General features: G+C 39.0%; 2 protein-coding genes across 2 annotated transcripts; one reads left to right on the top strand and one right to left on the bottom strand.

Moving 5' to 3' along the window:
* The first annotated feature begins 49,712 nt into the window (after positions 1–49,712).
* Positions 49,713–57,141, top strand: LOC104231067 (coatomer subunit delta-like). The gene is made up of 12 exons (XM_009783995.2): positions 49,713–49,826; positions 50,211–50,270; positions 50,385–50,424; positions 52,089–52,312; positions 52,568–52,810; positions 52,921–53,101; positions 53,843–54,147; positions 54,727–54,919; positions 55,024–55,177; positions 55,792–55,854; positions 55,943–56,039; positions 56,790–57,141. Exons 2-12 carry the CDS (start codon positions 50,268–50,270, stop codon positions 56,877–56,879), a joined length of 1,593 nt encoding a protein of 530 aa, XP_009782297.1. The 5' UTR covers positions 49,713–49,826; positions 50,211–50,267; the 3' UTR covers positions 56,880–57,141.
* A 4,510-nt stretch (positions 57,142–61,651) lies between these two features.
* Positions 61,652–62,164, bottom strand: LOC104231068 (3'-5' exonuclease-like). The gene has a single exon (XM_009783996.2). It carries the CDS (start codon positions 62,162–62,164, stop codon positions 61,652–61,654), a length of 513 nt encoding a protein of 170 aa, XP_009782298.2.
* Positions 62,165–72,089: the final 9,925 nt, after the last annotated feature.

The following is a 72,089-nucleotide window of genomic DNA, read 5'->3' as shown; positions in this document are numbered from 1 at the left end:
GGTCCCACGGACACTAGCAACTACCTTGCAATCTCCACAGATAGTCGAGCTGAACTCAATGATCGCCGCACTCTAACTCACCTGGATCTGCACATAAAGTGCAGGGTATAATATGAGTACAACTGATGCAGTAGTAACAGAAATAACTAAGGAACTGATTAGTAGTGACGAGTTAAGTAAAATAGTCAAATTATTTATTTTCACAATCTAAAAATAAACAGAAATAAATAAGTAAATTCCATAACTTAGTAAATGCCACAAAGAAATTTAACAGATAAATGTTGCAACAACAAAAGTAAATGCAACCTCACAGTAACGTCACTCTATAACTCATCACTCGCACTCAGCACTCAACACACTCAATACTCTGTGCTCACTGGGGGTGAGTACAGACTCCGGAGGGGATCCCAAAGCCCAAGCACTAGGAATGGACAACTCACGTGACGTCATATCAATACCTGGATTCGCACGATCAACTCACGTGCTATGCGGACAACTCATGCGCTATGATATCAATACCTGGACCCGTACAGTTAACTCATGTGCTACGCGAACAACTCACGTGCTATGGTATTAATATCCTCACAACTAGGCCCTCGGCCTCACTCAGTCATGTACCTCTCCAGCCTCACAATGCACCACCAATAAGGGAACACAGCCCACATCAAGTATCACAACATATCAGCAAAATAATAGAGACTGGGGTAAACATGTACAATAATTTCTATGACTGAGTACAAATAACGTAAGCATGAATAAAATCTAAACATGATCTCACCAACAAATAAATGCATAAACACACATAATGGTTATTAGGCCTCACAGCCTCATTGGATGGACCAAGTCTCAATCCCTCGAGTTTTACACCCACACGCCCGTCACCTAGCGTGAGTATTACCTCCAAACAATCACATGATATCAAATTCTCCGGGTTTATACTCTCAAAGCTAGAGTTAAAATTGTTACTTACCTCAACCGCGTAAAATCCTACTCTGGGATGCCCTCATCTCTGGACTCGGTCTCCAAAAGTTTCGAATCTAACCATAATCAGATTAATACCATCAACATATGCTAAAGAATAGAATTCCATAATAAAAACTACAAAATATGCCAAAAATCCGAAATCAGCCAAAACCCAGCCCTCGGGCCCATGTCTTGGAATTAGTCAAAAATGAAAGAATCAAAACCCTCGTCCTCTCCCGAGTCTAACCATATGATATTTATCAAAATCGGACTCTGTTTGGTCCCTCAAATCCCTACCTAAAACTCTCCAAAACTCAACCCCTAACTCCATCAATTTCACTTTGAAATCATCAATCAAATCCCAAAAATGAAGATGGATTCATGAAATATAACCAAAATCGAGTAGAGAACACTTACCCCAATCCCTATGGTGAAAATCTCCTCCAAAATGGCCCAAATCTGAGCTCCCCAACTCAAAATATGACCGAATGAATAAACCCTTATTTTATATATTTTTCTACCAGCTATTCTGCCTCGTTTCTCATGCCAACGATCCCAAAACTCGCTTTTTATACCTCCAATGGATTCCTTGTAAAGTTCTAGTCAAGTTAGGCGTTTGAATCACTCAATTTAACCTTATAATGAATGCGATATGTTGGTTTCAATATTTGCAAATAGTGCAGATTTTTAAATACGCCGTCAGTGGCAATTTCGTAATTAATCTGAAAAATATGGCAACCTAATTCTTAGTAAAATGACCATAAAATCCTCATACGATGTCTAAATTCAACCATTCTTTTTGCTACGTGTCCGTAATTACGATACAGATCTAATGCTTTAATAAAAAAGAAACCGGAGCTCATTTGTTTAATAAAATATCATTTATGCTTGAAGAAATTGCGTCGAAACATAAGAAAAATAAGCGCAACACAACCCAAACCTATTCGAAACTCACCCGAGGCCCTCGGAACCTCAACCAATTATTCCAACTAGTCATATTTCACTACCCGAACTTAGTCAAACCTCTGGAACACCCAAAACAACACGAAAACACCAAATCAACCTCAAATTCAAGTCGAATAACTTCTAAACTTCCAACTTTTACCAATTCAAGCCTAATTCTACCACGGACCTCCAAATTACAATCCGGACACATTCATAAGTCTAAAATCACCCAACAAAGCTAATAGAATCATAAAAATTTAAATCCGAATTTGATTACTCATAAGTTAACTTCCGATTGACTTTTCTAACTTAGATTTCTAACTAAGAGACTAAGTGATCATTTCACTCCAAAAGTATTCCAAACCTAAACCTACCAACTCGATACAACTCAACACAGCTCAAAAACACAAAAAATATAAATGGAAGAAATAGGGCTATAACTCTCAGAACGACTGACCGGGTCGTTACATCCTCCCCCTCTTAAATAAACGTTCATCCTCGAACGAGTCTAAAAATATACCCGGAGTCTCAAATAGGTGAAACCTTCAGCATTACCTTCTTGTCAAATTCGAATCATGTGAACTCATCTTGCAGTCACATCATACTCATCACATATCCAATCAGACACCATTTCCATTAATAAGGACACTACCGGGCATATAGGTCCACAAGCACGTGCTCACACAATCAACACCTCAGTGCTCAATCTACAATTAAAACCCGGCCTCAAGTTCTCCAGACTGGCCCAACATCAAGATACAGAAATCACATCTCGCACCTCATCCAGGGAATCACAATCCGTAGATGCACAACTGATACCGAGCGCTCATGTGCGCATACGAATGCGTGGAAGGAATTCAAAGATGCATAATACAATAACAGAAATATAAGAGATATGAAATACAGAATACGAAATACGAAATAAATGGCTGGAATAGAAAATATTACCCTAAATATAATATTTTAACATTTAATTTTTTTATAAATTAAATCAACTCTAAATATAATATAGAAAAAAATACGGAAACGAGCCCCAAACATCGGGGTGTCACTAAGTCACGAGCATCTAAAACTATGAACTAAGAAATATAACTATCTAACTGTCAATACAGTCCAAAGAAAAAAATAACAAAAGGAGTAACAAGGTTCTGCGGACACTAGCAGCTACCTTGCAATCTCCACAGATAGTCGGGCTGAACTCAACTATTGCCGCGCTCTAACCCACCTGGATCTGCACATAAAGTGCAGGGTATAGTATGAGTACAACCGACTCTGTAGTAAAAGAAATAACTAAGAAACTGAGTATTAGTGACGAACTAAGTAAAATAGTCCAATTATCTATTTTCACAATTTAAAAATAAACAAAAATAAATAGGTAAATTCCATAACTCGGTAAATGCCATAAAAAAATTTAACAGATAAATGTTGCAACAACAAAAGTAAATGCAACCTCACATCAATGTCACTACATCATTCATCACTCACATTCAACGCACTCAACACTCTACGCTCACTGGGGGTGTGTACAGACTCCATAGTCATTTTTATTAGTGTCATGAGTATTCATTCATTATATTGGACTAGTTACTACTATAGCATTTCTTTCCGTATTTTTGAAATGAGTTTAGTATTATTATATTGATAAGGTTGGTAATGATGGTGAAAACTCGTATTTGGTTAGTTGATGAAGATTATGAATGATTTAGGTGAATATTAGTTGGTTGTGTTAGTAATTTCTAAGGCATGTTTATTTTTGGATAGCCCTAAAACTAGGAAAACTTTGTCCGATTTTTCGTAAAACACCGATGAGGCTTACTTGGGAGTACTTGCTCCTAAGTGCCAGTCATGATTCCTCAATTGGGTCGTGACATTTTTCCCCCACTCACAAAGTTGCACCATTTTTCAAGTGAAATGCATGTCCTAACATAATTTCAAATTCCAAATATTATTTGTTTAAGTTAACTCCAAATACTAATTTGTTTCAAGAATTACAATGTTTATGTCCAAAAGCCTACTTAATATTAGTGATTAGTTTGACTTGCATGGACTTGCGTGTTTGTAAAATATTCAGAACCTTACTTACAAATAATTTTTGATATTGAACAATTTTCTAATTATTTTCTCCAATTTTAGAATTTAAAATTACGTTTGAAGGTGAATTAAATTTTTATTCACAAATCTTCAATTTCTACAAAGTATTTCTCCAGAAAAGAAAAAAAAACTACAACCATTGAACAACAAAACCTTCTCAACTTCAGCATAATATACCACCAAAGGATGTGATACAATAGATGTGATTGCTCTTTCCTTAAATCAGAGGTCTAGGTTTCGAGTTCGGGGTATGAGAAAAATCCTTAGTAGGAAGAGCTTCCTCCCGAATGGGACCCTACGTAGCGCGAATTCGGATATAATCGGGCTCCAAAACGGATACCGAACATCGTGTGGGAAACCAAAAAAAAACTTCAGCATCATATAACTTTTTTATCTGCAATTTCTTAAAATACAACCTGCAAGTATTTATATGGTTTATTAAGTTTTCGATCATTTTATTGGGGTTAACATCAATCTAAACAAATAAGATTAGTTTGAATAAATATTCTCAAATTTCTATTTAATACAAAACATAAAAAATATGCTTTTTATTAAGTTTTTAGTTTTTCTTAAGTAGTGCAATTATTAGTTTTTCCATGAGCGTTGTTACGCGGCGCCTTCCTGAGATTCCTTGGAAGGGCGACGTAAGGCTAAGCAACTAATGTCAGTGCAGTTACTGTCCGCCAACTGAGGTCCCCTCCATACGCTAGATGAGATTGTTAGTATCGTACGGAAAAACCAATGTCAAGAGCAATTGAGAGAACAAAAATGAGAATTGAGAATAAAAGAAAGCCTGATTGCATTAATGAAAGCTATTACAGAAAGGCAACACGGTGTCGACGGGGAGAGACACTAGTACAGAGAATTGTTTGCTTGCTTGAAAGTTTTAAATGCTTGATCCCCCCTAATAATGATTAAAAATTAAACCAAAGCTACAAGACTAGACTTGATTAAGCTAGAGAAACATAATGGAAGTACATGAAATAAAACTACTCTATATTTACAATGAAAAGGACTTAGTTTTCTACAAGGCAGAAACAGGTCCGTTGTCAGCAGCATTATCTTTGGCATCACGGTCTGAGTGCGCGGCGTTATCTACGCGTGCGATGTTGTTGGCATCTGCCTGCAGCTGGGCGCTGGCGAGGGATATCGGTGGGGCGATAGAGGCACCGTGCGTGCTTGTCACTTAGCGCGGCCAAGACCACGGGGTCTTCCATGGTGCTAGGCATTGAGAGGCTTGCTAGGACGCCACGGGGCGCACCCAAGGGGTCATGGGGCATGGTTGGAAAGCCGCCCATGACATTCTCCCCCACCTAAGTTCGCGACGTCCTCAGTGCCTTACTTGTAAGATAATCTTCAATTAGGCTCTTGTAGGTTTGAGGTTTGTTCCCCTCTCCCAAGTATTATACTCTGCATCACAGTACTGCCATTTCACCAAGAACTCTTGGTGATCTTTCCTTGAGGCATGAATCACTCTATCATCAATGATAGCTTCAACACGCCTTTTTTCGGTTGAATTGGGACCTCGAATACTGGGTATTGTGAGTTGGCTCCGTAAAGGATCCTCCGTGTTTTCTTGAAAAGGTTTCAGAAGGCTGACATGGAAGACGGGATGAATTTTCCACCAAGCTGGGGTATCCACTCGGTATGCAACTTTCCCAATGCGCCTTTCAATGGACAAGGGTCCAATGTATTTTTGCAATAGGCGAGGGTCATGGACCCCCGCAAATAAGTAACGCTTTGGAATTTTGACCATCACTTTGTCTCCTACTTGGTATTCAACAAAGCGATGATTTTGATCAGCATGCATCTTCATCCTTTTTTGGACTTTGATGAGATAGCTCTGCACTATCTCCAAATTTTTCTTCCATTCTTTTGAGAAGTTAGCAGCTCGAGGAGATTTTGACATGTTTGGTGCATTCACGGTGTGTGGGAGTAGTGGTCGATGTCCGATAACAATTTCAAAAGCGCTTGTGTTTGTACTAGAGCTCTTTTGTGAATTGAAACACAGTTGATCAGCATCCAGAAGCTTCACCGAATTCTTCTGCGATCCGGTTACAAAGTGGCAGAGATATTTCTCCAGCATACCATTGAACCGCTCCATCTGACCATCAGATTGCAGATGAAAACTTTAGCTGTGACTCAATTTTGATCCAAGGCACTTAAAGAGTTGGGTCCAAAAGTTTCTAGTGAAGCGTGAGTCGCGATCACTAATAATGTCTTTGGGCAGGCCCCAATATTTGACGACACGAGAGAAGAAGAGTCGAAATGTATCTTCTGCTGATATATATTGTGGGGCTGTTATAAAGGTAGAATACTTGGAAAACCGATCCACCACAACCAAGATAGTTGTGAGATCTCTGACCTTGAGCAATCCGGTGATGAAATCCAGTGAAACGCTTTCCCAAGGTCTCTTTATGACAACTAGTGGTCCCAAGAGTCCCGCTTGTTTCAAGCGGTCCGACTTGTCCTTCTAGCATACTAGATAAGTCTTCACATACTGAGCGATGTCATCGGCCATTTGGGGCCAATAATATGCACGGAGAAGTAACACCATGGTGCGTTCTTCACCAGGATGGCCGACCCACAGAGTAGCATGACATTCCGACAGAAGAGTCCTTCGTAGATCTCCTCCTTTAGGAACATGAAGTCGGTTCCCTTTCACTTTCAGAAAACCATCTTCCATGTAGAACTGCCGAGTCTTGCCCTGTCCTACCAAATCAACCAAATACTGTGTAGTAGTATCCTTGATGAGTAGATCCTATATTTGGTCCTTGATGGAGGTGGCTAGGGTGGCGAGTAGGCACACCGATGCTAGATCAGATCTATGATAGAGCACATCAGCAATATGATTGGTCTTCCCACTTCGGTATTCCAGGTTGAAGTGGAATTCAGCTAGAAGTTCCTGCTACCTGGCCTATCGACCATTCAGCTTCAGCTGGGTCATGAAATGGCTAACAGCTGTGTTGTCTGTCTTGACCACGAACGGGGTCCCCAGCAGATAGTGCCTCCAAAGGCGCAAGCAGTGGACGACAACCAATAATTCTTTCTCATGGGAAACATAGTGTCTCTCTGCATCCTTCAACTTCTAACTCTCGTAAACTACATGATGCCCTTCTTGTAGCAAGACTCCGCCAAAGGCATAGTCAGATGCATCTATTTGTACCTTGAATAGCTTGGCCAAATCAGGGAGGGCCAAGACGGGACTACTATATATAGCCGCTTTCAATGCGTTGAAGGCCTCCGCTTGCCTGGGTCCCCAAATCCCAAGGCGTGACCTTCTTGAGGAGTTCTATCAATGGTACTACAATGAGGGAGTAGTTTTTCACAAATCATCGATAGAAGTTGCATAGGCTAAGGAATGCACTTAAGGCATGGATATTCTTAGGCAGCGGCCAATCTGTGATTGCTTGAATCTTCTATTGGTCCATCTTGATTCGCTTTTCCTCGATGACATGTCCAATGAAGTCAATCTACTTTTGAGAAAAGGAGCACTTGGATAGCTTTGCATATAGTTCGTGCTCCCGCAATTGGGCTAGGACCTTCCGCAAGTGCTCCAGGTGTTCTTCTAATATTTGGCTATATACCATAATACCATCCAAGTAGACCACCACAAATTCATCAATGTACTCTCGGAAGGCTTGGTTCATCAGGGTGTAAAATGTAGCTGGGGTGTTAGTCAAGCCGAACGGCATAACCAGGAAGTCGTACAACCTATATCTTGTCACACTGGTCGTCTTGTGTTCAACACGCTCTACAATCTGAACTTACCAATAACTTGTCTTCAGGTCTATCTTGGTGAACATCGTCGCACCACCAGTCTATCGAACAAGTCTTCCATTAGCGGAATAGGGTACTTGTTCTTCACTATGATTTTGTTTAGAGCCCGATAATCCACACAGCGTCACAGGATTCCATCATGTTTCTTTTGAATAGAACAGGGGACCCATATGGGGACTTGGAGGGCATAATGATCCCTGTATCTAGAATTTCCATCAATTGTCTCCGAAGCTCGGTGAGTTCGGGTTATGACATTCTGTAAGGCGCCCGGGCGGGTGGCTTCACGCTCGGCACCAACTCAATTTCATGGTCCACAGTGTGCCTAGGTGGGAGTCGCTTTGGCATGTCTTGTGTCATGACATCTTCAAACTCCAGTAGTAACTCCTTCACGGGTTGAGGAATGGGACATGAGGAGCGTTCTATATCTTTAATATAGAGGGTTGCCAGGAATGTAGGTTCATGTCTTTTGACCCCCTTCTTCAACTGCAAGGCCAAGATGTTCTCAACAACCATCTTTATGGGCATGCACGGGATAATACAGAGCTTGGCCCTATTTGTTCCCACCATTAGTAGCATGTCTGCATACGGTACGGGTATGGTGTTGGTTTGCCTTAGGAATTCCAACCCAACTATCAACTCGAAGTCATCTATGATCACCACTCACAGGTTGAATTTTCCTTCGTAAGGACCAAGCTTCATCGGTATCTCTTTGGCTATTCCACCCACTGGTTGGGGAAGTGAGTTGATAGCCTTGCACGACCTCTACCTTTTCCTAAAACTAGACCAAGACATTCCACCTGAGTCGAGGCTAAGTAGTTGTGGGTAGCACCCGTATCTATCATCACCCGAATGGGCTTGCCATTCAACTTCATCTCGACAAACATTAAGGTCCTCTCTTGTTTAACAGGAGTCCCCTCATCTGCATTATTTTTCTCTTTCTTGTTGGTTGGATATGGGTCCTTCTTCTTACGGATACCATCACTAGTCTCTGCCAATGCCTCAGAAATAGAGCCAACAATTGCATTGAAGGAACCTACTAGTTCAGTTTGGTCAGCATCATCTAAGTCGTCATTAGTCCCATCATCAAAAGCTTGATGGGCGTTCATCTGTGCTTGTAGGAATTCATTGTTCTAGTGTGGTCTGCCACAATGACGGCATCCAAAAGGAGGCTTTCTCCCCCGGTCATTGTTGTTTTGACGCAACACTATTACTACCTTTGGAGGGTGCCTTAGATTTGGTTGCACTCCGATCTTCCCTACTTATGCTAGGGCCACCATTGCTATGTTGGGGCCCCCTTTGAATCCCGCTCGGGTAGGCGGCTGAGCCCTATACTTCTGAGCTTCCACTTGATAATCCCCAGATTCAGCTGCTTGGATCGCCTTGGGTAGGGTATCTACCCCTTGTCTTTGCAGTTCCATACGGGCATAAGGTTTAACCTTTCCAAGTAGGTGAAGAGCTTTTCTTTGTCCCCCATGTCACGCATTTTTAGCATGAGCGCGGAGAATTCCTGCACGTAGTCCCGCACTGATTTGGTCTGGTGGAGCTCCCGTATCTTTCTCCTTGCGTTGTATTCAACATTTTCGGGGAAGAACTATAGGCGTATGGCTGCCTTCAGATCTGCCCATGTCTTGAGAGCATCTTCACCGGCCCTGATGGCTTCTTACTTCACCCGCCACCAGAGTTTAGCATCACCCTGAAGATACATGGTAGCAGTTGCTACCTTATTACCTTCTTCTAGGCCCCCAACAACATTGAAGTATTGTTCGATGTCAAAGATGAAGTTTTCCACTTTCTTGGCATTCCTAGCTCCACTTTATGGCTTTGGCTCAGGAATTTTCAATTTTTGTGTCGCAGAAGTGGGGTTCACAGCACCCCCGATTTGGTTTCCACCTCCTCGAAGCAGGCCCTGTAAAGTAGCATTGACAACATTGAGCTTGTCTGTCAAGTTGTCAATAGTTTGTTGCACGAAAGTCACCCTGTTGCCTCTTGTGCCCTGTAAGCTAAATCCTTGGCACGCTCCTGTTGTAGTCCCTCGAATTTGCCAAAAATTTCGGCAGCCTCTGTGGCTGCCGTTTGCCAGTCTCCCTCGGAGTCGGGACTGATGTTTTTCAACTTCGGCCTGGAGCACCCTACGGTCCAGGTCATCCAACTTTTGCGCTAGGCTGGTTCTTAGTTCAGGCACCGTATCCACGATAGGCCGTAATCTGTCAACCGTCTGTTCAAGGGCCACAATGCAATCCCCATGATTCACCGTGGTCAAAAATGGTGGTAATGGCAATATGTTCCCTGGTCCGATGTCGAGCCTAGGCTTTGATACCGTTACGAGGCGCCTTCCTAAGATTCCTAGGAAGGGCGATGTAAGGCTAAGCAATTGATGTTAGTGCAGTTACTGTCCACCAACTGAGGTCCCCTCCGTACGCTAGACGAGATTGTCAATGCCATACGGGAAAACCAATGTCAAGAGCAATTGAGAGAACAAAAATGAGAATTGAGAATGAAAGAAAGCTTGATTGCATTAATGAAAGCTATTACAGAAAGGCAACATGGTGTCGAGGGGGAGAGACACCAGTACAGAGAATTGTTTGCTTGCTAGAAAGTTTTTAATGCTTGATCCCCCCTAATAATACTTAAAAAAAATAAACCAAAGCTACAAGACTAGACTTGATTAATCTAGAGAAACATAATGGAAGTACATGAAATAAAACTACCATATATTTACAATGAAAAGGACTTAGTTTTCTACAAGGCAGAAACAGGTCCGTTGTCAGCAGCATTATCTTTGGCATCACGGTCTACGCACGTGGAGTTGTCTGCGCGCATGACACTGTTGGCATCTGCCTGCGGCTGGGCACTAGAAAGGGATATCGGTGGGGCGACAGAGGCACCCGCGCGCTTGTCACTTAGCGTGGCCAAGACCACGGGGTTGTCCGTGACACTAGGCATTGAGAGGCTTGCTAGGACGCTATGGGGCGCGCCCAAGGGGTCATGGGGCATGGCTGGAAAGTCACCCATGACAGCACTCATCCTCACCTAAAGTCTTGTGAGTGGACGCAAATACTCTAATAACCGAGTTATCAACATTATCATTGAGGTTATTAATTGATTATTTCTTAGATTTTAACATTTGATTAATTTATGTTTACTACTCTAACAACATAAAGAATACAATATAACTAACTAAAACACCAGTACATCTCTTTCATGTTATTGTCTTTTATTAAAAATTATTATTTAGTTGCCTTTTAAATAATTTGTTGCGGATCATATATACCTAAAAACAAATCTTATGTGAAAATATATTTTAGAACACCAGTATCATCTCTTCAAGTTACAAACTATATGTATAAATTACAAATTATATGTAAAACTAACTAGAGAACCAATATCAAATTCTATTTAAAAATAAATTCGCAGTACTATTTAACTCAAAATTAGGTAACAATTGAATTTGTACGCAGTTTTAAGGACACATGATTTAATTCAATACGAACAATTAAAAATATTGGATAAATGAATTAAAAACGAATAAATGATCAAACCAACTGTGACATTAAGGACAAGCTTGAACTTAGGTTGAACAATGACCTTGTCCTCAATTGAACCCTTGATGCGGACCCAGTCATGAATGAAGAACAGAACAAGTGAGCAAAATTCTTAACAATAGCTAGAAGGTAAAAATAGACTTTTATTGCCTTGAATCGCATGTTACAATGTGTGATACTAAAGAAACTTTTGTCCTTTATATATTAAGAGAGTTTCAGTCCTAGTACAAGTCTAAAAAGGTAAAAAACTTCTTTTCCCGATAATTGTTGATCCATAATCGACATTGAGGGAGATTCGCGCCGTGATATCCGATTGAGGGCAAACATTGTGATTCCCTATCAGTTGTGCATAACCATCCACTGCATCTCCCGAGGTCTAGAAGTCATACTCGGTCTGAGGTGCATCGCTTTATCGTGTCCGATGTCGGACATATCGTTCATTCTTCTCAGGTCTCGACAGGCCTCTCGCCCCGATAACAATGTTGTGGGTCTGCATTCCTCCCTTCGTTCTTTCATATGGGAATCGGGGTAGACATTGCCCTCGATTTTACCCATGCACATATAGTCACCTCATTTTCTGGAGGGTAGATTTATCGAATTGACAGGAAACAATAAGTGAACCACGGTTCCTTCTTTTGTAAGTTACGACCGAGATGTCGGGTTAACAGAACGTCCCATCAGTTGCATCATTCTGACTTCGGACATGTGCCAGCCGCCGATTGACTATCCTCGAATGGGAAACATCGTGCATTGTTTGCAGGGCCGGAATACACTGCATCTAATGCATAAATGTTGCTAGGGCGTTGGTCATCCCAAATGACATCACAAGGAACTTGTAGTGACCATACCGAGTCCTGAAAGCAGTGTTCAGGATATCTAGCTCCCAAATATTCAACTGATGATAACCTGAATGTAAGTAAATCTTGTAAAACACTCTGGCACCCTGCAACTGATAAAATAAGTCATCAATACGAGGTAATGGATACATGTTATTCACTGTAACTTTGTGTTCAACTAGCCATAATCAGTGCACATACGCATAGAACCATCCTTTTTCTTCACAAAAAAGACCGGAGCACCCTAAGGTGACATACTAGGCCGAATGAAATCCTTATCAAGCAATTCTTGTAATTGTTCCTTCAACTCCTTCAACTTACGAGGAGCCATACGATATGGAGGAATAGAGATGGGATAAGTGCCCGGCAACAAATCAATACCAAATTCAATATCTCTGTCGGGCGGCATGTCCGGAAGATCAGCTGGAAATACATTAGGGAAATCCCTCACTTGATTCAACTGTAGGGGTATCAATACTGTCATCTCTCACATAATCTAGATACATGCCACACCCCTTCTCAACCATTCGTTGAGCTTTAAGAAATGAAATAACTCTGCTGGAAGTATAACCTAAGGTACCTCTCCACTCTAACCGCGGTAATCCTAGCACAGCCAATGTCACGGTCTTAGCATGACAATCCAGAATAGCATAATGGGGAAACAACTAGTCCATGCCAAAGATAATATCAAAATCTACCATTGTGAGCAATAATAAATTGGCTATGGTCTCGAAATCACTAATAACAACCAAACACGATCGATGCACACGGTCAGCAATAATAGAATTTCCCGCTGGTGTAGACACATAAACAGGAGAACTCATAGAATCAAGGGATACACCTAAATATGGAGCAAAATAAGAGGACACATAGGAATAAGTGGAGCCTGGATCAAATAAAACCAACGCATCTCTCCCCTATTAAAACTCTGACTCTTCTTCACTTTCCCAATTTCTGATCAAAACCCTTTGATTTACCCTCGAATTCTCTATTTTCCATCATCTCCTTCAAATATTCATACACTGCATTTCAGACCTTCATATCTTTATCCTTAGTCTTCATACATTCTCTTTGAATCTTCAACCCAGATGTTCATGTCTTCATCCCATCTTCAAATTTTCATATTTTTTCTTCAAACCTTCACATTTCCCAGATCCCAATGGCAAAAACTTTCAAATTCATGCCTCGGCAGACCGCTCCTCCATCTTCTAACTTAGCCACAGACGTTGCGGTAACCATCCCTGAGGTGGCTCAGGAGCCCCCTTGAAGAGCTTCGTACCCAGGGGTTGCTCTATCAGGAGCGATTTCAACGTCGAGAAGGCCTCCAGTCAACAGGATTGAGGCGAGGGAGCATGGAGATATATATGCTCCATTATTGAGGAAACACTACCTATAGTCCAAATAGACTATAATTGGAAGGGTAAGGAGGTGGTCGTCCCCGGTCCCAATGACGATATCACAACTCACGTGGAGTGGTACTTACCCCTTTATGCTCGCCCCTGGTAGACCCATAGTCCTCGACTTCTGTAAAAGGTATGAGGTTTGCCTTGGGTAGATTCACTCGTCCTTTTGGAGGATCATAATCCTCCTCCGACACTTTGTAAACAACACCGAAGCACCCCGATTCACTCTCGACCATCTGCTTCATCTATACAGTCCCTGAATCTTCCGATGGGGATTGATCAAGCTCGTTCCCTGAGCAAGCAAGGCTCTATGCAGCATCGACGAGGATCAGGATTGAGGTTGGTAGGGGAGGTTTGTTCGGGTGAAGACCAAAGACCTCATCCCCTCTGAGTTTCTACCATTCCCTAAAAAGTGGAATGCATCTTGTAAGTGTTTTCCTTCTTGGGTATTCGGTGTTCCCCTTTATTCTCTTTCTAATTGCATGTTCTTGTCATTATGCAGCAGTTGCCCAAGTTCCTAACGTAGTCCCCCGCTTCAAGGAGTGGATCCAGGGGATCTGCAAACATATGCCATACTCTGAGCACACAGGGCGCAAGCTCTCGAGAGGCAAGTGGGAGGCCCGTTATCATAGTGAGGCTCCCTCCCAAATTATTACCTTCATACTCTTGGCTTACACATCGCTAAGTCTTCTTTCTTCTCATTGGTTTGCCCAAGACCACCGAGCTCAGGTTGTTGGATGAGGAAGAGGATCCCTCCTTGATTACCGAACCCTCTACTTTGGGACAACTCGTGGCTACCGCAGAGGAGAAGAAAAAGAAGAGGAGGAAGTCCTCAAGCTCCCCAGAAGACAAGGCAAAGAATAAGAAGGTGACCATCAGGGTCCATAAAATCAAAAAGAGCATAAGTCCAGGGTATCAGACTCTAATTCCCTCTATAGGCTCAGGGACTATCCAAAAAACGATGACCTTGAGTTCATCGCTCATGGGTCGGCCCTTAACAAGGGGGAATAGGCGACAGTCGGGAAAGATGACCACGAGGTCAATCCCCCTTTAGCTCGGGAACCAGTGGGAGAGATAGAGGTTGTGGCCTCTCGAGAAGCCGCTCTCCTCAAAGAGGTAGCTGGTGTCATTGACATCGTAGAGACGGCGTCCTATACTGAGTGCATGCTCAAAGAGGCTCAAGCTGGTAAAGGGAGAAATCAAACTAGACGGCATAAGGCCCATGTAATGCCCTCAACACATTCTTCGATGGCATGGACATGGCTGCATTGAAGGACTTTTTCGAGCTTGGTCACCTGGAGGTCCCAAAACAGGGCATACTATCAGGGGCGAGCGAGCCGAGCTCGAGCCCGAAACTAGTGAAGTGGTTCTATGCCTCGAGTGTGGACCCCGACCATAAGAAAATGGTCGTTCTTACTATCCCAACAGACGCTCGGGTCCTGTCACCTCTAGTATACATAGCCAACTATCTTTGTGTCCTAGTGACCGAGGATGACCACTTGACCAGGCAAAGATGAATGAAGTGGTCATGTCGAGCCTTTTCACTGAGGCACAACAGGCACTAAACCGGGTAAGGCATCTATCCTTTGTAGCCCTTTGCAAACCTTGCTTAGTTTTAGATGTGTTCTAATGACTTCATTATTTTTTAGGCTTTAGTGCTTCATTATAAAAGCTTCCTTCGGTCTCGTTGGAGATTAGCCAGCTCGAGTTCGATCTCAAAGAGAAAATTCGGAAGAAGGACATGTATAGGGCTCTTAGTGAACAACAAGACGAGGCCCTTAAAGACCTCCAAATTTTCCGAGCGGAGCTGGAAAAAGCCCAGAAGGTGGCCCCGACCTTGAAGTAGGATCATGCCGGCCTGGTCGAGAAGGTACAAAACTTTGAGGCTAACGAGAAGCTACTAGTGGTGGCTAACGACGCAACTTCGTAGGTCCAATAGAAGATAAACCTGATCGACCAGCTTCGAGCTGAGATGGATGAGGTCAAGGCCACGACCGAGGCGTGGAAGAGTAGGATGGACCTGTTGGATTTGAAAAACAAGGCTGCAAAAGCGGAGATGGCATCAGAGAAGGACCAACTCTGGGTCGCAAAGGACAAAGCCGATAAGTGGTCTCGGTTAAATGACGAACTTCGGGCACAGCTGAACTCCACTGTCATGGAACGGGATGCCCTCGGCCAAGAATATAATGTGTTGAGGTCCAAATTTGAGGCAGCTTCTGTTGATTCCTCTAATGTTGAGGAAATGTTGGCCTAGTATAAGGCCGATATGGAGGTAGCCGAGGCCCACTTAAAGACAAAACTAAGTACATAAAGTGGTTAGAGTGTTCATTGGTCGATACAGTACGATATTTAGTCATTTTGGTTTGGTATTTTCGGTATTCAGTTTCTTAAAATGCTATACCAGTACCTTACCTAATTACATTTGGTATGATTCTATTTTTCTCCTTTCAGTTTCGGTTTATTCGGTTCGGTAATTTTGATTTATTTGGCTTGAATATTAACTAGTGCATAGATCCATAAACCATAATATTCTTAATTAAAGTACTCAATGAAAACGTTTTAAGCTCCCAAGTGTTGAAAAACTCTTTGTCCAAAATCATCAAATATCAACTAAGAGAAAAAAGGTATATAAAGGAATATATTTGATCATTGGAAATATCATGTTACTTGCTTAGAGTTAATTGTTGAAATTAGAGAATATAATAAGGACTAATCCAACATATGCAACAATAATACATGAGTAACGACGTAAGAAACATCCTATAACTATTGAAATATTATGTTAAACTGCTTGGCAACCTAGAGAGTAAGAATTAGAATTTGCATCATACTTTGTTCCTCCATATCCCAAAATAAGTACATGGTATTTACTATCAACCTCAATATGAATACCAAAGAGAAGTATTGTGTAACTTAGTATGTTAATCAATAATATTTGTAATACGTAATTTAGTATATATTGCGGTACGATATCGGTATTTCAGTATTATTTTTTTAAATATCAAATACTATACCTAATACCAAATTATTTAAAAACTTAAACCAAATACCATACCAAATACCAAAATACCGAATACCATATATAAAAATTTTTGGTTTCAGTATGATAATTCGGTATTTACTATATTATGCACAACCCTAAAAGCGGTTATCTCGAAGAGAGACCCTCGAGGAGATCCATGCCCGAGGTTTTGACATCTCGACCAAGATAGAAGAAGCCAAGAGACTTGAAGACAAGGCGAAGGAACTCTACGAGCTTGAGGGACCCGAAGGCTCCGAGGGTTTGGGGGTTCCGACGGTTCCGATGACGAGTTGAGCCCCGGTGAAGACCATGCGTAAATGCCTTAGTTCTTTTTTAGTTTTTCCTTCTGTATTTTCTTTTTTGTTTATTTTGAGGCCGTTTTGTGGCGCCTTTGTAAATAATTTTTGGAATATATGAAATTTTTCCCTTTTTGGTAATACCACATCTTTACATTCCAACATCTATTTGCAATTTTCTATTTGCGTATCATTTTTAATGCCTTAGCATAAAATCAAATATAGTCTGGAGCGTCCGTTATTTGGAGGCCCGAATGGGGCCCGATTTCAATGGTGGCTCTAGATTACTTGTAGTTTTGAATCTTCGATAAAATAGAAGGCCTTTAAGATGCTTAAGCATCTTAGACGATGTTTTTGTCGAGGGTAACCCTTTAATAGGTTTTGATTTTTTATAAGGTCCTTAATTTCTAAGTACAAACTTCGAACGTCTCCAAGCCATTTTTAGGGTACCGCAACCTTTCATATTCAGGCGCTGCTAAACAGGCTTGGTGCCTCCGAGATTCGGTAGCCCGGGTCGTCCGAATTTTTATCGATCGAAAGTCCCCGAGTAGTGGTAGCATGTGGGCTTTAGGATCTAGGACCGAAGAAGTTAAATGTGCAATAATAAAGTATAAGGGAAGTAGAAGTTTCTTGCATTGCTTAATATGTAGGGTACATGATCGGAGGCACATAAACCTTGTGTTGTGGCTGGAGTGGACTATGTGGGCACGGGTCGCATGACCGTTTGACCCTTATAATGAATCCTAACCACCGAGCCTTAGCTTTTGAAACATAAAATCTTCTTTTCCCTTGCTAAAGATCTTAATCTTAATCCATGGGTAATAGCCCCCAATATCTAAGGTTGAACTTGTGAGGGCTCAGTTACTGTCGATATGATAGAAACAATCATTGATTCCGGATTAAGGCCAGTCTTCAAATCTAAGGTAGCACATTTTACTATTATCTCGTTAAAAACCTTGCTGAAAAATCCACTTCGGAACAAAACCAGTTCAAGGGAAAAAGAGTGCAACACGTTCTTTAAGACCTAATAGTCATATCTGCCCCTGGTCAAGTACCTGCATACGTTAGTCCGTAATGTAGCAAAATTAAAAAGGAATTAAGTTCTACCTTAGCAATAGTACTACTTTAAGTGTTACATGTTCCAGTTATTTGGTAGTTGTATGTCGTTTACCTCCTTGAGTTTATATAAGCCTTTGTCAGTTATTTTGATAACTCGATACGGTCCTTCCCAATTCAGGCGCAGTTTCCTTTTGTTTGGGTTCCTGGTGTATAGTGTTACCTTTCTCAATACCAAGACCCCGACTTGAAAATGTCGGAGGTTGGCTCTTCGGTTGTAGTACCTTCCTACTCGCTGCTTCTAGGCGGCTAACCGGACCATGGCGGCCTCCCACCTTTCGTCCAATAATTCCAGGCTCGTGACCATGGCCTCGCCGTTTGACTCTTCAGTAGCATACTGGAACCTGAGGCTCAGTTACCCCCTCTCAACTGGTATCAAGGCTTCAGCTCCGTAGACCAGAGAAAACGGGGTGGCCCCGGTGCTTAATTTTGAAGTCGTATGGTATGCCCATAGGACTTCGGGCAAGATTTTCTTTCATTTTCCCTTCAAACTAGTCAACCTCTTTTTTAGGTTTTGGAGTATATTTTGTCTGTTGATTCAGCCTGCCAGTTACCACTAGGGTGGTAGTGCATTGATAGTATTTTCTTGATCTTGTGATCTTCGAAAAACTTACTCACCTTGCTGTCAACAAATTGTTTCCCGTTGTCACAAACGACCTCCGTTGTTATTCCAAATCAACATATTATGTGATCCCAGATGAAGTCAATGACTTCTTTCTCTCAGACCTTCTTTAACTGCTGATCCTCGACCCATTTGGAAAAATAATCGGTCATGAATAGTATAAATTGAGCCTTACTAGATGCCCACGGCAGGGGATTGACGATGTTCATTCCCTACTTCATAAATGACCACGGATACAGGACCGAGTAGAGCATTTATCCCAGTCAATGGATTATCAAGGCGTGTCTCTGGCACTTGTCGCATTTTCGCATGAAGTCTTTTGCATCCTTGTCCATTTTGGTCCAGTTGTAGCCGGCTCTGATTAGCTTCCGAACTAAGGATTCTACCCCGGATGGTTCCCTCAAGTGACCTCGTGGACTTCTCTCATGGCATACTCGGTCTCTCCTAGACCTAAGCATCTGGCTAGTGGACCGAAGAAGGATATCCTGAACAATGCTCCTTCGACTAAGCAAAATCTAGCAGTTTTGGTGCGTAAGGCTCTTAATTACTTGGGATCCAAGGGCAATCTTCCTGTTTTCAGGGAGTATATGCATTTGCTTCTCCAATCCCAAGTTAAAATTGTTGAATTTAATTAGACGTGACCTTTTTTTACCACCTAATTCATCAATTGTACCACAGCCTACGAGCTGAATCCATCGGAGTCGACAAATGACCCCAAGTTAGCCAGTGCATAATAAACTGGCTTGTGATTCATGACTCCTATGAACCTAGAGTTCTGATACCAACTTGTCATGACCCAAGTTCGCCCTCCGTGAACTGTCGTGACGGCACCTAGTCTCTACGACTAGGTAAGCCTAACAAATTACGGAAAATAAATCAACAGAATAAAACTAGCCAAAACTGTAGAAAAATATCAAAATGAAGTATTTAAGATGCCTTCGCGAGGCTGTGGGGTCTTATACCTACGTGTTCGCGAAGATTGTCTGGTGTTCGTGTTAGAGGAGGAAAGATGATCACCGCATTCACGAGTTGGACACGCGTTCGCGAAATAGGAAGATTGGCCAGTGGATTTTTGTGTATCGCATTCGCAACAATGGTCTCACGTTCGCGAAGAAGAACGCGTCTAGGCAGAACATAAATTTCAAAATTGAGGGTTTTGAGTTCATATCACAAAATTGAATTGAGAGCTCGGTAGGAGACGATTTTGGAAAGATTTTTCGGAGGAAGTTTGCGAGTAATGATTCTTAACTCCTTTTTACTTATAACTCATTAACTCCTTTGGGGTGAGAAATTGGGGGAAAACTTGGAAAAGTTCTTAGACTTAATTTTCGAGTTTTGATTGGGGATTTGACATTGGATTTGCATAATTTTGGTATTGTTAGACTCGTTAGTGAATGAGGGTTCATAATCCCTAACTTTTACCCGATTCTAAGGCGTGGGCTTGGGGGCATTTTTGTCATTTTTCCTAATTTTGCGTATTAGCTTAGAATTAATTAGTGGAATCAGTTACTTGAAGTTATATTTACATTATACAATTGATTTGAATATATTTGGGCTATTTGGAGTTGAGTACTCGTGGCAAAAGCATGGTTTTGAGTTGATTTTGAGCCGGTTCGAGGTAAGTGGCTTGCCTAACCTTGTGGGGGGAAACTCCCCTTAGGATTTGGTATTATTGTTATTTGAAATGCCTTGCACGTGAGGTGACGAGTGTGTACTTATGCTAATTGTTGAAAATCTGGTTTTCATTAAGTAACTATAATTGTATTTCCTTTCCTGTTCATACTACTTGCAATTTAAGCTTGTTGTTAGGTTAGGGAAGCATGTCTAATTGACTTAATTGCTTTACTTGCTCAAACTGTCTTATTTGGATTATGTGCAACATGCTAGACTAGAAATACCTATTTTACATTGATATCGAATTTGAATTGAATTGTGTATTCTTCGTGTTGTTACTGTGTGTTTACTTTGGGACTACTGGATGGTATCCCGGTAGATCCCCCTGTATGTTTACTTTAGGACTACGGATCGGTATTTCAGGAGATCCCCCTACACTTTTATATTGGAACTACGGGACTACACCCGGTAGATTCCCCCAGTACTGAGTATTTACATTTGGGACTACGGATCGGTATTCCGGAAGATCCCCGACACTATGAGTTGGACTACGGGACGGCACCCGGGAGATCCACTGGATATTTATATTTGGGACTACAGGATGGTATCTTGGGAGATCCCCGGTTGTTATCTCTGTGTTGAGCTGTATTCCTTCTGTGATTATTTTGTCTCCGTAGTAGTTGTTGTTATTCTTTCTCTCCTGTGTTACTTATTACTATTGTACTTAATGATGTTGTCTTATTCTATATTGTTATACCTTGTATTTTATTTAACCTCAGTAGGGCCCTGACTTTCCTCGTCACTACCCGATCGAGGTTAGGCTTGGCACTTCCTGAGTATCACTGTGGTGTACTCATGCACTTTCTACGCATGTTTTTCATATGCAGATCCAGGTACTTCGACTCAGCCCTACTACCCTTGAGGTGAGGCGATTTTCCAGAGACGTCGAGGTATATCTGCCGCGTCCGCAGACCGAGGAGTCCCTTTCTATTCTCTCTTAAAGTATTAGCCCTTCTGTATTTTCTTTTGTTTAGACATTCTAGAGTTAGATACTTGTAGACATTCAAAAGCTTGTGATTTTATGAGATTCCGGGTTTTGGGAAATGTAGTTCCAGTTTGAGAGTTGTATTGTATATGCCGAGCGGCATCTTAAATACTTCATTTTGATATTTTTCTACAGTTTTGGCTAGTTTTATTCTGTTGATTTCTTTTCCGCAATTCGTTAGGCTTACCTAGTTGTAGAGACTAGGTACCGTTATGACAGTTCACGGAGGGCGAACTTGGGTCGTGACAATCAGCCTCACCATTTTGATCTCGTGGTACATGTCATAGTGTCCATTCCTTTAATTGGTGTAGGGTCACCTACAATTTGTCCAAGTACCTCGCATCTGTTCTTCTTTTAGTTCAAATGTCCGTTGACTTGATTTAAGACAAGTAGGGAGTCACATTTAGCTTCGATTACTTCGGCCTCAAGGCTCTTAGCCAGTTCTAGACTTGCAATCATGGCCTCATATTCGGCTTCAATGTTAGTCAATTTTATAGTTCTAATAGTATGCTTGATGTCACGACCCAGAATTCCCACCTTCGGGATCGTGATGACGCCTAACATTTCATTTGCTAGGCAAGCCAAAGTTAGAATAATTTTTATCCATTTTTAACAGTTCAAATTAAATAATAACCAAGAAACTGAAATAACATAAATAGAGTGAGAAAACCATAATAACCGTGATATCTAAATACAATCCAAGAACTGGTATCACAAGTGCAGGAACGACTAGAATAATACAAACAGTGGTCTGAATGAAAGTAAAACTGTTTGAAATGAAAAAAATAGCTAGAATAAGGTAGAAGGGGACCTCAGGGCTACAACCGTCGAGCAACTGTACCTCAAGTCTCCGTCAGGCAATCAATACGAGTAATCTACTAACCGCCGCTAGGCGTGACTCCAAAATATGCACAAGAAGTGCAGAGTGTTGTATGAGCACAACCGACCCCATGTAATCTGTAAGTTACAAGCCTAACCTCGACAAAGTAGTGACACGGCTAAGGCGGGTCACTTATAATAACCTGTACACAGTATAATAATGATAACACGAAAGGAGCACAGTAAAGTAAAGCAGTCAACTTATAAAAATAAACCCAATCCTCGAAATTCGGTAATACTAGAAACATCACTCTTCAGAATCTCATATGAAAACACTAAAAGCTAACACAACGTAACAATGAATACAAACCACACAATCTGCTGCGGCGCACAACCCGATCCTACCATACAAACTCAATATCCTCCCCTATTTCACCGTTTCAATATAAATCAGTTGTGGCGCTCAAGTCGATCCCACCATATAATCAGATCAATATCATAATCCTCCCTTATTTCACCATATCAAAATCACATATAAAATCTATTGCGGCATGCAACCTGATCCCACTATATCAATATTAATACTCCCTTATTCCACCCATTACGGCGTGAAACCTGATCCATAAACAAAATCAATAAATGAAATCAACTCAACGACTTAATTCACAAGAATCGTTATGATTAAAGGATATGAAAGCAAAGCCATAAAAGAACCTCGTACCAAGTCAAGGAATGCTATAATTAATACAAGGCAACAAGACAAGCCAAATACAAGACAGTTAAGTATACAAGTAAGACAACTAAGGCAAGTAGCAAATAAATCAAGGAAGCATGGTAGAAATGAATATTTTAATATGTGTATTTTAAGTGACAAGTAGCAAGTTATGACATAGGAAACAATTTAAAGCATGCAACAGTTAAGACATGGAATAAATCAATTAATGAAATACGGGAAAACATGGAACAATTACTTTGGCAATGTATATACACTCGTCATCTCGCATATACGCCGCTACACATGTGATTCACATAACACATAGTTAGGGTTCTTAATTCCCTCAAATCAAGGTTAGACCCAACACTTACCTCGCTCCACAAGCAAATCAAAGCTCAACCAAGGCCTTTTCTCTAAAATTCACCTCCGAACCAACCGAATCTAACCAAAATCAACTTAATATCAACAAACAATGCGAGGAAAATCAATTACAATACATAAAGCTAAGATCTTTATACTTTTTTCTAAAAAGACAAAAAAAGTCAATCCCGGGCCCGCTTGGTCAAAACCCGAGTTTCGAACCAAAACCCAATTATCCATTCACCGCCGAGCCCGATTATGCAATTAGTTTTGAAATCTGACCTTGATTTGAGGTCTATCTCAGTTTTACAAACCCTGCCAATTCTTCTCAAATTCCTAATTTCTACCATGAAAGAGCATAGATTAAGTTTAGAAATCAATGGGTGTTGATGGAAATGGAATAAAATGAGTTAAAGTATACTAACCTATGAATTGGTAATGAATTTTCTCCTCAAAATCGCCTCTAAGCCGAGCTCTAATGAAAAGAAGGTGAAAAATGGGATGAAATCATGTGTTTGAAACATTTTAAAGTCTAGGCATAAGGTGTTCATCGCGTTCGCGCGACACTTTACGCGATCATGAAGTAGAAGCAACCGATGGACTTTGCATTCTTGAGCCACTCTTTGCGTTCGCGAAGGCTTACTCCCCTCTTCCTTCGTGGTCGCGATCCACTAAACATGTTCGTGAAAAGTGGCTGACAGGCTACCTCCCAGGACCCCATACCCCTACGCATTCGCGAGAGAAAGGATGCGTTCACGAAGGGTAAACCCCCCACTACTTCGCGTTTGCGACCAGCTCCTCGCATTCACGAAGAATAAACTCCTCCCCAGCTCAGATTTCCCTTCACTATCACGAGGGAGGCTTCGCGATCGCGAAGCAAATAACACCAGATATCGGAAATAGCCAAAACTAGCAATTCAAGTTCAAATGGTCTGTAGCCTATATGAAACTCACCCGAGCCCCTCGGGCTCCAAACCAAACATGCACACAAGTATAATAATATCGTACGAACTTGCTCGTGCGATTGAAACATCAAAATAACATCTAGAACCAAGAATCAGACACCAAAACAAATGAAGTTTTTAAAAAAACTTAAGAACTTTCAATTTTACAACCAGACATCCGAATCACATCAAATCAACTCTGTTTTGCACCAAATTTTGCAGACAAGTCATAAATACTGAAATGAATCTATACCAAGTTCCAAAATTAAAATCCGAACTCGGTAGCAACAAAGTCAACTTACGCTAAAACTTAGGAATTCTTTAAACCTTTAAATTGCTAGTTTTCAACAAATTACTTTAAATCAAGTTAGGTACTTTCGAATTGGATTCTGGGTCTACACCCAAGTCCCAAAACACTGATTCAGATTCGTTTACACAAAACATTGACTGTAGTCAATTCAAATGAGTTTTTAAAGCTAAATTTCACCTTTTCATAGATTTTTCACATAAAAATTTTTCGAAAAAAGATACAGACTACGCATGCAAATTGAGGAAGACTAAACGAAGCTATTCCAAGGTCTCCGGACACAAAAATGAAGGCTAAAACTAAAATTGACCTATCGGGTCATCACATTCCTCACCTCTAAAATAAGCGTTCGTCCTCGAACGGACATAGAAAGGTACTTGGACTGGTGAAAAGGTGTGGATATCTACTTCACATGTCCAACTTGGACTCCCATGTGGCTGCCTCGATCGGTTGACCTCTCAACTACTCTCAAACTTAAGAATAACTCTTAGACCTCAACTGTCAGACCTGCCACGCTAGAATAGCTCTCGGCTCCTCCTCATAAGTCAAATCCTTGTCCAATTGGACTGAGCTAAAATCTAACACATAGGACGGATCACTGTAATACTTCCGGAGCATAGACACATGGAACACTAGATGGGTTGCCGATAAACCATGTGGCAATGCCAGCCTGTAGGCCACCTCACCCGATCTCTCAAGAATCTCAAAGGGTCTAATATACCTAGGGATCAATTTGCCCTTCTTTCCGAACGTCGTCACACCCTTCAAGGAAGAAACCTGAAACATTACCCTCTCTCCAACCATGAATGCAACATCATGAACTCTACAATCGTCATAACTCTTATGTCTAGACTGAGATGTGCGAAGTCGATCTCAATAATCTTGACCTTATCCAAGGCTTCCTGAACCATATTGATACCCAACAACAGAGCCTCTCCCAGCTCAAACCAACCAACTGGCGAACGGCACCGCCTCCTGTACAATGCCTCATAAGGAGCCATATGAATACTTGGTTGGTAACTGTTGTTGTAGGAAAACTCCACAAGCGGTAAGAACTGATCCTAAGAACCCCCTAAATTCATAATGCAAGCGCGAAGCATATCCTCCAATATCAGAATAGTGCACTCGGATTGTCCGTCCATCTAGAGGTGAAATATTGTACTCAACCCAACCCCTGTGCCTAAATCACGTTGTACGACCCTCTAGAAGTGCAAAATGAATTGCGTACCTTGATAGAAAACGATAGAGACGGGGCACACCGTGAAGACGGATGATCTCGTGGATGTAGACATCAGTTAATCGCTCTAACGAATAGGTAACTGCCTGTCACGACCCCGGTTCGCCCTCCGTGAACCATCGTGACGGCACCTAGTCTCTACGACTAGGTAAGCCTAAATTGCGGAAGATAGCCAAAACTTGCGGAAGTAAAACAATTTAAAAAATAGAAATAAGTCAATAATAGTGTTAAATGTGTTGCTCGGCATACACCATATTTATATAGATCTCAAAACCAATATCTAAATCTAAGACTCGGAAACCCACGAATCACAAGCTAAGAAAAACAAATGCTACATAGCTCTAACTCCGGAATTATCTAATAAGAACAGAAAGTACAAAAGGGCTAAATACTAGAAAGCAGGTATAGAAAGGGACTAATCGGTCTGCGGACGCAGTAGATGTACCTCGAAGTCTCTAAGTAGTCGCCTCCCTCAAGGATGGTAGGCCTGAGTAGAAATACCTGGATCTGCACATGAAAAACATGCGCAGAAGAGGCATGAGTACACCACAACGGTACTCAGTAAGTGCCAAGCCTAACCTTGGTTGGGTAGTGACGAGGAAGGTTAGGGCCCTACTGAGGTTAAATACAATATAAGGGTTAACAGTGTGGAATAAAACAGTATAAATAAGTGCAACAGTAAGATGTAACATAGAATTGACAGAACAACAACAACTAGAACAGAGACAAAACAAACCACGGAAAGAAATACAGCTCAACACAGAAACAACAATCGGGGCACCTTACAGGATACCGTCATGTAGTCCCAATTACAACTGTCCAGTAGATCTCCCAGGATACCGTACCGTAGTCCATTATATATATGTCCGAAGGATCTCATCCCGTAGTCCAACTATCGATGTGCGGGGATCTACCAGAATCCTGATCCGTAGTCCCAAATGTAAATATCCAGTACTAGGGAAATCTATCGGGTGTATTCCCGTAGTTCCATATAATTGTGCAGGGGAATCTATCGGAAATCTAACCCGCAGTCCCAAAGTAAATGTGCAGGTGGATCTACCAGGAATCTGACCCATAGTCCCAAAGTAAATAGATAAGGGGAGCTACCGGAATCCCACATCTGTAGTCCCAAATGTAAATACGCAGGAGCAGCAGCAGCAGGAAGATATACAGTAATGGCAAAAATTTCATATTAGGGCAATAAATAATTCTAGCCAAACATGCTGCACAGAATTCAAGTTAGGTAGGTTGAATCAAATAAGGCAATTAAGTCACTTAGACAGTTTTCCTAAGCTAACAACATGCTTAATAGTGCAACAAATAGAAACAGGAAAGGAAACATACTAGTAATTACTTAAAAGAAAACCGTATTTCCACAATTAGCACTCGTCACCTCACGTACAAGGCATTTCAATTACCAAATATACAAATCCTAAGGGGACAAGGTTAGACAAACCACTTACCTCGAACCGGCTCAAAATCAACCCAACACCATGTCTTTGCCACGAGTCCTCGACTCCAAATGGCCCAAATCTATTCAATTCAATTACATAATATAAATAACACTTCAAGTAACTAATTCTACAAATAAATTCTAAGCTAATACGCGAAATTATATAAAATGACCAAAATGCCCCTCAGACCCGCATCTCGGAATCGGGTAAAGTTTATAGTTTCAGAATCCTCACACTCTCACGAGTCTAATCATACCAAAATTATCCAAATCCAATGTCAAATCCCTAATCAAAACTCAATTTCTTGGCCTAAGAACTTTTCCACAATTTTCATACAAATTCTGAAATTAAAGGATGAATTCATGTTTAGATTAATGGGTTACAAGAAAAAATGAGTTAAGAATCGTTACCCAATCGATACCTCTAAAAGTATCTCAAAATCTCGCTCAAATCCGAGCTCCCAGCTTAAGTTTTGATAAAAATGGCTAAACCCTCAATTTTGAAATCTTATATCTGCCCAGAAAATTCCTTCTTCGCGAACGCGTTCAAAGCCTCACGTTCACGAAGCACAAAATAACTTTGACCATTTTTCCTTCTTCACGAATGCGTCCCTCACTCCGCGAATGTGATGCCTTGCACAGACGAACCTTCGTGAACACGACGAGCACCACGCGAACGCGATGCACAAAACTCCTCTGGGCCAATTCCTCTTCTGCGAACGCGAAGCCCAATCGCGAACGCATAGCACAACCATCTAGCCTCTTCGCGAACATGGAGGCCCTCTCTCAAACGCGAAGAAGGAAACCAGAACTGACTGCTGCAACATTTTCTGCAATTTCCTAAGTTCCAAAAATGACCCGTTGAGCATCCGAAACACACCCGAGGCCCCCGGGACCTCAACCAAACCTGCCAACGAATCCAAAAACTTCATCCAAACTTGTTCCAACCTTCGGAACGCTCAAAACAACATCAAAACACCTATTTTTCATCGGATTCAAGCTTAAAAATTCCAAAAACTCTAAAAACACACTTTCAATCAAAAAGTCTACCAAACCTCATCTGAATGACCTGAAATTTTGCGCGCACATCCCAAATGACATGATGGAACTACTGCAACTCTCGGAATTCCATTCCGACCCTCGGATCAAAACCTCACTATCAAACCGGACACTTCAAAAACTCAACTTCCGACATTTCAAGCCTAAATTAGCTACATACCTCCAAAACACACTCCGAACACACTCCTAACCTCGAAATCACCCAACAGAGCTAACAGAACCATCGGATTTTCATTCCGAGGCTGTCTTCATATTGTTCTGACTACGGTCAACTTTCCAACACTTAAGCTCTCATTTAGGGACTAAGTGTCTCAAAACTCCCCGAAACTCAAAATCGAACATCCCAACATATCATATTAGCAGAAATAAACTTAAGGAAAGCAATTAATAGGGGATCGGGGTGTTAATTCTTAAGACGACTGACCGAGTCGTCACACTGCCATTGGAATGAAATGTGACGACTTGGTCAACCTGTCCACAGTGACCCATACCAAGTCAAACTTCTTTTGAGTTCGTGGGAGGACAAACAACAAAATTCATAGTGATACGCTCCCACTTCTACTCAGGAATCTCTAGCCTCAGAAGCAAACCACCAGTCCTTTGATGCTCGTACTTAACTTGCTGACAATTTAAACACCAAGTTATATATGCAACTATATCCTTCATCATCATCCTCCACCAATAATGTTGTCGCAAGTCCTAATACATCTTAGAGGCACCCAGATAAATAAAATACTGAGAATTGTGAGCCTCCTCAAGAATCAACTCACGAAGCCCATCCACATTACGGGTACATATACGACCATGCATCCGTAAATCCCCATCATCTCCAACAGTAACCTGCTTGGAACTACCATGACGCACCTTGTACTTAAGAACAAGCAAATGGAGGTCAACATACTGATGCTCTCTAATACACTCATACAAGGAAGACCAAGAGACTGTGCAAGCTAGAACACGACTGGGCTCTAAAACATCTAACCTTATGAACTAATTAGCCAAAGCCTGAACATCTGATGCAAGTGGCCTCTCACCAATTGGAATATATGCAAGGCTACCCATACTCATAGCCTTTCTACTCAAAGCATCGACCACCATACTGGCCTCCCGGGACGATACAAAATAGTAATATCATAGTCTTTCTATAGCTCTTATCTGCCTCAAGTTGAGTACCTCTTACTTGAACAAATAATGTAGACTCTGATGATCTGTGAATACCTCACACGACATGCCGTAAAGATAGTGCCTCCAAATCTTCAGCGTCTGAACAATGGCTACTAACTCTAAGTCATGAACATGGTAATTCTACTCATGAACCTTCAACTTCCGTGACGTGTATGCAATCACCCTGCCATCTTGCATCAATATTGCACCGAGCCCAATATAAGATGCATCATAATACACCATGTAAGATCCTGAACCTATAGACAATACCAACACTAGCGTCATAGTCAATCTAGTCAATGGGGCACTCTTCTGACCATCTGAATGTGGTACCCTTCTAGGTCAATCTAGTCAATGTGATGCTATGGATGAAAACACCTCTACGAACCAGCGATAATAACCCACCAAACCCAGGAAGCTCCGAATCTCTGTGGCTGAAGTAAGTCTAGGCCAGTTCTGAACTGCTCAATTGTTTTAGGATCTACCTTTATGCCCTCTATCGATACAACATGCTCCAAAAAGGCGACTGAGTCTAACCAAAACTCATACTTTGAAAACTTAGCATATAACTAATTATCTATCAGAGTCTGAAGTACAATCCGAAGATGTTGTTCATGCTACTCTCAACTGCGGGAGTAGATCAAGATATCATCAATGAATACAATCATAAAAAAATCCAAATAGGGCTTGAACACCCGGTTCATCAAATCTATAAAATGTTGCTGGGGTATTTGTCAAACCAAATGACATAACCAAGAACTCATAATGCCCATATCAAGTCCGAAAAGCTGTCTAAGGGACATCGGATGCCCTAATCTTCAACTAATGGTAGCCAAACCTCAAATCAATCTTCGAAAACTCCTTGGCACCTTACAACTTATCAAATAAGCCATCAATCCTCGGCAATGGATACTTGTTCTTGATAGTGACCTTGTTCAATTGTCGATAGTCTATACATATCCTCATCGACCTATCTTTCTTATTCACAAACAACACAGGCGCACCTCAGGGAGAGACACTAGATCTGATGAATCACTTGTCAAGCAAATCTTGCAACTACTCCTTCAATTCCTTCAACTCCGGCGGGGCCATACGGTATGGTGGAGTAAAAATGGGCTGAGTGCCCGAGCCAAATCAATACAGAAGTAATTTCTCTATTGGGTTGCATCCCCAGCAGATCTCCAGGAAACACCTCTGGAAACTCACGATCAACTGGTACTGAATCCATGGAAGGAACATTCGTTCTAGAATCACAAATATAAACCAAATAAGCTAGGCATCCCTTATCAATCATACGTCAAGCCTTGACATAAGAAATAACCCTGCTTGTAGAATAGCCAAGAGTCCCCATCCACTCTAATCAAGGAAACTACGGCATGGCTAAGGTCATCGTTTTGGCGTGACAATCCAATATAGCATGATAAGGTGACAGCCAATCCATACCCAAGATGACATCAAAATATACCACATCAAGAAGTAGGAGATCTACACTAGTCTCAAGACTCTTAATAGTAACCACACACAAGTGATAGACATGATCTATAATAATAGAATCCCTCACAGGCATGGACACACATACAGGAGCACTCAAAAAATTACGAGGTACAACCTGATATGAAGCAAAATAGGATGCCACGTAAGAATAAGTAGAGTCCGGATCAAATAGAATTGAAGTATCTTTATGGCAAACTGGAACAATACATGTGATTATGACGTCGGATGACTCAGCCTCAGGCCTAGTTGGGAAAGCATAAAATCGAGACTATGCCCCATAACTCTAAACTGCGTCTTTGGGATGGACTCAGCTGGCTGACCTCCACCTCTAACGGCATGACCCCTACCTCTAGCTGTCTGACCCCTAGTTCTAGCTGGCTGAGTTGGCGGTAGAGCAACCAGTGCTAGAACAATGGCACGAGAACTCTGTTGTGGCATGTCGCCTAACAATCTCGGATAGAACCTCTTGATGTGACCAATACCTCCACACATAAAATACTCATCTTGCTGTTGTGACTGCCAAAGCTGAAGTTGAAGCTGACCCAAACGAGCCGGATAACCATGGTGATAGCTCTGAATTAGAGGTACACTAATAGGAGCTGATGATGCACTATAGGTTGGCTGTCCAAAATGAGAAACATAAGGACTACGACTCTTTGAAACACTATGAGATGCCTGAAGCGCTGATTGAAATGGCTTAGGAGGATGGCCCTACCAAAAGTACCCCTGCCCCCAGATGAGGCATTGCTGAAACCACCAAAATGACGAGACTTCTTATCAGACACCTCCCCTCTCTCCTAAGCACGACCATCTCGATCTGTCTAGTAATATCTATAGCCGCCTAAAAAGAATTATCACTTCCGGTCTCCTTGTCCATCTGTATCCTGATAGTGAAAATGAGTCCATCAATAAATCTCCTCACTCTATCCCTCTTAGTAGGAAGCAAGATAATGGCATGGCGAACTAGGTCTACAAATCAAGTCTCGTATTAGGTAACAATTATACTACCTTATTGAAGACGCTCAAACTGCCTGCGATAATTCTCTCTCAAAGTGATCAGGATGAACTTCTCTAGAAATATTATGAAAACTGATCCCAACTAAGTGAATTTTGGTGCTTATTGTAGAAAGTTGGCATTTTGAAAGTTTTAGAAATTCCAAAAGTTTGACTTGAAGTGAACTTTAGTGTTATCGATGTTCGTTTGGGTTCTGAGACTTAGAATAGGTTCGTATATTGTTTTGTGACTTGTATGTAAAGTTTGGCGTCATTCTGGGATGTTTATGTGTAATTCGTATGCGTTCGACGAAGTTTGAAAGTTGAAAGAAGGATCTTGATCGTCGATTCATAGTTGGATGTGGTTTGGCATGATTTAAGGCTTTGAGTAAGTTTGTGTCATGTTTTAGGATGCATTATAATGGTTGGTTGGGGTCCCAGCAGCCTCGGGTGCAAATCAAAGTGGGATCGGATTGAATTTTGGACTTAAAGAATTTTTGAAGCTTAAGGTTTCTGGTGTAATTGCACCTGCGAGGTTTTGGCCGCAGGTGCGAGATCGCAGGTGCGGCCCTGTGGTTGCAGAAGCACGGTTTGACTGGAACTAAGAAGCCCATAGATGCGAGGTAATTTCTGCATCTACGAGCCCGCATATGCGAGGAATATTCCATAGAAGCAAAAATGAACCGGATGGGATGGAGTCACAGAAGCGGACGGGCTCCGTAGGTATGAGTTCGCATGAGCGAGATTTTGACTACAGAAGCGGTCCCGCATGAGCTAATTTCTAGCCACAGGTGCGCTTGGTCAGAGTTTAATGAACTTCTGCACCTGTGATGGTTTGTCCATAGGTGGGACCTTTTGGACCGCAGAATCCGAAACGCTGGGCAAAATGCTTTGTTAAGTACGGGGTTTTTGCTCATTTTAATTTCATTTCTTCCAATGGAGCCGATCTTGAAGCGATTTTGGAGCGCCATTTTCATCACCAATTATAGGTAAGTAATTTCTACAAGTTGTGAGTTAAATATATGAATTTAGACTTGTACATTCATGAAATTTTGTAGAAATTGTGGAGCTTTTGAAGAAAACCTAAAATTTGAAATTTTCAGATTTTACCACGAGATTGGACATGGAATTGGGAATAAATTATATATTTGAGTTTGTAATGTGATGGGTAATGTCTACCTTCAAAAAATTTTGAAATTCGGGTATGTGGGCCTGAGGGTTGATTTTTTGACTTTTCGGGCGGAGTTGAGAATTATTATAAATTGTTAAATTAAACACATTGGAGTATATTTTGATTGATTTGCACATTTTTTGACTAGTTTTGTATTGATGGACATCGATTTGAGGTGTTAGAGAGACGTTGGAGCCGGTTATGGAACTTAGAAGCGAGGTAAGTCTAATGTCTAACCTTGTGGGGGGAGGGAATTTATCCCGTAGGTGTTATTCTTATTATATGATACATGTTGTGGGAGATGCTCATGTATGAGGTGACGAGTGTTCGTGCATATGTTAGAATTCCTGGTTATGTCCGAGTAGACTTAGGTGCACGCACATGCTTTGATTGTACTAATTGAGTTATCCTTGCATGTTTAATTCCTTTATTTCACATTACGACCTGAGAATAGGCTTGCATAGAGTAATGGACTCGCTATTGTAGAGATTTGACGAGCTACTTGATTAGCCACAGAATAATTGTGCTTCCCTTACGAATTTCTCCTGCGTTGTGCATTTTCATCAAAAAAACTTTCTTAAATTTCATAACTCATACGTCTATTCGTGAGTGGGGTCAAGGACCAATTAAAGCTTCTTATTCTAATGAGATCAGGACATTCATCTCGGCAGGATATTATTGTATCACACTCTTATGAGATCGGGTCGTTCGTCTTGGCGAGATATTGTAACATACTCTTATGGGATCGGGTCGTTCACCTCGGCAGGATATTGTAACACATTATTATAGGATCGGGTCATTCACCTCGACATTTCTATAAAATACTCTTATGGAATCGGGTCGTTCACCTCGACAGTATCATGTTATCATATTCTTATGGGATCGGGCCACTTGCCTCGACATTTCTATAAAACACTCTTATTGGATCGGGTCATTCGCCTCAGCAACTTCATGAACTACTCTTATAGGATCAGATCATTCGCCTCGGCAGAATCATGTGTAATATTTGAGCTGAAGCCATTGTATCCGTGGGGTTTTCCTAATTTGCGTTATGATGACCTATTTGGTGGGGACCATATTACATACTCCATTTGAGGAGGTAATTGATATTGAGGACTTGTGTTTACTGTTCATATGAGGATCGTATCATGTACCTATATTTGTTTTATTATTTTATTACCATGTTTCATACTTGTTTAATTTCTACTATACTTGATTTATTGCACCACTATTAAGTGTCGACGTCGACCCCTCGTTACTACTTCTCTAGGATTAGGCTAGATACTTACTAGGTACGCATTGATTTACGTACTCACGCTACACTTATTGTGCAGGTATACACATTTGTGGTGGTCTTTTGGGCGCAAAGGTGCAGCTATTGCGGAGACTTTACGGTGAGCTGCATCTCATGTTACGATCCGCAGCATACGGAGTCTCCATCAGAATTATTTACATTTTCCTATCTAACTTGTATTCCAGACAAATGTTGTATTGTTATTATACCTTCTAGTAAATGCTCATGTACTTGCGACACCGGATTTGGGGTGTTCTAGAATTTGTTTATGATTTTGCCTACCATTGAGACACCTTTACTTTGTATTTTACTTGAATCATACGTTCTATGATTTTTGATATATCAATCTCTCTATCCAATAAGATTCATGATTTCAAAAGTTATAAAAATGAATAAATAAAGTTGGTAGTTCACTGTTGGCTTGCCTAACGACGACGTTGGTCGCCATCATGACCTATAGTGGGTTTTGGATTGTGACAGCCTTGTATCAGAGCGATAGGTTCACTTAGGCCTCATGAGTCATGAGCAAGTCTAGTAGAGTCTTACGGATCAGTACAAAGATATTTGTACTTATCTTCGAGAGGCTATAGAGCTATTAAGAGCACTTCCCTTCTTGATTCCTCCTTGTGTGATTTGATTCCATTAAGGCTTATGCCTTCGTTTCCTTTCTACTCATTCTTATACGATGCAGAGTGCTTGTTATCAATTGGGCATTGATAAGTTGAACGAGTACCGTAGATATGGTGTATGGTGTTTCTCCCTCTGTGTTCGAGTGGGCTATTATCGTCGCCTTGTGAAGGGGTGTTCTATCATTTCAGCCTAGTGTTAGTGTTGCCTACAGTCGAGATTTGATATATTTCGAATTTGGTAAAATTCTTGTTAATATTGTGGGGTTGCCTTCCTTGATTGAATGCATTGAGGCTCGTGGTATGTTGGTCTTTATTTGTTTGCCTTTGGGCATAGTGTAGTGAGATGGAACCTAAGAGGAAGTTAGCAAAAATGTTTTTGTGTGCGACCCCATGATCGAATCGATATTTCTAGTGTTGATGGCTCAAGTGAGATGTTCTCTGAGGTGATTTCTATGTTATGAATTTCGATTGTAACAAGAAGGGATTCTTATGGATGGCACAGATCAGTGTGGACCTAGGGACGTTAGTTTATTTCATATAGCAATAACATTGGAGGAGGTAGATATGAGGTTACGCAGGTGGGCGATCTCCTATGAGAAGGTTAGGGATTGCATGACTCCTAATGAAGTTCGTATAAAGAGTCTTGCCTTATATACAATGGGATGCATGTTTTATAATGTGAGCTTGGGTCGCTTGAAGAAGATGGCATTAATGTTAGGAGGTCGAGCGTGTGGGTATGTTTGATAATTCGAGGTGTGTTGGGATTAGTGCAACAAGAACTTATGAGGAATTTGGCTGAACAACGGTGTTGGATCATAGTAATAGGGAAGAAAAGGTCATTGTGGGTTTTAGATCTATGTGATTATAGTGTAAAGCTAAGTGGGGGAGCCCGCCGTTAACGATCGGGTCACGTGATTGTATGCTTGTGCAATTTCTAGTTGTCGGTGCATTGGCAGATTAATTATGACTAAGAAAAAGGAACATCAGGGGTAATTCAGACAAATGACTTGAGGAACGTGTGCTATATCTCGCCTTATCGATTCATGTGTGGGTATTAGGATAGCTCAGAGTTTATGCTTCTGGTGGATGTGATGTACAAAGAAAAAGAATTCATCATGTTGCTTCTTTGTAGGTGTCCATGTGCTAATGGAGCACTAGTGTTTGGTTATATATTCGGGACCAGATCAAAATGGGTAACTCTCAACTGTGGTCTTAGCGAGATCAAGAATTTAAGTGCGGTATCTAAGGATTTGAAGTTCATTACATGTCTGAAGACTAGGTTTTGCAGTAGATGTGAAGAATACTTGGGGAATTTCTATGTTGTCATCGGATCTACGGTGCAGTGTTAGAGAAATGGGGGAAACAACTTCAGATTTGCAGGAGGTCTTTTAGAACGGGTATATCAGTTGGAGATAATATTAAGTGCATAAAGAAGATATAAGATGTCGGATGGGTATTGAGATGATGTGGTCTCATGAGTTGGATCACTTGGGATGAGTGTTGTTTTGAGGTCCATTATGTGTTTGAAGAGAGCTATTATTTGGAAGGCAAGTCGAGAGTAAGTTGGAAGAAGTTTAGTCAAATCGTAATGGTTTGAATAAGCATGGTTGTGGAAATGATCAGTTTCTTCGGCGTGGTAAGGCTATACCAGTGATTTGTGGCTGTGCATGCGGGATTTGACAATCGTTGTGGTTTGATTGATTTGGAGGTATTTGATTATGATGGCATGTTATGCGTAAATGGATCCTGGAATAGTTATGGTGGTTTAGAACACAACTTGAGGATTAATTTTCTGCGGTTATGGAATTTGGTTGCGTGTTGCAATTATTCTTCTAATAAGTGGAGTAAAAGGGGTTCTAACTGATGAAGTGTGTATTCTACTGGTGGTTTAGGGGTTATGATGAAATTCTTGGACTCTCACGTAGCGGTAGGATACATGCGGTGGGCAGTATAGTGATTGGAAGTTGAGGATCAAGTTTAAGGTTTGGTTTCGATAAGAATGTCACGAGCTCGGAGGGGCACAAGAAGATTTTAGTTGTTCGGAATATGCTAGCACTTTTTGGGCGACCGGATGATGGTCTGTTTATGGAAGAAGTGTTGGGTATTGAGATGCAAATGCTTGACTAGCACTATGAAAATAGCATGGTCGATAGGCATTAATATTCATATTTTACTACATGGTGCGGAAGGTTGTGGGGGTATATCCCACCAGAAGATCGTACAAGTGTGATGTATTAGTCGTTCGATTGTTATAGATTTAAATCAGGAATGGAGATTTTGGTACTGTCGCCAATGAGGGAGATTATGACTAGGAGGCTCTCTATTCCTTTGGTTGTAGACTATGGAAGTTTGTTATGGATATGTCTACTTCTCTTATATATCATGAATAGGCTCATTGTGGATCCTCGAAAGGTTATTCGTACAGTATAGGGATATCGGAATCGACTTAAGGTCCGCTAGTAAATCTAATGTGAATGTACGCTCTACATCAGGTCGGATGTGTTCATTCAGCATAGCATTGCTTATGGTGGAGTCTTCGTATGTTGGGTGTTATTCATGTCGTCAACTATTCTCTATAATATTATATTATGCCATGTGGGTTGTGAGGTGACTTGATTATTAACACGTGTTTTGTGGTCCTATGTAGCTTGTCGTTATTGCACCTTAGTCGTGCTTGCGTTTTTGTAGCGCGTGATACTATCTATCTCCCCGGGGTCGTATTGATGCACTTGGTGTACTTGTGGTCGATATTCAGGCATTTTATAGGTATGAGCTTTATGTCTTGATGGGTATTTTCCTATTGATCGTTATGTGTGGATCGGGCGGCACGCCACCACGGGTATGATGTTTGGATTAGGTTGCACACAGCAACGGTATCATATGTAGATCGGTTTGCACGCAGCAATAATGAGATATTGAGTACGGTTTCCTATACTTATTTTCGTGTGTCTTGTTTCTCATCTCTCAGAAAGGTTCATAACATCTGTTGGCCGTTTTATTCGTTAAGCGGGCCGGATAGTTCTTTGCCAGAGTTCGTTCTCCCTTATGTGTCATATTTGAGTTGTAGCTGGCTGGCGCTTTAATGGCGTCACTTGAGATTTCAGTCAGTGTTTGAGGTGGCTTATTGTCTGAGCAGCTTGTACTGGGGAGACGAGGTTATTAGACCTGAAATTAGTGTGATCGGATTTAAGTAAGGTATATTAAATAGAAAATATCGTTATTCAGTTCAGAATAAGGTAATGGTTCTTGTAAGGTGTAGAGACTTCATAATTTATTGATTTGGCAGGTGGTTATGAGTTTCTACACATCTCTTTCGACGTGGCAGTATTGCGAGAGTTGGAACAAAGCTTATACAGGTTATGAGGTGTATTGCGGGCATCAGATTCGTGAAATTGCAGCTATTGTGGTCGGTGAATGTTATTATGGGCAAACGACTTATGTGTTGCATGGTCTGATTTCAGCATAGGTTCATGATCATGTTTTGTTATAGTGTGTAGTGATTGATGCGGTGTTCGTATGTTAAACTCGAGTCTCGTGGAGAATTTCGGGTGTTGGAATTTGGGTCTAAGGCTTGTTAGCTAGGGTTATAGGGAGGATCTTCAGTCTAGCTCGAGCTAATGTGCTCACATGGGTTCTGGTGGCACGGGTAGGTGCATGAAGTATTAAACAATGATTTTGGGCAACTCCGGGATGATTCTTGACACGTTCGAGGACGAACGTATGTTTAAGTAGGGGAGAATACACGACCGGTCGTTTTGAACTCTAGTGCGTCGTTTAACAGTTTGAAGCCTTGAGTAGCTTCACTTCATGTATTATGACTTGTACATGTGGTCCCCTATTTTTTCATTATAATAAATATATGAAAATAGGAAAGGGCTTTTTTTATAAAGATGGGCTGAATTTTGGGAAGTTCGGAGTTGATTTAGATGGAAAATTCTCAATTCAGAAGCTTTAAGTTAGAAGAGTTGACTAAAGTTTGACTTTTGAGCATCTCAGAATTGGGATTTGAAGGTTCTAGTAGGTTCGTATGATGATTTCAGACTTGGGCATATATTCGGAATGAGTATTGGGTCACCCGGGAGTATTTCAGTGCTTATTATGAAAAGTTATTAAAAAATTTAGAAATTCCTAAAGTTTGACTTGAAGTGGACTTTGTTGTTATCGATGTCTGTTTGGGGTTCTGAGCCTTAGAATAGGCTTGTATCTTGGTTTGTGACTTGTACGTGAAGTTTGGTGTCGTTCCGAGATGTTTAAGTGTAATTCGGATGCGTTCGGCGAAGTTTGAAAGTTGAAAGAAGGATTTTGATCGTCGATTCATAGTTGGATGTTGTTTTGCGTGATTTGAGGCTTTGACTAAGTTCGTGTCATGTTTTAGGATGCATTGGCATGTTGGTTGGGGTTCGAGGGGCCTCGGGTACGAATAGAAGTGGAATCGAATCGAATTTTGGACTGAAAGAATTTCTGAAGCTTAAGGCTTCTGGTGTAATCGTACCTGCGAGGGTTTGGATGCAGGTACGGCCCTGTGGTTGTAGAAGCGCAGTTTGATTGGAGCTGGGAAGGCCACAGATGCGAGGTAATTTCCGCATCTCCGATCCAGCATATGCGAGGAATATTTTACAGAAGCAGAAATGAACCGGATGGGCTGGAGTCATAGAAATGGAAGGGCTCCGCAAGTGCGAGTGCACAGGAGCGAGATTTTGACCGCAGAAGTGACACCGCATGAGCTAATTTCCTGCTGCAAGCACGCTTGGTTAGAGTTTAATGAACTTCCTTTCCTACGATGGTTTGTCTGCAAGTACGACTTTTTGGACTGCAGAAGCGGAATCGCAGGGCAGAATGCTTTGTTAAGTACGGGAGTTTTGCTCATTTTCATTTCATTTCTTCCATAGGAGTCAACCTTGGAGTGGTATTAGAGCGCCATTTTCATCGTCAATCATGAGGTAAGTGATTTCTACAAGTTGTGAGTTAAATATATGAATTTAGGCTTGTAAATTCATGAAATTTTGTAGAAATTGTGGAGCTTTTGAAGAAAACCTAGAATTTGGTATTTTCGGATTTCTACCACTAAATTGGACATAGAATTGGGAATAAATTATATATTTGAGTTTGTAATGTGATGGGTAATGTCTATCTTCAAAAAAATTTGAAATGTGGCACATGGGCCCGAGGGTTGACTTTGTTGACTTTTCGAGTGGAGTTAAGAATTATTATAAATTCTTAAATTAAATGCATTGGAGTATCGTTTGATTAATTTGCACATTGTTTGACTAGTTTCAGATTGATGTCCATCGATTTGAGATGTTAGAGAGACGTTAGAACCGGTTACAGAACTTGTAAGGGGGAATTTACCTCGTATGTGTTATTCTTGTTATAAGCTACATATTGTGGGAGCTGTGCACGTATGAGGTGACGAGTGTCCGTGCGTATGCTAGAATCCCTGGTTATGTCTGGGTAGACTTAGGTTCATGCCATGTTTTGATTGTACTAATTGAGTTATCCTTGCTGTTTAATTCCTTTTTTTCGCGGTATGACCTAAGGCTAGGCTTGCATAGAGTGATGGACTCGCTATCGTAGAGATTTGACGAGCTATTGATTATCCATCTCCCGCGTTGTGCGTTTTCACTGAAAAGCTTCCTTACATTTCATAACTCATAAGTTTATTCGTGAGTGGGGTCAAGGACTTCGTTAAAGCTTCTTATTCTAATGGGATCGGGTTGTTCGCCTTAGCAGGATATTATTGTAACACACTCTTATGGGATCGGACCGTTCGCATCGACAAGATATTGCAACGTGCTCTTATGAGATCAGGTCGTTCGCCTCGGCAAGATATTGTAACACACTCTTATAAGATCGGACGTTTGCCTCGGCATTTCTATAAAATACTCTTATCAGATCGGGTCGTTCGCCTCGGCAGTATCATGTATCATATTCTCATGGGATCGGGTTTTTCGCCTCAATATTTTTATAAAACACTTATGAGATCGGGCTGTTCACCTCGGCAACTTTATGAACTTCTCTTATAGGATCGGTTTGTTCACCTCGGCATAATCGTGCATAATATTTGACCAAAAGCCATTGTATCCATGATTTTTTCCTAATTTGAGTTGTGATGACCTATCTAGTGGGACCATATTATATACTCCATTTAAGGAGGTAACCGATATTTTAGGGCTTGTGTTTACTGTTCAGATGAGGATCGTATCACGTACCTATATTTGTTTTACTGTTTTATTACCATGTTTCATACATGGTTAATTTCTATTGTACTTGATTTAATGGACCACTAATAAGTGTCTATGTCAACCCCTCGTCACTACTTCTCTAGGGTTAGGTTAGATACTTACTGGGTACATATTGATTTACGTACTCACGCTACACTTCTGCACTTATTGTGTAGGTATATACATTTTTGGTGGTTTTTTGGGCGCAAAGGCGCAACTATTGCGGAGACTTTACGGTGAGTTGCATCCCATATTACGATCTATAACATACAGAGTCTCCATCAGAATTATTTACATTTTTCTGTCTAACTTGTACTCCAAACACATGTTGTATTGTTATTGTACCTTCTAGTAGATGCTCATGCACTTGTGACATCGGGTTTTGGGGTGTTCTAGAATTTGTTTATCATTTTGCCTACCATTGAAACACTTTTACTTTATATTTTACTTAAATCATACGTATCTACGATTTTTTATATATTGGTCTCTCTATCTAATAAGATTCATAATTTCAAAATTTATAAAAATAAATAAATAAAGTTGGTAGTTCACCATTGGGTTGCCTAATGGCGACGTTGGGCGCCATCACGATCTATAGTGGATTTTGGTTCACGACACAACCACTGGGCCCTCTATCACTTCTCTTCTCGTTCCTTGCGGGGTGACGCTCGGATCTGTTTCCTCTTCAGTTCGCATTGTATAGTTGATATCGATCTCGGACCGGTCTTGGCTCAGGATCAATGGCTCTCTTGGATCTATCATCGACCCTGATGGGGTAAACAGATCCAGAAGGGCCCCCTAGTTGGTCGTCCTCGACCCTAATCTTCGACTAGTGCCTATTGGATGTCGGTCCAGGTTACCACCGAGTATTCCACCAAATTTTGTTTTAGCTATTCAGAGGCTAAGGAACTTCCGGGTTCAAGCCCTTGAGTGAATTCTTGAACGACCCAATCATCTACAACCAGTGGTAGGTCTATCCGTTCCATCTGGAACCTTGATATGAACTCCCTAAGCATCTCGTTATCCTTTTGTTTGACTTGAAGAGATTTGACTTTCTGGTTCTCGACCTTGATGGCCCCGGCATGGGCCTTTACGAAAGCATCTACAAGCATAGCAAACGAGTCAATGAAATTTACGGGCAAGTTGTAATACCATATCATTGCTTCCTTGGACAAAGTCTCCCCAAACGTTTTTAGTAGTACCGACTCGATCTCATCGTCTTCCAAGTCGTTCCCCTTGATCGTGCATGTATAGTAGGCCACATGTTCATTTGGATCTGTGATCCCATTGTATTTGGGGATGTTGGACATGCGAAACCTCTTTGGGATTGGCTTTGGTGCCACGCTCGGAGAAAAAGGCTTCCGGATAAATTTCTTGGAATCAGACACCTTTAATATCGGGGGTGCTCCCGAGATTAGATCGCCCCTGGAATTATATGTTTTCACCTTCTTGTCATTAGCCTCAATCCTTTTCTCACCTGACTCCACCCGTTTCGTCAATGCTTAGAGCATTTCATTTCCCCAGGACTCACCCCGAGCTCGGCTTCACCCAGTCTCTCGGTAATTTATTCGTCCCTTCGGGTGCTTTACCGGAATTGTTCAGGCTCCACCTTGTTGGAGATGTGGTTTCGACTCTACAACTATGCTATTGCAACTTGTTAAGCCTATAATATCTCGAAAATTAGTCGTAGGCTCACCTCATCACCCTCGCCTTTGGGCGCCTCTCGAGCCGTTGGTCGGGGTCCCCCGTGAATACTGTTTTCGGGATCAGTTGGCAAGTTGATGTCGATGGCCACCTATGAGTTAGCATCGCCCGGATCGATAATTGGGACACCGTTAGGATCGCCAGGAAGCATATCATTGCTAGGCACTAAATTATTATTTTCACCGTGATGGCTAGACTCAGCGACAACGTTCAAGTAAGTAGACTGAGAGTTAGGCATTTTTGTGCTGACCTGAAATTAAGATTTTAAAAAACAAGCATAAAATAGGGTGTGTTATATGGATTCTTATCAAATCCCTACTATTATCCTTAGCCTCACTGTGGGCACCAAACTGTTCACCTTAAAATTAGGTAACAATTGAATTTGTACGCAGTTTTAAGGACACATGTTTTGATTCAATATGAATAATTAAGAATGCTGAAAAAATGAATTAGAAATGAAGTGGTGCTTATGCTTTCATGAACCGAAGGTCTATAGGAAATAGACTCTCGATCCTCACAAGGTAAGGGTAAGGCCTACGTACACACTACCCTCCCCAGACTCCACAGTGTGGGATAATACTATGTATGTTTGTTGTTGGAAAATGAATTAGAAACGAAATATACGGCCAAACCAACTACGACGTTTATGGACAAACTTGAACTTAGGTTGCACAATGACTTCGTCCTCAGTTGGACCCTCGATTCGGACCCAGTCGTGAATGAAGAACAGGACAAATGAGCAAATTTCATCACAATAGCTAGAAGGTAAATATAGACTTTTGTTTCCTTGAATCGCGTGCTACAATGTGTCAGATTGAAGAAAATTTTGTCCTTTATATAGTAGGAGAATTTTAGTCCTAGTAGGTAAAAAGCTTCTTCTCCCGATAATTGTTGATCTATAATCGATATCGAGTGAGATTCGCGTCGTGATGTCCGGTTGAGGGCGAGCATTGCGGCCCCCTATCAGTGGTACATAATCGTCTACCGTGTCTCCCAAGGTCTAGAAGTCATACTCGATACGGGGTGCGTCACTTTACTACGTTCGATGTCATACATATCATTCATTCTTCCCGGGTCTCGACAAGCCTCTGGCCCCGATAACAATGTCGCAGGTCCGTGTTCCCCTTTCGTTCTTCACCCGGGGTGGACATTGCCCTCGATTTTACCCATACACAAGTACAATTTTTACGAAATTAAAAAAAAAAGTTATTGAGCTCGCTTCAATTTAAAACTATCTTAATCTTAATGTAACAACGGAACCTGAAGGAAAATAGTACTGGTAGTCTGGTACTGTAAGAGCCCGTTTGGACATAAGAAATTTTTTACTTTTTTCTTTAAAAAAAATATTTTTTTTTTGAAATTAATGTTTGGCCATAAAAATTTCAATTTTCACTTGAAGATGAATTTTGAAATTTCCAAAAAATTTAAAAACTCCAAAAAGTTATTTTTTAAAATTTTCATGATCACTCACAAAAATTCAAAAATAAGCCAAAATTATATCCATGTCCAAGCACAACTTTAACTTTCAACTACCATTTTCACTTAAAAAAAATTTCATTTTTTTTAAATTCGGAAAAGGGCCTAAAATGCCCCTCTACTGTATGAAATAGGATATCCTAGCCCTCTGTTAAAAGTTGGCCCCTTATCTGCCCTTGCCGTCTAAAAATGGGCTCAAAAATGTCCTTCTCCACTAACGGGAGTCTCTGAAATCCACGTGGAATTACATTTGCCTAATTAAAAATTCCAATCCTAGTTTAAAATGCTACATGGATTTAAAAATACCCCAACCCCTCTTATTTCCCTATCCCCTACCCCCGGGCCCACCCCCAATTTTTACTTAACCCGTTATTGATAAGTTAACTCCTCATTCTTTTCACCATTTAACCATTTTACATTTCTCTTCCTACTAAATCCCCAAATTGAACGATGAGCTAGGGTTCTGGAGCAGTGTTCATCTCCGATCGAAGCTTGAAGATTTGGTGTTGAAGTTGTCGTTTTTTGTCAAGTTAGTTTTTTTACTGGTTTATTTGCATTTAAACCGTGGGGTAGATCCATAGAGGTTTGTAATTATAAAAGGGGAATAGAGATGCATGTGACATTTTTTGGTATTGTGACCATTTCATTAGTTTATTCATATGTTTTGCGTCTTTATATGTTTGTTTATTATAGTATGAATCCATTTCTGTGGGGTTGGTGGTCCCGAAATAAATGAATCTTTTTTTAGGGTTTTTAATTCAATCTCAGAATGAATATGTTTGTGCGGTTGGTGTTTTTAATTCTTTTTTATGGTTTAACTCTATTTTTGAACTGTTGCTTTCAATGATGAGGTGGTCCCTTTGTGTTTGCCCTTTTCTTTTTGTTGCATGTGCTAATTGAAGATGATTGAAGAAGTTGATGTTTTATTCTATTATGGTGGCAATTGGGTCATTTCACCTGAACTAGTCTACAATAAAAGACTTCTGCACTCTTGGCTTCGTTATGATGCATATTCACTTTCTTATAAGGACATTTGTGAAGAATTCACTTCCAAGCTAGGGTATATTACTGTTAAGCAGTTGTTGGTAACTGGTGCATCTGGTAGGTATTATTTGGTAGAAAATTAGGAAGGAATTAAGGTACTTAAATTTCTCTTATCTAAGGAGTTCAAGATGCTTGATTTCTTTGTCGTCGATAAGTATGATCTTAGTGTGTCTATCCCAAATATTATCCATCACACTGAGTCATATATTGTTGATATTGATGTTGGGACTGATTGTGAATATGAACTTGGTGATGACATGTTAGAAGAAATGGAAGGTAGTGAAAATGATAGTAATGATTTTGATGGAATTGACATAGAAAAAAGAAGAATTGTGACCAATGGGCTTGAACATTATAGAGAGTTGGAACTGGGAATGTCCTTCAAGGACATCAATGAAGCAAGAGAGGTGGTGGGCTTTTATGCTTTATTTAATAAGAAGAAGCTTAAAGTCAAAAAAAGTGATACAACTAGAGTTAGATACATTTGTCAAACTGGCTGTCCATTTGTGTGTCTTGTTTCAAATGATAAGAATACATCTACTTGTACAATCAAAATATTGAAGTCCATACATTTATATGATGACTGTTTTGATAATCCTAGAGCTGGTTACAAAACTTTGGCTTTGTATTTCAAGAAGCATGTGCAGAACAATCCTAAGTATGCTGTAAAAGATATGAGAGGGCGGTTGGAGAATACCTTTCTGGTGAATGTGTCTAAAACTAAGCTAAAAAGGGCTAAAAGATTGGACCTTGAGAGGCTAGAGGGCAGCTATAGAGATGAGTATAACAAGTTAGAAGCTTATAGACAAGAAATTAGACATACAAATCGAGGAACTGACTTTGTAATTAACCTATCAAAGGATGCACTTGAACAAGGAAAAATGAGGTTTTTAAGAATGTACACTTGCTTCCAAGCTCTGAAAGAAGGTTGAAAAAATGGTTTGAGACCACTTATTGGTTTGGATGGTACCTTCTTGAAAGAAAAGTGCAAGGGTCAGTTACTGGTGGCAATTGGACAAGACTGTATGAACCATTTTTATCCACTTGCTTGGCCAATTGTGGATAAAGAAAATAGCAGGATCTGGCAGTGGTTTATGGAGCGTTTGAAGTTGTCTTTGGATTTGAAAACTGGGTCAAATGTAGCTTTCATTTCTGATATGCAAAAGGTAATTAAACATGTTGATCTTTATTAGTTATTTTCATTTGTTTTGATGTTTTCTTTGAAACAGAACTGATACTTTTATTCTTTTTGATCATGTGAAAACTGTAAGGGCTCTTGGATGCTGTACGCACTATACTCCCAGATGCACATCACAAATTTTGTGTGAGACATATTGAAGCTAATTGGATGAAGAAGTGGAGGAGTGGTGAAATGAAGAAACTATTATGATGGTGTGCCTGGAGTACTTATGATGCAGAGTTCAAAGACCAACTAAAGAAGTTAGGGGAATTGTATGAGGAAGCAGCAGAAGATATACTCAAATATCCACCACAAGCATGATATAGGGCCTATTTTGATGCAAAGTGTAAGAATGAAATGGTTGATAACAATTTTACTGAATCATTTAATAGTTGGATCCTTAAAGCTAGGCACAAACCATTTATTAAAATGTTGGAGGATTTATGAGTGGAAGTCATGAACTTGTTGGCAGACAATGAGAAAAAAGTTATGAGTTAGACTTCTTATATAAGTTCAACTGCTATGAAGTTGTACAATGACTACAGGATTATTGCTAATTTGTGCAAAGTTGTATTCAATGGGGACCATGGATATGAGATATCCGAAGGAGATGATAGGCATACTGTGGATTTGAAGAAAAAAAGATGCACATGCAGACTGTGGGACTTGAGTGGCATACCTTGCCCTCATGCAATCAAGGTAATGAATCACAATAAAGATGACCCTTTAATCGGTGTTAATTGGTGGCATATCAGAGATGCTTACATGCTGACATATAAGCATAAGTTACAGCCTGTTAGGGGTCTTAAATTCTAGAAAGTTGATCCTGCTCAAGCTATGGAGCCCCTAGAGATTGTCAAAATAGTTGGTCGACCTAAGGTGAAAGAAATAGTAAACCTGATGAGGCAAGAAATAGAAAAGGTTTGTGAAGTTTATCAAGAAAAGGAAGAGTCATGGAGTGCAACAATTGTGGTGAAATTAACCACAATTGTAAGGGTTGTCCAAAGGTAACATAGATTTATTTCTTCTTAAATTTTTACTTACTACAATTAAGTAACTAATTTAGTGTTTTGCAGGATAAGGTTGCTGGAGAAATCTGCAAAACCAAAAAGAGAAAGGCTTCAAACAAAAGCCAATCATCACAGTGTTCACTGCTTGAAGATGAAGTATCGAAGATGAAGTGTCTGAAGATGATACATTTGAAGATGAAATATTTGAAGAAAAAGTTGTTGATGCTGGAACACAAAAGACAGTACAATCAATGTTCAACAATGAAGATGAAACACAACAGTCCACTGCATATGGTCCTTCCATTGGTGATGAAGAAGATCCACCATTAAGGCCCAATTTCTTTCTAAGAAACTAACAAAGTTAAAGGTGAGAAAGTCTCAAAGTGCCACCAACTGGAAATAGGAGGATTCCTTTTATGGGTGATGATAATGGAGTTTGCACACCAACAAACCATCCATATTCCCCAACCAAGACAACCTGGAAGGGGAAAGCAGTAGTCACTTCAAACCAGCTTGAACAACAAAGGAGAAAGAATATTAAGATGATGGGAATAAAAGGAAAGAACCCATGTGAAGACTAAATCTGCAGATTTCTAAATTGTTTTGAATGTGATGGCATTTGATGTAGGTGGTTCTAAAGTTATGTTTTGTTGATGGACAACCTTTTTTGCTACCAACCACAATTATGGTTTTTGTGGTTGGTTAACCACCTACTTGTTAATGACTTTTATGTTGATATTTGTTGAATGACTAGTTAACTCTGTTGATTTCTATTATCCCTTGAATGACTAGTTGATGACTATTTGTGCTTGGTTAATCGCCTATTTCTTCTGTAAATCTTGTTTGAATCTGGTCCAACAGGTATATGTGAGGGCATTTTAAACGTTTTTCAAATTGTACAGGGTCATATATGAGTCAGTTATGGTAGTCAATTCTCAAACACTTCACACCATATCAGTTTACTCACACACCTATTTGAGACCAACAAACTAATTATCACAGTAAGTAACTCAGTCATAGACACAAACATTCAAATGAATGGGAATGACTTCATTGAATCCTTGCACAAAAACATAAAATTTCATTACATAATAAAAGACAACAATTAAGCCACAATAACACTATACATATCATTTCCCCCCTAATCCAAGGAACATAACAAAACATCCCAATATCACACAAATAAAAATTCACATCTTCTTCCGAAAGTTAGCAGCACGCACAACTGAGTACTCTAAATCAACCACTGTCTTCATTAGAACATTTCTTTCCAATTCCAAGGATTCTATTCCTCCATGATCAATGAGCATCATAACATTCTCAAGATCGACAACTTTCTTTTGGAGTACATTTCTTTCACGGATTAGAGCTTCATTTTCCTTCTTTAAACTACATATGAGATTTGAAATTCTAGGAGGAAGCTCCTCATCTTGCCATTCCCAATAGGAACATTTTTCATCCTAAAACCAAAAAAAAGAAATTACAGTCAAATCGAAATAATTAAAAGAACCCATCAATAAATTTACTTACCTCATGCTTAGGGCACTTGAAAAACCTTCTCCCAGTATTTAAAAGAGTCCACGCCATGAAATAATTAGCAGCAAGTCCACAACGACACCTCCTAATCGACCCATTTAAGCTACTCGAACATTGCGACATTGTCTTGGAGAAATCTCCAAAACAAACTGAGAAAGATGAAAAAGAATTAAACCTAAACTAGAACCCAACTCGAAATCGACAAGGTGACCCAATTAGTAGGAGAAATCAGACATCAATGAAGGTCAATTTTTTTTGAAGGAGAAGCTTTTGGGATGAAAATGGGGAAGAAAAGGGTCTGGTAATTAGAATTAACCTAACGGCTATATTAAGTAAAAATTGGGGGTGACCCGGGGGTAGGGGTAGGGAAATAAGAGGGGTTGGGGTATTTTTAAATTCATGTGGTATTTTAAATTAGGATTGGAATTTTTAATTAGGCAAATGTAATTCCACGTGGATTTTAGAGTCTCTCATTAGTGGAGAAGGACATTTTTGAGCCCATTTTTTGACGGCAAAGGCAGATTAGGGGCCAACTTTTAACGTAGGACCGGGATGTCCTATTTCATATAGTAGAGGGGTATTTTAGTCCCCTTTTCCGTTTAAATTTTACAGTTCTTATGTCCAAATGCCCAATAAAGAAAAAAAATAATCCAGGGTCCTTTCATATATAAGCTCCGGTAGCGCCTATTTTTCTCTCATATCACATCTGATTACTCTTCGTCAGCAAGCATTCTCACTCAGGTAACTGCCGATCTCTCTGAATACTTCTTCTCACTACCCCGGGCCTCTATCTACTTCGATCGACGGTTTTGATCTTTCTATAATGTTCTTCTTTTGATTGTGGTCGTTAGATCTAGGGATTTGTTACTGTCTGATCTGATTTGTAGTTACGTTTTATGTCAAATCAATGCGAAGATCCGAGCAATTTGCGTGGTTATAGGCAGGATTTCACCTTTTTATGGTGTGAATTTAGTGATTTTTTACAGTGTACATTGTATTTTGTTGTTATTGTTAAATTTTATTACATTGTTGATGCCTGTGAAGTGGGTGATATTTTCATTTCATACTAACTGTTTGAAAATGTTTTTTTTTCTTACGGCTTTGAATTTGCGTTTCAAAATCCAGGTGGTATACGATCTATTGCCTAAGATCTGATTCAGCAAAATCTACTAAGCAGCGAAGATGGTAATGTTGATAATTTTGTAACAACATAGCTGTTTAGATTGGAATGTTTTGTGACTTTCTTTCAAAAAATTAGTGATTAGTAACTCTACACCGTCGTTCTAATATGTGCTGCAGGTTGTTCTAGCAGCTTCGATAATTTCTAAATCTGGCAAAGGTATGTCGCGTTATATATATGTTCTTGGAATCTTCTGGTTTGTGGAAACTAGTGTGATGTTAGTTGATGACTTTTATGGTAGCATTCTACTCAAGTTATAGCATGTACACAATAATTGCTACTCCCTCCTTTTCATTTTATATGAGGTGTTTGACTGGACTTGGAGTTTAAGAAAACATGTTTTCAGCTTCAAAATGGGAATGCTACGATAAAAAAGCTTATAGATATAAAAAGGTGTCATTTTTTTCGGTAATGGGGTTTTAAGCCAAACTTGTGCTATTTTGGAGTCTAAAGCTTGGAATTAACAATTCTGCATTAGAAAAGAAGTTGCAGTTTGAGTCAATTTAATATGTAAACTTCTTGAAAGAAATGTGAAAATTGCAGATAAGCCAGAGGAAAAAGTTCCATTTAGTTAACCACAAAGAGTAACTAACCTCTAAGACATATGTGATATTGGACATGTAAAATGTGAACTTGCAAGAGACTAGGCTGATGCTACTACCGATACAGAGAAAGACAAGGACTTGATTTCTATCGATGTGAAATTCATTCTATTTCTCTGATGCGCATGTCGTCGATATTTTACTTATGTTTAACCAGTTTTGTTGCAAAGATGCCAGAGGTGTTCACTTTGGTATCATATTGTATTTGATTATCTGTAATGGTTGGCACTTGTCCTCAAAAGATATATTTATCTTTATAATCTGCAGTTATTTCATGGAAAAAAGTTTTTGGTTTTTTACTTTTTTGTTTTGATCTCTCTTTTTGGTGTTTTACTAGTGTATGAGATGTCTTAATATTTTGTGGTTACCTAGTAAAGACATTTATTTTAAGAAAAGTGCGAGAAAAAGATTCTAATGCCTCGTGAGTGCTTTAGAAAATAGTAATGTTTTGTCCTACTTAATCAGTTAGGATAATATGTGACAATCACTAGAAAGAAGTGTGGCAGGCTTCCTGTTGTATTGAGAGAAGAAGAAAGACAAGGGAAGAGAAGAGGCGGCGTGGTGTAACTGCTTTGTTTTTTTTTTTTTGTAGTTTAGATGTGACTAATAAATATAATTCAGTAATGTTTTCCTAGAAGGGAGGGAAAAGGAAATGAATGTTTTGCAGAAGAAAACAATAAATCATGGAATGCAAACTTGAATTAGAAAGAAATGGGAAGTGGAGAGACAATTGTTAACCCTCTAAAAAATGAGAACATAGTTGGAGTAATAACTCTAGCTGTTTGTCTTTTGTAGCTGTTATGTCCGACCACTATTACATAACGATAAAGCTGGGGGATGGCCAAATTGTTGGAACCACCAAGGGTTCTATTTCCTCCGTCTGATTATACTTTTCACTTCACTGTGATGTTTCCATCTTCTAATTTTGTAGGTCTAGGTCAGAATTTTGTTGAATTTCTGACTCTTTCATATATTTCAGTTGAATGGAAAGTCTGTCCACTATGATAACCCCTCTTGTAGGGAATCAGCTGTCCCATGATGCTGTCTGTTTTATAATTTATTGATTTTCTACTGCAGAAGCAGCTTCTTTTGTTTGGCTGTGTTAGGACTTAGGATGTGCTATTCAACATTTTCTTGCATCTTGATGTCCAATATTCTTCTATTTATGTAATAGGATGGATTTGCACTGATCACTACTGTATCATCTCATTGTCTTTGCAGCACTTGTCTCGAGGCAGTTTGTTGATATGTCTCGTATAAGAATTGAAGGGTATCTTGCAGCTTTCCCCAAATTGGTTGGTACAGGAAAGCAGCATACATATATTGAGACTGACAATGTGCGATATGTTTATCAACCGATAGAGTCTCTGTACTTGCTACTTGTGACCAATAAACAGAGCAACATTCTTGAAGATCTGGAGACACTGAGGCTGCTGTCTAAACTAGTATCCTTTCTCTTCTTCTGATACTGAAGTTAAATTATCCTTTCTTCTTAGCTTTATTCATCTCTGTGCATAGAATATTGCTTCTTTTCAAGAGAAATGCTTTTCCTCTTTTGGTTTTTAGTTTCTTTAACCTGCAAAATGTAACTCTAAAACTCAGTCTAAATATTTATAAATAAACAAGCTTTCATGTGCATGCTGCTAATTTTTTTTTTCTGCAAATGGAAACATTTGGGCCTATTCCTTGACTGTTATTAGGTGCCTGAATATTCTTATTCACTGGATGAGGAAGGAATTGGCAGTACAGCGTTTGAGCTTATTTTTGCATTTGATGAAGTGATCTCTCTTGGACACAAGGAAAATGTCACAGTTACACAAGTCAAGCAGTATTGTGAAATGGAGAGCCATGAGGAAAGATTGCACAAGTTAGTCTTACAGAACAAGATAAATGAAACTAAGGATGTCATGAAGCGTAAAGCCAGTGAGATTGACAAAAGCAAGGTAGTCCAGAAGGCACACGTTACCTGTGCTAAATGTTTAATTTCTTCCCTTTTCATGTATTTGGTCTATTTGATTGTACTGATTACACCATTTTCTACACATCTTTGCAGATTGAGAAGAATAGAGGTGAAAAAGGAGGTTTCATGTCTCTGCAATCCATGGGTTCTGGGAGAATCGATACTGGCTTTGGCAGTGACTCAGGCATATCTAGCGGAGGAACTGGTGGTTTTGGTAGTGGTTCTGGATTTGGTCTAAGCCCTGACGTAGACACATTTTCCACCAAATCCAAGGGTTTGTATTTGTTTCACCCTGTCATTGTGATGTGTCTTTTGCTCGTTACTAAACTTCTGTAGAGGGGTACATCACCAAGTTTTGCATGTTTGCTTGTGCAACTTCTTATTCTTATAGATGTTTAGTATTCTGCAGACACCCTTTTGCTGCTAAATGCATATATTGTGTAGGGAAGCAGTAAAGTTTTGATGAGTCGCCCTTTTTGATAAATGTTCGATATAGGAATCACTTAAAAAGAAAATAGTAGGAAAAAATGCTTTATAGGTGATGAAAGAGAATGAAAATGACGGACGAAGAAGAACACACAACTTCCCTCCACACATTTTCCTCACAAAATGTAGAAGGTTGATAAATGTGACACTGAGAAAATCAATCGTACAAAAAAACCTTAAATATTCTTGAAGAAGGAAGGGAAAACAAAACCTCCTTTTGTTTCCGCTTTTTTCCTTTTAAGAGATTTGTATAGTTCCCTCTTTCTGTGTCTGTGACAATGTGTTTTTGGGCTGATTTTTTCTTGATAGATTTTCATAGAACTTTTCTCGTGTGTGTGTAGTTTGATGGCCTGGAATCAGTTGGTAGGCCTGAAAAGTTTTTCTATATTGGGTTACTCTTTCTTGGCTGTGAAGCATGTTTCCTTTTTATCCTTTGAAATATCAAAATTTCTTATTTCTTGGTAAACCTTGAGAAAATTGGTTGGAAACCAATTATAAAGATGTAGCTTATGACATTTCTGCGTACCAGGTCGTCCAGCTGCATCTGCTACTGCTCCACCAAAAGGTCTTGGTATGCAGCTAGGTAAAAATCAGAAGACCAACCAATTTCTGGAATCCCTGAAAGCAGAGGGTGAAGTTATTGTCGAGGATGTGAGACCAAGCATTGGTCAGGCCAAACCAGCTGCTGCTCCACTAACTGATCCCGTCACATTGACTGTTGAAGAAAAGATTAATGTAACACTAAAGCGTGACGGTGGTGTCAGCAACTTCGATGTCCAGGGTACTTTGTCTCTCCAAATTCTGAATCAAGAAGATGCATTTATCCAAGTGCAGGTTCTCTCTCTCTCTCTCTCTCTCTCTCTCTCTCTCTCTCCCTCCCTCCCTCCCTCCCTCTCTCCCAAGTTTGCCGAGTTTCTCATGTGCTGAGGCTCCCTGGAAAGTCTAAAAGTGTCAGGAGTATGTCCAATGTCAATAATTTTATTTGTATTCCCTATCTGTGAAAAAGAAAAAAAGAACCCAGTAAAACTTGCAGTTTGCATGTTGATGTCCTTGTGAAGCGGAGTTCGTCATCTATGTCCTCTGCAGCAAAGCACTGTTTCTAGCTCTACTCATTTGATTGCATTTGATATGCGACTGGCAAACAATTGAAAGAGGGCACAGAGAACCTAATGTTTGTTCCAGCACTTGCAATAAATGATTTCTCCTCTAAGGAACACTAGTAAAACATTTCCATTGGTACACTCTTTATAATATAGCTGAAGACTCAACTAGGCCTTTTTCCATTTGATGAAGCTAGATTCTGTATCTCTGCATTTGGAGGTCTATCTGACGCCAGAAGGCACTCATATTTGCTTTTGCTTCTGTGAATTTTGTGATAATGTAGTTCACGTTCATTCTGTACTTTACGTTCAGATTGAAACCAGTGGTAATCCAGCAATCCTCTTCAAAACACACCCAAACATGAACAAGGAGTTGTTTTCTAATGAAAATATCCTAGGCCTTAAAGATCCAAATAGGCCATTCCCCACGGGTCAAGGTGGTGACGGCGTTAGTCTTTTGAGGTGGAGAATGCAAACTGCAGATGAGTCAATTTTGCCATTGACAAGTAAGCTTAATGAATTTCAGTTGACCCTGCTCGAAATCTCTATGCTGTCTTCTGTGTTTTATTAATATTATACGGTATCATTGATTTCAAATATTTTGTCTCAGTTAACTGCTGGCCTTCAGTTTCTGGAAGCGAAACCTATGTGAATATCGAGTATGAAACCCCTGCACAGATTGATCTACAAAATGTTGTAATTTCTGTACCCCTTCCAGCTCTTAGGGAGGCTCCAAATGTACAACAAATAGACGGAGAGTGGAGGTGATCTTTTGAATTTAACTTTTGGTCTTTTGCTAGATTTTAAAGCTCACCCCTTTATATCAGAGATTTATTCTCACTGGATTTCAAACTGAATCTAACATAGATCTTATGATAGAGGCTTTCAAGGCTGAAATGGCCTTGCACAGAGATCATAATACTTCTAAGATGCTCATTTGTTTATTGCGAAAACGTTCAGTTTGTATCACTATGGTGAGAGCAAGGCAGTTGTTTCATGTGTTTTACTCATTTGGTTGCTTATAGATAGGATTTTTGGAGAATCGGTGGTTTAGGAAGTTCATTTGAATGCCACCTAGTTATTCCGGCTGCAGCTAAAGCTGTATTGTTGTGTGGTATGATAAGTGTTGAGGAAAATGGACAGGCAGCGGAATTGCAACACAGAATGTTTTATTTCAGCCCTTTATCATAGACCTAGTAGATAGTTGGCCAAGGCCCCGATACGAATTGACCAAAGATTTTATTTAATTACTGTTCTGAGGCATAGATGATTGACTGACTTTGTGTTACTGGTAAGTTGTATGGAGCTGCTAGATTGTGCTGTACAGATTGCCAAATATTCTATCTAGAACTTAGCATTTTTCGCCCTCTGATCGCAGGTATGACCCCAGAAATTCTGTTTTGGAGTGGTCTGTACTTCTCATTGACAATTCAAACCGCAGGTTAGCTTTTATTAAAGTTTGTCCTTTTGAAGCACACAGCCATTAAGGCTTGTCTGTCTTTCTAATGTGTAAGTTGGAAACTTTGCAGTGGAGCACTAGAATTTGTTGTTCCGGCAGCCGATCCCTCGGTCTTCTTCCCAATTTCTGCACGCTTCACTGCCTCAAGAACTTTCAGTGACCTGAAGGTTTGCTCCTAATCCTCCATGTTATATACTTATATTGCTTCAATCAATTTTGGCCTTCAGTTGGGGAGACTCTTATTTTTCCCGGGTATGTGCTGACCTGATTAGACAGCTCGTGTCTGGAGATTATTTGATACTCTTGATACACATGCACAGCTAATTTGATTTATTTGCATGCAATCCTTATATCTGATCTGCCATTATACCTATTCATTTCCGTGGAAGAATCTTCCTGTGGCTTGCAATCCTGGTAACTGTTACAAAATGTTGGAGTTTTCTGTATCGTGATTCTATGCATGTTGATCTTTTGCTGATATGTATCATTTATATAAGTTATCCAGTTGTGTCACGGAACTTCCATTTGGGAAATTTGGACACAACAATTAGTGTGCTGGACGACGATATAAGTAACGTCAAATCTAAATACAGTCCCTAGTTCTTTGATTAATATGAAAGAAATATAATTGCTCTACAGGAAAAATAACTGAATATCTATAAAGATCCAAGAATCAAAAGACTCGTGATTATTGTCTCTTTTCACCTAGTCTTCGCTTCATAGTATGGTGTGTCAGCTGATATCTTTTGTAACTGTGCAATTGATGTGTTGCTTTGGTTGAGATCAAGTTTAGTAGTAGCTGTTCTTATCAGTTTTTTTCACTATGCTCAGTACAGTTAATCTCCAATAGCTTGTATTAACCATGTGTCCGGAGTTGGTTCCTTTTATGGTAACTTGATTTGATGTAAAATTTTCAGGTTGTCAACATTTTGCCTATAAAAGGTGGGCCTACTCCTAAGCATTCTCAAAGAACACAGCTGGCCACGGAGACTTACCAGGTCGTGTGACCATAATGCCAGGCAGCATCAGATGTGCCCCTCTAGCAACATTATAGGACTGAATATTTCATTTTTTAAATATTTTTTTGTTTAGACTTATATGCTTTTTCCTTCCCCCTTCCAATATTTTTTTTTTTTGCAATATTATGTCCGACGATGGGAGTGACTTCTTAAGACTGATCTTTGAAAATCTTGTGCATTTATAGCTCAAGGCTGGCTATCAACAATGGCTTAATTGAATTTAATACTACTTACCTTAATTTGACGTGTAGTTGCTTTGTGTATTCTCTTTCTATTATTGTTTTCTTTTCAAGAACTAAAATTTCAGCATTCTCTCACCTTTTTCCAACTGCGTTGAATCGGTTCTTTCAAATTTCAATCTCGTTCAAATTCTACAGTTTTATCTTTTTATTTGTTTTTCTTGAAATGCTAGTAGTCTCGTCAGATATCTCTTTGACATTGAAAATATTCTTTCGTTGATAATTCTCTAGTCTTACATAAAAAATTAAATATTTAACAGCTTCTGCTTCAATTCCCAAGTAAAAAAATAAAATCGAATCACCCATTTTCTATTTCGAATGGTTCCTTGTTCACTTTTGGACTTTTAGGGTGTGTTTGGTAGAAGGAAATTTTTTTTTTGGGAAAATATTTTTAATTTTTTCATGTTTGGTTGGCTTAAATGTTTTGAAAAATATTTTCCTTATTAGAAAAAGAAAAAATATTTTCCAAAACTCATTCTCAACTTTCTCCACCCTTACCAACCCACCCCACCCCCATACCCAAACCCACCCCACCACCCAACCCAACCCCTCTCTCCAAAAGGTTTTTTTTAATCATCACCCACCCTGCTAACTCCAAAATTGTAATATTAAATTGCTGTTTTTTGCTTTTCTGCACCCCTGCCACCCCCCCCCCCCCACTTTTTATTTTTACTTTTTTTTATTTTCAATTTTTTTTGCACCACCCCCACCTGGCAATTTTTTTTTTACTTTTTTTTTTTGTAATTTCAAATTTCTGTTTTTTCGTTTTTCTTTACACCTCGTCCCCCTCCCCGAGAATTTTTTTTAAATATATTTTAGTTTTAGTTTTTTCATCTTTCGGTTTACAGGTTCAAAATTTTACAAGTTCCAAAGTTATGAGTTCGGAGATTTATGTGTTTGAAAGTTGACGGGTTTAAAGTTTATGAGTTCAAAAGTTCGTGGTTTGGAAAGTTTAGCGGTTCGGAAGTTTATGAAATTTGTGGGTTCGGAAGGTTGTTGGTTAGAAAGTTTATGGCATCATGTTTATTGTATATAAATTATTTATGAATACTCTTGAGAAGTTATTTTCCTTAATTTGCGTACCAAACACCGAAAAATGAATAAGATTACCACTTGTTTTCCAAGAAAACATTTTCTTGGAAAACATTTTCCGTTATACCAACACACCCTTAAACTTCTTTCGATTTCTTTATATTCGGGAGCAATTTAAAAATAGTCAGATTTACAAGTGGTCATTCAAAAATAGTCACAGTTTCAAAAGTTATCCAAATTTAGCCACTTTTCATGTAAAGATAAATCTGAATGAAAATATTATTCAAAATCCGGAAAATACTCCAGCATAATATACTGGAATTCCAGTATAATATACTAGAGTTTATAATATATTAGAATTTGGAGTTCCATTGTACTGGAGTTTGGACTGGAATTCCAGTATATTATACTGGAGCCAACAAAGTATACCGGTCCAGCATAATATGTTGGAAGTTCATACACAGGTGCACCGAACTCCAGTATATTATGATGCACCGGTCTTTGCTACAGCAAAATAGTGACTATTTTTCAATGACTTGACAAACGCTGGCTATTTTTAAATGACTAGTCCAAAAACTAGCTAGCCCGTGCTATTTTGACTTTATATTCTCGATAACTGTTTCAGGAGTTTAGATTAATTAAATAAATCACTAGTAGTCCATTTTTAAAGGAGAACAACGAAAGTTCAACTCGAGATTATTGTACCAAGGCTATTACTCCGTAATAGAAACAAACCATTCTGTTTCTAGAAACTCCTTTTATATTTATTTATTCGAAAAATTTAAGATCAGAAAAATGTTATATTTCCATTAAAAGTAGAAGAGTTTAATGAGGCAATTGCACCAAAATATAAGGGCATGTAGTTGTTTGGGTTACTACAGTTGCTGGAAGAAGATACGTGGATTTATTTCTATTCAATTAGTACCCATAATACATCGAAAGTAGCATAATGAGGGAAAATATAAATTACCCAAAATTCATGCTATTTTAAAGTTTCAGCAATATACCTATTATAGAAGTATTTATTCTTGTGCACAGCCGAGAGAGACAACACACTAACACATGCATATATAGATAATTTACCGGATTCAACTTAGTAATATCAGTCAACTATTTCGAGGAAAAAAACAAAGGAAGAAAATGAACTTTCAATAATAGACAGCTGTATCATCTTGTGGATCCTTTTGTGAAATAATGCGAAAAATGCATATTATAGCATTCCTCACCAGGTGCTTATTAAATAAGATTTATGTAGCACACCAACTGGTATACTATATAACATCTTTTAAATATTTATGTGTACAAATCCCATCCCTCTGTTTCTTGGTCAATGATGGACAACTACATAAGTGGACTAATAATTGAAATTACACGAAGAAATTACTTTTGGTGACATAATACGTTACCATATTATGATGAAGGATGAATCTATCTCAGCTTACCTTCCAATCAACATCATTTTTTGTCCTCTACCATACTTTCCAACCCTTAAACCTATCTACCTCATTTCCACATCATATATATACAATGCATACACACACACACACTCACTTCTTCTTGGATAGATTCGAATATATAGGGTCAAAGAAACAGCACGAGAAAATGGAAGGATACACCAAGATCAACGGAAACAACACTAGCAACAACAAATCAAGATCCACAGATTTCTCAGATCTCCAATCTTTTCCCCAACCACACAAAACCAATGAGAATCTTAGTCCAAACCACACAACAGTTCATGAGGTTCAGATCAAGAACATAGATCTTGAATCCATATCGAAAAACCAACATAGCAAGAGCCATGAAACCCATGATGAGAATGAGAATGAAAATGAAGATGGCATTGCCAATGATGGAAAAATGAAGGGAAACAACACTATTCCTGCTGGTGTGAAGTTGAGCAGGGCTTGCTCTGTTTCAGCAGCAGCTACAGCAAACAGGTTTAGGCTAGAAAGACAAGGAAGCAAAAGGAGTACTACTACATCATTTCAATCAGTGAAGAGAGTTTTTTCAATGAGAAGATCTTCATCAGTTTCTGAGAAGTATTGCAGGATCCATGATCAGGGATTCACCATTTCGTCTCCAGTATTGGATGATGTTACTGAAGCTAATGAAGGTATGGAGATGAAGAAGAAGAAAAGTGGAAGTGGCAGAATCCTAAAAGCCTGTAAGCGCCTTTTTGGAATCTAAAAGTCATCACAAAGTGTACTCATTTCATTCTTTTTTTTTAAAATAATTAATTTAATTAATGAATTCTCTGCTTGTTCAAAGTCAAAGAGTTTTTTATAGTCACTGGCTACACTCATCATATGGTGGAGTATGTATTGTTCATTACTCGCTGGTCCCCACACCCAACTCATGAATGCAAACCTCACATTCAGGATTCAAAGTCAATAGTTCAATATGAATGTGATCTATTATATTTTCAAATTTTTTTTTTTGAATATGCATATGAGGTTGTTTAACAGCCTCTCTGTCCTTCCAGGAGAGGGGTAACGTTGCGTACATCTTAACCTCCCCAGACCCCACTTGTGGAAAACTACTGAGTTTGTTGTTGTTGTTGTTTATGCATATGCGGTTCTAGTGAAAAGTAGCGGATTCAGTTTATGACACAAACTCGCTCTAAATCCGCCTCTAACCTTATCTCTCATAGATAATAAAAGTTTGTACATGTGTGTACTCTAGAGAGGAACTCCTGCAGTCCTACTTCAATCTTGAGAATGTTAAATCTTTGGCAATTTATCTCTTTCTTTGCACTTCTTTGTATATAGTTCTTATTTCAGATGATGGGAGTCTCGTTATGTTATGGAACATAGGTCTTGCCCTGTTTAACTATTTTATTTTAGTTACAAAGTGTTATATTTATATACTGTATTAAGTACTGTCAGTAGTTAATAAAGTTGAGCGATCAAAACGGAGGTGATTAGTAGGTAGTTCCAAAACATCTGATATGCTTAACTGTTAATTAGTTTAATGTGGAGTCAAAGTTAAACTCAAGATGTTTGACTATGAGGAAGCTGATTGAGATCCAAATCTAGGCATAAACTAATGAGTTTACAATTCAAAGTTTAGCCAGTAGTTAATAAAAGTGAATTAACAATTGTCTGGGAAAGTGAGGGTGAAGTTCTCAGAGAACATGGGGCCAAATAGCAAAAGAAAATGAGTTTAAAATAAGTGAAATATCAACAAGCATGTGATCATCAGACAATGAAGACAAAAATGGAAGTACCAACGCTGCATTTGACTTCACTTAGGATCCATTAATAGAGACCACAAATTGTAAACCACAAATCAATATTATAACATATAGTATATCCTTGTCACGGCTATCAAAATCAGGTTTTAATTGTCTCTATTTGCAATTTGATTAGAAGAAAACAACACTACAAAGATCATCTTACTTTTTACTGATCTCATGTCATGATATAGCTAAAACAATATTTGCAATGTAGTCGTCACAATTAGCAAAGGGAAACATATGAACATGTCCTAATACCAAGCACTTAAGATTCTCCCAACTTCAAAAGAAAGATAAGCATCAAGGCAAGCATAACATATCTGCTTAGGGCTAAGTCTGCGCTGATCCCAGTCACTCATAGTCACACTCTTGGGCTTCACAATCTCTTTTCCCACAATTTCCTTCACCAAATCTTTCAGCCCCGCCGTGCGAAGATCCTTCTTCTCCAGCTCCACTGCCGCCCACTCCCGGAGATCAACCGTGTTCAACACATCAAGTCCATAATCGTCCCACAGCTTCTTCACGTCACTCTTAATACCAACCCCCAGGAATCTGTAGTCGTCGTTCTGGAGGAAGTTGCGGAGCCGGCGGGGGATTTTTGGGGAGTGAAGAATTTGGTAGATGAGGCAGTAGTTTCCAACACATAGTTGGATGGTTGCGACGGGGTTTTGTGCGGCGACGGCGGAGGAGTTAAAGTTTGGTTTCCACTCAATGTCAAGCCCGACAATCAAGCGGTGGAGACGGGATTCGTTTAAAATTTCCATCTTCTTAATCCATGCCGATGCGGGATCATGAGCAACATGACTTCGTATAATTTGTGTGGACATTTGCAGGTTAATTCGTACTCACTGATCTTCACAGTCATGGCGTTTTCAAAATCAACAACACTACCTCTATACTCTATCTAGTTGTGAATTTTGAAGCTACAAATAGTAAATTTAGGGTTGTTAAATGATGGCTTGGGTCAAGTCTGTCGTGTGAAGTTCATTCATTGGATCAAAATAAAATTACGCAACACGTCAAACTTTAACAAATTTACCATCCCTCGCTATATTTAAAATTCAGAACAAATCCACAAAACAAAGAGATTAATTCACTTTGTTAGTGGATGTCTTGAGTTCCACTCTCAGCAATATCATTTTATTTTTCTGTATTCGCCTTGATTGTATTCGTTATATGTATGAATATAGTCAATACAAATACAATTGATACAAGTTATATCCTTTATATACACCCATATATACAGTTTGTATACACCTTGTATTTCGTCTTGATTAAAATTGATATATGTTGTATTCGTTGCGCGAAAATGAATATAATTAACACATGTTATATTTGTTGCGTGTTTGAATATAATTGATACAAGTTGATAACAATTGAACAATAACTACACATGATAATTAGGCAAACTATAGTTACTAAGTTCTAAATGATAGTGCTTTCTAAAAAATTACTCTTCTTTTAAAAGTTGACTGGTTAGTGTAAAATACTTAAAATCCGTCATGGGTGAAAAATATCACCACGACAAAGATACTTTCTTATAACAATCTCAGGGTGTGGACGAGTCGGGTTGACCCGGTTCCGAACCGACCTAGACCGGTGTTAACCCGGACCAGTATGGACCGATGGTTAGGGACCAGGCCGGGTTGGGTTTGGGAGATTAGAGGGTTGAGACGTTTACATTTTCATTATCAGTTACCAGATCGGTCAAACCCGATCAAGGAAAATCACTGTTGAGCCGGTTAACCGGACCGGTTCAATGGTTATTTTTTGAATTTTTTTAAAAATTCATTTGATTGTTGGCAACGGTCAACTTCCAATTTGACCGTTGCCCAACGGTATTTTGTAAGAATAGCCCTTTTTTGGGCAATTTTTTTTTAAAATAACACTTTTAGTAATTACTAATTTAGCCCTCTAAAAAATTATAAATACACACCCCCTCACCCTCTCTTCTTTATTTCTTCACTCATCTATCATTTCTCAAACTCAAATTCTTAATTGTCATTCTCTCATTCTTCACCTAAATTGTAATCAACTATTTGACTCTCATTTTTTTTGGAATTTAATTCATCGTATTATTTGAAGTTTGAACTTTGAACAATTGACATTTCTTCGTAGTAACATTGGAATTAGGAAAATCATCAAGTATTCAATTTATTGCGGAATTCGGTGCACTCCCTCCAACTCGTGGTAACATCGATGTTTCTTCAAGTTTGAACTTTTTATAAGATTGTTTTTTGTTTTATATTTTTACTTTATATTAATATAAATTACGATAGTTATACAAAATACAAAAAAAATTAATAAACCCGGTCTGGCCCGGCCCATTAGGCCCGGAACCGTTTCGGTTCAATATTTTACCGGATGGGCCCAAACCCGTTAAATCGATTGGAAAAATCAGTAACTAGCCCGTAATGGTGACCGTTGGTCACTTTTTTACTCAATCCGGATCGGATCGGCCCACCCCTTTGACACCTTTGGGACCAATAGAGATAACATTTTAACAGACCCACATAAAATTGGGCTCAAGAATTAAATATGATACGACCTAGTGATTATTAATAAAGTAAGAAAAGAACCATAAGATTTGACGTTTAACTCTTACCAAAGGATAAAAATTTAGGCATTTCCCCCCTTTTGCCTCAACTTTGTTGGGACAAAATTACATATTTATGCAGGTGAGAAATATTCGGTGAAATAATAGAGGTGTGCAAGCTATAAAGTGCAGCTTTAAGGCTTGAGTACTTTGTTCAAGTTTGATAGTCACATGAGTTTAATTTCGATGCCAATAAAAGTCAGTGATTTTTGTAAATTTCGAGTGTTACATTCTTTGTAGATGCCTGACCTTTTCTTCTTGAAATAGTGTCACTATATTATATACAGTATTAAGTATTGTCGGTCGTTCACAAAGTTGAGTCAAGAAGTTTTATTGGGTGCCTCATAGACTCACACAACTGACATTAATTGTGTGAGACTCCTTTGTCTCTCACAAATTTGTGGACCCAATTTTACAATTTTGAGTCCACAAAATTTGAATCCACAAAAGTGTGAGATAAAAATAATACCTCATACAACTACTGTCAGTTGTATGAAACACAAAATAAAATTTTCCAGTTGAGTCGGTCAAAATGAGGTGAGGGACCATTTTGATCATTTTCTCCAAAAACCTCTAAGATGCTTAATTCTTAATTAGTTTATTATGGAGGTCAAAGTTAATTCAGATGTTTGTGTGGGGTCCATCCCATGATTTAAGGTATTTCTTTGAAATTGGCAGCCACCGCAATTCTTGAATTGTCAAGGAAAAAATGTCAAGATTGGTAGGCATAGCAGATCTACAGGAGAGAAAATGTCAAATATATTAGGCGTAAGAGAGTGAGGCTCTGCCTATAAAAGGAGAGCTTCAACTCTCATCTCAACACACCAATCTCAGAGAAAAAATATATCTGAGAGTTAGAAAGAAAGAGTGAGGTTTCACAGGCAGGGTATAAAAAAATAGTCTGTGAGAAAAATATAGAGTGAGTGATATTGTAGTGAAGTGAGAATATCAAAAGAGGGTTATTTCTTTTGAGTGTTATAGTGGTCTTTTGAGTATTTTACTCGGACCTACAAAGTCTAAAATTCCTTGCTATAGTGATATCAGTTGCTCTTCTCAGGGCCGTGGTTTTTTCCCTTATTTAAAAAGGTTTTCCACGTGTAAATCTTAGCGTCGTTGTTATTCTTTTATTCTTGTTAATACAGTATCTCGGTGCTACGTTATTATTCCGCTTTTATTATCGTGAATATTATTTTTGTAGGAGTTTATTCCCAACGACTGTGAGGAAGCTGACTGAGATCCAAATCTAGGCATAAACTAATAACTTTTCAATTCAAAGCTGCTTTGGCAGTAGTTGTAAAAGTGACAACAATATTTTGGGAAAGTGAGGGTGCAGTTCTGAGGGAATATTGCGCCATATAAACCAAACGATTAAGCAAATAAAAATCTAAATAGAGAACAAAGGAAAAGCAAAAAGAGTTTAAAATAAGTGAAATATCAACAAACATGTGATCGTCAGACATGAAGACAGAAATAGAAGTACCAATCCTTCATTTGGCTTCACACAGGACCATTATTAGGCCACTAGCTTTTGTTCGAATCTTATATTTATTTTAAAAATTTATTAAATATGTATACATTATTAATTTAGAACTCAGTAGCTTAAGGCGATTATAATTCCGAACCCATAAATTTAAAATCTTAGCTCTGCCTCTGCTGACAAACTATTAAGCACAAAACACTTACCGTAATCTATTAACTCTTCATCAAAACAATACTCCTGCAGTATAGTATTATTACCTATCCCTATTGCGGCTATCAACGCCAGATACTGGACAGGTTCTAATTGTTAAAAATTGATCAAAAAGGGAGAAAGAAACCTCAATGTTAGACTCCTTGCCTCAATCTTGTTAGGGATTACAAACTGTTGGTGTTGAAACACGAGATCTTCCGTAAGATTTTTGTAGTTAAAAACTGATTACAACTATGATAGTACTCTCTGTTTCAAAAAGATTGACACTATTTTATTATTAGTCTGTTTCAAAATCGACACTTTTCAATATTTCATTAATAAGAATCATTTATAGCCACACAAATGTTATAGCAGATTTCAGAACATAAATTTTAAAAGTTTTATAACCACATAAATACTATGACTTAAGTATTTAATACCACATATCTCAAAAGTCTTACCTTCTTTATTAAAGTTTGTGTCACGTAAAACTAATACAATCTTTTTGAAAGAGAGAGAATAATATATTTAGGTCGCTTGATAGGAGGTATTAGAAAAAATAATGCAAGCATTAGCTCTGTGTATTACTAATACCTTGTTTGATACATTTTTTCAACATGTGTATAACTAATACAGTTATACATCATATAAACTCGTTAATCGGGCTGGGCTGGCCCGTTTACAACCCAGTTCGACCCGGTATTGGATGAACAAATTTTGGCAACTAGTGCACCGGAACCTGGTTAGCCCGCTTACCCGTTAACGAATTTTTACTGGTCTACAGCCCGGTAACCGTTACAATTTTTTTTAAAAAAAATTTCTAGATCGTTGTCAACGGTCAAATTCAAAAATGATTGTTGGGCGACGACTCTTTTTTGCATAAATGGCCATTTCGGCCTACCCCCTTAAGAAAATAGCCCCTTCCCCCACCCCTAATAATTGATAAATTATAATTGTAACCTTTTAAATTCTATAAATAGCCCCCTTCTTCTTCATTTTTCTCACAATTTACTTTCTTACTACTCTAATTCTCTCTTGATAATATTGATTATTGCTCTTAAATTCTCAATTACTTATTATTTCAAGTTTCATCAAATATTTAGTTTATCCACTACAAAATTATTATTATAAAATATCAAGTATTCAAGTGAAATGTGGTATCAAGTATCGATCTATCAATTGAAGTTTGATATCAAATTTAGTGCGGCATCCGGAATCCCGGTACACTCTTTCCTTCTCTTTCTCTTCTTTGGTGTATATTTTTATTTTATTATTTAGAATTATTAATTTAATTTGCTTAATGTATATATTAAGAGCAACTTAAAAAGCGTGCACTAGTAGGGGTGGTAGTAGTAAGAGTAAAACTTCTAAAAAATCAAGAGGTGGTGTTGGTTCTTCTAGTAGCTTTACACATATTTCTGAAAGTTCACCTGAAAATTTAAATGTAGATTATGAGCGACTTCAAGAGAATTATGGTATAAATGATGATTTAGATGATATTCAATCACCTGATAATCTTGAAACAATACCAGCTACACCTGGTAATGCTAGTCAAACTCAAAATATTAGGAGTGGAGGTCGTGGTAATACAAGTAGGCATCCCCTCCCTATTATGAGGAATCGAAGATTAAGAAGTAAGTGTTGAACTTTTTTTGAATGACTAGAAGAAGATAAAAATTATGTAAGATGTCAATTGTAAGGAAGTTTATAAACATGAGACAGGTAAGGGAGCGAGATCGGGTCAACTTCGTAGGCACATGGTAGAGCACCACCCTATTGCATGGGGCACTGATGAGGAAGATGGGCAACAAAAACTTAATCCGGGTACTGGCAGTTTAATGGGTAAATACGATATTAAGAAAGATCGGCAAGAATTAGCTAAAATGATTGTTTTAGGTTGTTTACCTTTTAATTTTGTTGCTTCACCATATCTTGTTACTTATATTCAACGAATTTATAACCTTGTATTTAAAGGTATTCCTAGAAGTACTTGTAGAGCTGATATCTTTAGGTTTTTTGGACAATATCAGACATATATCAGTTATTTGTTCGCCAGTCTTTCTTGTAGAGTTTCTCTTACTTTTGATATTGGTCGTACTGTAATGAAAATGATTATTTGACTGTTACATGCCATCGTATAGATGATAATTTTTGTATGCAAAAACGTATTATTGCTTTTAAATATGATGAAAATCAAAGTCATATTGGTGCATTTATAAGTTATACTATCCATGAAGTTGCTATATTCTATAATCTTGCAGAAAGAGTTTTGTGTATGTCATTTGATAATACTTCTAATAACAATGTTGCTATTACAATATTAAAATTGCATCTACACCTACCACTTCCTAAAATATTTCATATTAGATGTGCATGTCATATTTATAATTTAATTGTGAAGAGTGACCTTGAATTATTTAGAGACGAGATCACTTTAGTTAGAAGAGCTGTTGGTGTAATTCAAGGAAATAATAGAAGTGCTAGATTTAATGCATTTAAAGAAAAATGCGTACAAAATATGGACTTAAACCAAGACTCATGCCTGAAGAAATAGTTACTAGGTGAAATTATACTTATTTATTCTTAAGATGTTGTTATAAATATAAAATGCCTATAACTGAAGTTACTAATTCTTATTGTACCGATCATAACCGTTTGTTAACATCTGGAACTTGGGATGTCATTGAAGATGTTGTAAAAAATTTACAAAAATTTTATGTGGCTACACTTGAGTTTTCTGGAGCTTATTATCCTATTATTGCAAATGGTTTAGTTCATATTGCTGAAATTTCTCTTTTACTCCATAATTTGAAGAAGAAAGAAGGATATACTTCTGTTGTTGAATCTATTCTAAATAAATTTTAAAAATATTTCTACCCAATTCCCCCTATTTACCTAATTGGTGCTATTTTAAACCTTTCTATCAAAATGGCCACTTGTCGCCAATTAATCAATGTTTTATATGGATATTGGACCAACTGAAACTCCAGATATTGAAACTTGTATTTCTGATCTGCACAAACATTTACAAACTTTATATAATTATTATGCTAACATTGTTGATGCTTTTGCTGTTGTAGATGCAAATATTTTTTCAAGTTCAGTTTCAACATATGGGACTGGTGCTTTGGATGATAATGATGGTGTTGAAGATTATTTGATTTGGTCTACACTAGGAGAGCATCAACAAACCAGTAGCATGAATATTGATGAACTCTAATTCTACTTGCAAAAGTCACCAGAGCCCCACACAAAGAAATTTCTATCGCTAGGTTGGTGGAGGAGCAACTCAAATCAACTTCCTGTTCTTTCGGCCATGGCTCGAGACGTGCTAAATGTTTCGATTTCAGCAATCGCATCAGAGAGTGCATTTAGCCAAGCAAGGCAGCAATTAGGAGATACTCGTCATTCATTAGGCATCAACGCTTTAAAAATTCTAGTGCGCTTCAGAGATTGGATAATATCATAACAACGAAATAAAGGGTGTGAAGAGGTAGATGAAGTGAAGGACCAAGAAATTGGAGATATAATAGTTTATGGATCCGATTCAAGCAATGTCGGAAACCAAGAACCTCATGTTGACATGGATGAACTTACAAAATGATACAAAGCATGTGATGTACTCTTTCTTATTTTTTATAATTGCTGTAAACTTTTAATTGCAAGTTTGTGAGCACGTGATTTTTGCCCTATATGAGAATTACTCCCAAAAATTCAAAATAAAACAATTTTCCTTTGTGTGCAATGTTGGAATTTTTGTGGCATTTTGGATAATTATTTGTATTTTTTCCTGTGCATGTTAATGTGTTAAATTAATAATAATAAAAATATATATATAAAAATATGTCGCATTTGCATTTGATATTTAATTAAGTTTGTTTTACAAAATGAAAAAAAGTACAAAAATAGGCATCTTTTGCATTTTTAGCATTTAATGTCCAAATTGTGTGATTTTATTTTATTGATGTTTAATTTTGGGTGATAATTATTATTAGAAGTTAATTAGTATTTTAAGATAATTTTGGTTTTTATAATTTAATTTCATACATTTTAGTTTTATCAATAAGTGAAAGAAAAGAGAACAAAAAATAAACGAAAATCAGATTGGGCCTCTTCTTCAATTTTAAACCACAAGCCCAATAATACCCAACCTTCCCCTACGACCCGGTCCGTTTCAAACCGGGTCGACCCAGTCCATAACCCAAAACCTCACCCCACCCTTTCTATTTTCATTCTTGAACAAAAAAACAAACAAAACCCTAAAATAAGACCTAACCATCCGCCCCCCTCTCTTCTTCTTCTCCAAATCCCTCCAAACCCTAGCATCCATGGATACCTTCTCAAACGACCACCCCTTCACCACCTTCATCACCAGCAACCATGGCTGCCCCCCCTCTCTTCATCTTCTCCAAAACACACACATCCATGGCTACCTTCTCAAACGACCACCCCTTCACCACCTTCATCACCATGCTGCCATGGCTGTCTCCCCTCGTGCTTCATCATCCAACTCGACCCCTTTGAAGCCTCCATCGTTGTTCTTCACCTTCCCAAACGACCAGCAGTCCGACAAACCCCCCCTCGTCGTCAACCACCCTCGAGACTCCAGCTCCCATGGCTGCTCGTTTTTGTCTCCGTCAATACACACACGCAGCCATGGCTATTGTTTCGTCGCCATCTCGTCGTCACCACCTGCTGCTGCACCTCCAATCCAGTCCGCCATGGCTACTCCTTCATCTTCTTCATTTCCCTCGACAGTAGCTCCTCCTCACCATGTCGGACGACCACCTGAAACAATCGCGTTTCTGCTGCTTCACTGCCCTTCATCTCCTTCGTGGCCTTCACTGCCCAGCCAGTAGCAGCTGCTACTGCTTTACCATGTCCATGTCTGCCATACTGCTTTGTCTTCTTCATCGCACATCACTCTCACATATCGTCCTCACTAGATGAGATCTTCCAGTCATGAGTCGTCCGTTCATGGTCGTCTTCGTCGTCGAATTATTTTGGTGCGATAATGGTCTCCGGGCAGATTTGTTTTAGTTCGAGTTCATCATCGTTACGATCCGGTTAGTGGGTTTAAGTTTCATTTCTGTCCGTATTTTGTTTGATATTCTCGGATCTAAAATTAGTAGATGTTTGATTCTTGTTTTTGTTCGTGTTTATCGTTTCTTGATTATTGCTTCAGGTTGTTTCACTTGTTCTAGTTTATTTTTAATATAGAAATTGTTAGTTTAATTATAATATTGTTAGATTTAAGTTAAAGTTCAATTAATTATTTCTTCGGTTTGTTTTTGTTCGTTTAAAAGAATTTAGTTGTAATATAGAAATATGTTAGTTTAATCGCTTGAATCCTCCATCTTTGTTGATTAGTTTAGATTTAATTCGTGTTCATCTTTTGTTTGAAGTTCGTTCTTAATCCGGTGATTTAATATGAGTTTATATTTTAATTCTTGATTTAATTTGAATATTCATCTTGGTTGTAATGTTGTTGGATTTAGTTTAAAGTTCAAATGATTATTGAATTTAGAAATTCAAATCTACTTGTTTGTTATGTTCAATTTATTAATATTATTGAATCTGAAAATATATGTGTTGTTAAAAATATCGTTCAGTCAAAATAATTCCGATTGTTGCTTTGTTGTTCATCGTTTAAGTTTGAATTTGTTGATTGAACTGGATTAAGGATTGGTTATAGCTGGTAATTTAATTTTAAGTTCTTAGATAATTTTGAAGTTTGAACAGATTTTGAATCAGGGCAGTAACAGTAGTTTTAGGGGTAAAATGGGAATTAACCAATTGCATATTATTTAATTATGGTAGGGGACAAGACATAATGATAAAAGCAAAAAGAAAAGGTTAATAATGATGTCTTCTTTTGACCATTCAAAAAGAGGGAACATGAGGGGCCCATGTTGATTACTTTTACTAAAGTAAAAATTAGAAATAGTGTAGGTAATAATAAAAGTTAAAAGGTGCACATAGTAAAAGAATATTGGGTTAAAAAGTAAAAGAGGTAAAAGGGGTAGTAATAATAGTTTAAAAAGTAAAAAGGAATTAGGTAAAAAGAAAAAGGGAGTAGTCTTGCTTTGGATATAAAAGAGGACTCATTTGACACAAAAAAAGAAGAATTTTGGGGGAGATAAAAAATTTCAGAAGTAAAGAGGAGATAAGAACAGACTTTTAATCTTGAAGAAGAGGATTCCTAATATATCCGAATACTATTTCCGTGTATTCCTGAATGTGATCTCTGCCTCCTGTTTGCTTCCGGGATTTTCAATTGGCTTCTTGAGTTAACTGTTGGTCCATTGTTATTGCTTTATTGAGTGGTTGCTGGAATTTCTGTTTGGTTTTCAAGTCTACTGCTGGGTTTTCTGACTGTTGGTTGTTTGTTGTGCTGTATTGTTACTACTGCTGCTGATTCTCA

Source organism: Nicotiana sylvestris, chromosome 1 (assembly GCF_000393655.2).
Source record: "Nicotiana sylvestris chromosome 1, ASM39365v2, whole genome shotgun sequence".
Classification (NCBI taxonomy): Eukaryota; Viridiplantae; Streptophyta; class Magnoliopsida; order Solanales; family Solanaceae; genus Nicotiana; species Nicotiana sylvestris.
The sequence above is the reverse complement of the archived record's forward strand: the minus strand, read 5'-3'. Positions and strand labels throughout refer to the sequence as shown.

What these genes read in the sequence shown, in the direction of transcription:
- LOC104231067 (XM_009783995.2), top strand. An exon ending in ATGCATTTATCCAAGTGCAG is followed by an intron (nt 54,148 to 54,726) that starts GTTCTCTCTCTC and finishes CTTTACGTTCAG; the next exon opens with ATTGAAACCAGTGGTAATCC. An exon ending in CAAATAGACGGAGAGTGGAG is followed by an intron (nt 55,178 to 55,791) that starts GTGATCTTTTGA and finishes CTCTGATCGCAG; the next exon opens with GTATGACCCCAGAAATTCTG.
- LOC104231068 (XM_009783996.2), bottom strand. Translation starts at nt 62,164, where the DNA reads ATGGAAATTTTAAACGAATCCCGTCTCCACCGCTTGATTGTCGGGCTT.